The sequence below is a fragment of the Gopherus flavomarginatus genome, chromosome 1, assembly GCF_025201925.1.
Source record: "Gopherus flavomarginatus isolate rGopFla2 chromosome 1, rGopFla2.mat.asm, whole genome shotgun sequence".
Taxonomy (NCBI): domain Eukaryota; kingdom Metazoa; phylum Chordata; order Testudines; family Testudinidae; genus Gopherus; species Gopherus flavomarginatus.
The window spans coordinates 159,738,618-159,810,485 of NC_066617.1; the positions used below are offsets into that span (position 1 = coordinate 159,738,618).

Consider the following 71,868-nt stretch of genomic DNA (forward strand, 5'->3'; position numbering starts at 1 on the left):
TAAAACACATGCTGTTACTGATGGGGGTTTACACAGCAACAGAAATGGATATGGTTTGTTAAAGACAAATAAACAACCTGTCTCATACCCTGAGGAGCTGACAAACCAAGTTCTAATTTTACTGCCTAAGTATCCAGTGAATGATCACTTTAATGGGTCCACTCAGCTAGAAGTTTCATTAGCTAGGAGAGGAGTCTTACAGCTCCTTCTAAAAACGGCCAGGTTTGTGCTTATATATGGTTCAGTAGGAAGGTAATGTCAGAGGTGCAGGCCTGTCACAAAGAACACCTTGTATTCAGCTCCCTCAAGCTTCAGGCTTGGGATGTCAAGTTCCAGGTGAATTTTGGTTGCATGGGGGGGTAGGAACTAGCGAGGAGGCTTTTAAGATAACATGGGCCTCTACCTTCTAGGTCTTCGCATTTGGTAAGCAGCACCTTGAATTTCTCCTGACAGGCATTACGGAGCCAATGCAGAGAGAGTATCCTGGGTCACTCAGAAGAGAGGAAGCTCACCAGATGAAGCTTCTAGGTGAATTCCACGCTGACCCTCATGTGGACTCTTTTGCTGTAAAGTAGCCAAGACGCTAGGAAGGCATGGATGGTTGAGGTAAGATCTGTATCTAATAGGAAGGGACACAGTCTCTACCACTGTAGGGGAAGGAGTGCTGTGTGGGTGACTGAATCAATCTGTTAGTCTAAGAGCCTAGGAGCAGTGGTGAATCTAGTAAGAACAAGGGTTGTAAACCCCCCTCTGATGCCCAGTTGAACTGTATTTTGCCAGGCCCTTAAAACACTTCTCCCTGCAGATCAGCATCACTACCATCTTGTCAGGGTTGAGCTGCAGCCAGCTGGCTTTATTCCAGCTTCTAATTACTGCCAGGCACTGGGGGGGGAGTGTGTCAACAGTGCTGTCTGGTTCAGAGGAGAGGAAGACACAAAGAGGGGGGCATTAGCAACCCACAGCCTCTCACTCTGTCTCTCTCAGTAGCTTCATGTAGCTGGAAGAGAAAAGAGGTACCAGGACTAAGCCCTGAGGGACCCCACAACTGAGAGTCTCTGGGGAGAAGGAGCAGTCAGCCAGCTTCACCTGCTGGCAAGGAAGAGAAAGGGAAGAGGGGAACCACTCTACAGTGATTCCACCCACCCTTGATGGATTGTGTAGCTGTGTGAGCAACACCTGGTGATCAACAGCCTCCTAGAAGTTGAGGAGGATCAGCAAAGACATCCGGCCTCTGTCCAATGTCCTGACGAGATCACTGACCTCTGCCCAAAGCTCCCAACTACTGGACATAAAGGGGGGCAATAAGACCTGCGGCTTATATCGTTTGACATCGGAATGCTTTAGCCACATCTCACTAATGCCTGGGTCTGGATACATGTTAACTACTCTGGGTGTCAGAAATGGCAAGGTCAGTTTCCATTTGTTCCAGGATCACAGGTGCATAGAGACAGGAAGGACCAAGCTCTACCAATGACCATGGATCTCTGTGGAGATTGGAGGAAACTAAACAAGTCCGGTGTGTGGCCTATCTGAATCTCAGTGATGATCCTTGCTTAATCCCCAGAAGGAGGAGAAAACTCCCAAGGTCCTTGCTTGTCTCTACTCCCTGGAGACTGAGGAGACGGAATTCTCCCTTGCAGCCTGATTGAGAATCACTATCATGAAACATTTAATCACATTTATATTCCAAGACTGATTGATCAATCCCTTGATCTAAAGCCTAACTACTGTGATATCTAGGCATGAACCCACAGTACTGAGAAGGAAAGAAACCCCTTAGTGTCCCATCAACTGTCTGTTTTTAAAGTCCTAATAAGGTGGATTGTGCCTTGATGCCCCATATAACTGTACCCTTTCCCCTGATAAAGCCTTCCTGTTCCTAATCTCAATCTCCTCCACTCCCTCTCCCTCGCTCAGATGATGCGGAGTGCCAGCAAGTCCCTCAATGGTGTCATAGCTGTCCTTTTTATTCATTGCAGGGTTTATTTTTAGCCTGAAACAACTGCTTCCTAAAAATGGAGTTCCTAATGACACAGGAGCTGGGCAGAGCTATGTAAGGTATCCAGGGCTTGGCCTCGCAGCTTCTCCTGTCTGTCTCTTTGTCTTCAGCCCAGGACTGCAAAGTTTGCTGCTTCCCACTGGAGTGGATCGATCATTAGGAAGGCAGAGGAAACTTACTCTCAGTTCAAACTTCACCCTGAGACTTTAGTTTCTGCTGGCTCCTTTCCCTTCCCTTCACAGAGACATAAGAAAAGACACCCCACGCTGTCTCCCAATGAAGATAGCTTGCTGGCTACTGGCAGGTTTTTACCTGTTCTTCTGCTGCAGGGCTGAAGAGGGCCTGGACTTCCCCACCTACGATGGGAAGGATCGGGTGTTTGACCTGAACGAGAAGAACTACAAGCAGGCCCTGAAGAAGTACGATGTGCTCTGCCTGCTCTTCCATGAGCCTGTGGGCTCAGATAAAGTCTCTCAGAAGCAGTTCCAGATGACAGAGATGGTACTGGAGGTAAGTGCTGGTGCGTGTCTGGCTGCATAGGTATTTCAGCCAGGGTTTACTACTGCAGTGCAGTTTGGGGCAATCTGGACTAGCCAGGGGAAAGGACTCAAAAGGTTCAGGTGGGACAGATCCCCAAAGTATTGGGTTTTGAATTCAGCTGAAATCCTTGGGTCTGGAAATCTCATGAGAATAGGTTTTCCAGTGCTGCTGTTAGAATTTCTGCATCCATCCAAAAGCAAGAAACATTTTTCTACAGAAACAACAGAAAACAAGATGATTGAGCTTTCCCAACTCTCTGGAAAGAGTTGAGGCTCCAGTTTGAATACTGGGCAAATTTTCAGGTCACTTCATATTTTATCCAAGCTGTTTTGCCTGTCCATATTTTGGACTTGAACCCAATTTTCTAGCCCACTAGGAGGGCTCAGCAGAGCAGCCCTTACTAGACAGTGCTGCAAAGACAATACTTGGCTGACTTTTTAAGAAAGCTCTCAGTCCTTGCCAATGCTTAATCCTTTGTGCTCCCCTGACATTCAGTTGTCTGCCTGGAGTCTTTCTGTAGCTTCTTGTTAGTTTCTTCAGTATAACTATCCACTTCTGAGCTGAAGAATATGTGATTAATTTCCCAGCAAGGAGAGGTTCTAATTAACTGATCCTTTGTAAAGGGAAATGCGGTAAAAATTACATGGTAGATTTGTAGCACTGGCTCCTGCTCATAAAGGTGCCAGTAAACTACTGGATCATATTGGGGTGGGGGGGCACCTGAATTTAAGGGGGGGGGGGGAGTGTCTTTAGATATTCATTTTCCACCTTGCTTGAGGAGGCTCCCCAATCTCAGCTCAGAAAAAGTAAGGAGTGAAGAAGGGACAGTTACACTTTGCTTTCCGCATCTGGGGTTTAAATATGTTGCATCCTAATAGCATGGCATTTGAAAGCTAGAAAAATATAGAAACCCACTGAGGGTTCACTATCCTGACAGCATGTTCATCCAGCTTCAGAATGTACCCATACAACTTAACAATGAAGGTGACAGAAAAATTGAGGAGATTTTATTCACCTATCAAAACTATTACTTGCCCTAGGTGAAAGAGGAGGTAGAGTTCTCTGCAAAGCTGAGTGATCAGCTGGGTAACTTAACTGCAGATCTCTAGCTGAGATGTTTGTACTGATGCTATAATTGCATTGTTATTTAATAGGGTAGTTATGTGCTACATAAATGGCAATTGATTACTAAATACATATTTATGGAGGCTTGACAGAAGGTATCTATTATATATTACAGGTGTTATTCCCTGCCAAAAATCTGTCCATGAAAGTCTGTCACTAGCTATCTTATTAAATGTGTATGTGAGAACTTTTATTTTTGGGGGGGGCAAGGGACAGTCCAATGGTTAGGATATGATTAGCTGTGGACTCTGGAGACCTGGGTTCAATTCCCAGCTCTGCCACAGACTTCCTGTGTGACCTTGGGCTGGTCACTTAATCTCTCTGTGCCTCAGTTCCCCAGCTGTAATATACAAATAGCACTTCACAGAGATTTTGTGACGATAAATACATTAAGGCATGTGAGGTGCTCAGACACTACTGTGATGGGGCCATAGAAGTACCAAAGATGGATAGAACTATTATTCAAAGTGCTACCAAAATAAAACACTTAAAATGTACTCTTAAGAATCTGCCTGTTGGCCTGAATGAAGTGTGTTGGTGGAGTTTGTCTGTTCATAGAATGTTTTGGTGTCCACAGGTTGATGGGGGCTTGGAGCACACTGACATGACTTTCTCAGTGGAGAGGGTGGGAAAGTTTTTGTTCCAACATTTTTCCATCAGAAAATGCCATTTGACTAACCTGAAATTTTTCATGAAATTGGCTCAATTTCAGGAAAATTTCATTTGGAAACAGATTGGAAAAAATGTTTTGAAAAGGTCAACACTTCCCCTTGTGACCTTTTCAGGATGGAAAGTTTCAATTTTTCCATTTCTAAATGGCTTTTTGTTTCAACATTTTATATAATAGATTTAAATAAAGAGTTGAAGTCAAATGAAACATTCTGAGTTTGGCTAAATAATTCCCCCTCACTCTCTGAATTTCAATGTGCAAAAAAAGTTGGCTTTTTGTCCATCTTGGAGATTAAAAAAAAAATTGCCGAATTTTTTTGTAAAATGGAAAATCCATGTTTCAACCTGTGCTAGTTCTCAGGTCTTTGTTGGGGGAAGTGGGGAAACATGGTTCTCTAACGGTCCCTGCTGTGGGGCACTCTGAGGCATGAGAGCAACTTCTAGTACGACATTGTGGTGGAGGAGAAGTGTACAGGGAAGGCGATGAGACAGTGTCACAGGGCTGGGGTGAGCAGAGACAGACTCTGCTTCAGAAAAGGAAGTAAGCACCTGATTAAAGTTAAGCACAGGTTTAAGTGCTTTGCTGAAATCTGGCCACACTAAGCAGACTGGAGAGTAATACATTTTCAAGAAAGCCACAGCTAGTGTGACCAGATAGCAAGTGTGGAAAAATTGGGACAGGAGGTGGGGGGTAATAAGAGGACTGTCCCTATAAAATCAGGACATCTGGTCACCCTAGCCCCAGTGCAGCCTCATGTGTACCTGCAAAGACATCAGCACAGTCTGATCACACATGTCCGCTCTGACACATTCATTTTCGGGGGGGGGGGTGAGAAAAAGTGCCTTGTGAATAAGCCATTGACTTGTTGGAGTAGACCGTGTGGAGGTAACTGTCGCTGGTCCAAGTGACCGAGAGGCTGACAGAGCCTGTAGTAGGACAATAAGTGTATATTGGAGCCTCCACAGTTTGCCTTTGTCTTATTAGAAGTGGAGGGGTCAAACCGGCAGTGGGTGGAGCTGAGAGCACCAAAACCCTGCCCACTCAAAACCCCTGTGCTCAGATACCATGTTTAAGTTGTGCCCATGACCAGTCAGACAGCAAAGAAGAGTAATGCCATAACCGACAGTGATGGTGCATGGGGATTGCTCATAATAGCTTCAGGTCCCTCTTTGGGGTCCCTGGTGTGCACTGGGGTCCCGCATTGGAGTCTGGAATGTGCTGGGCTTCCTCACTGGGTCTAGGATCCTGCACTGGAGACTGGAGTCCTACTCTGGCTTGCAAAGGGGGGGACTCCTGTTCTCTGGCAACTGCTACTCCTTCCAGATGCAGGCAGGGAGGAGGTACTTCTCAGCAGCTGTAGCTCTTTGGATCTGCTCTTGCATTTGCTGCCTGGCAGGGAAGGAACTATGACTCCCACAGCTTCCCCATGGCAGTGGCTGCTGGTATGGCACCTGGTGGGGGAGCAGCAGCTGGGGATCTTCTGCCAGCCACAGGCAGCTGCACTTTCGATTTGTGCCACTCTCTCTGATGGGTCAATGGTGCCACTAGGGGCTGCAAGGGGGTGTTGCAAAATGGCAATAGAGTGGTGAGGGTAGGGGTGTGTGCCAGCTGTTTCTAAGCCCTGGCTAAAGGGCTCTTCTCTCTTGCTCTCCCCTTCCCCCTGCCACCATATTAACTATTATTGTTATTGTACAGCACCCACAGTGTGCTCCTATAAGAGCTGCCATTATGGCTGATCCTGGGGATTGAAGCAGAGACCTTCAGAGCTAAAAATATTAGTGTCTACAGCCTAAGCGAAAGAGCAAGGCTAGAGCAGACCCCTGTCCTCTGTGGCCTGGAGCCACAACACACACTGATCACTGGGTTACACTAGGTGCTTTACAGATAAGTCAGCAGAAAAGTTCCCTGATGATCTCAGGCAAAGTGCAAGACAATGAAGCTGAGGGGAGAAACATCCCCTGTCCTTCCCTTTCCTTCGGCACTCTTCCTTCCCCCTCCTTCTCCTTGGCATCCCAACCTCACTTCCTCCTGTTTCTCCTTCCCCATTGCCTCCTCTTATGTGTTTTCACAGTCTCCCTCCCATGTGAGACACCTGCCTCTGGACCCATCTCTGCAGCAAACATTGTAAATTGAATCATTTCTCCTTCCAGTGGGACAGCATCCATCCCTAGGGACAATAATCATCCGTAGGATTAGGGGCTTTGCTTCTAAAATGGGGGGCTTTAGCAAAGGAATTCAGGTTCTCAAATACCGACCAGGCAACGTGCAATCAGGCATGACCTACACCCCTGCTCCCCTCCTTTGTTCCTAGCCATGTGGGCGTGTGCAAGATCCTTAATAAAAAGAGGCTGATCTAGCCTGACCATTTTAACTATCACAGCAGCAGCATCCGCAGGCTGAAGTTTCATGAAGCGTTGCCCTAGCACAAATAGTCTTATTGAAGTTAATAGAAAAGGAACATGCTGGTGCTTCCCATTCCAGAACAGGTCAAGCAACACACTGGCATTCTGCCTCTCGCAACAGCCAACACTCGCTGCTTTAGAACGCCTGTGCTCACAACATACTTGGCCAGTTCTGAAATACTCCAGATAATGGGCTGTTCCTCCTTCATACCTGGGGAGATCAGCTCCTATGTTCTTAGAGATGAAAAGGCAGTTTTTGCATCTAGCACTGGATTAGGATTAACATGGGAGTCCCAGGGATCAGGTTTAAGGCCCAAATGGGACAAGAGTTTGTGTGTTTGGGTTAGATGGCACTGAAATCTCACCAGCAGTTCTCATGAGTTTTGGGGCCAGGACAGTGGAAATTTTGTGAGATCAGCTATTCTCAGGATAGAACCACCAACTTGGGCTGAAATCCCTTGAGAACAGATGATTTGTGCGAGAACTCAGATGTATCTGAAATAGAAAATGGGCCTGTCATAGCCCTGGCTGTGCTCCGACTGCTAGACACTCACCAGGCTTCATACACTGGACTTGTGAGCTTTTCAGCACGTCTGAGTCTTGGTAGGCTCCAGCTCTGTTTCTTTCCTGGGCCTCTGGCACACTTCCTGGACACAGATTGTCTGCTACTCCTTCATGGAAACCGGTTCTGCAGCCCTGCTGCCATAGGCGCCCAGGACTAGTGTTGATCCCCTCCAAGCATTCCCAGAGTTTAGCTCTCCAGCCTTATGGGCATCTCTGGTTTTACAGTTCAGCTCTTCAGGGACATGTGACCGTGGAAGCACATAATAGAGGCTTTGCAGAGGGTTCCAAAACCAATTATTCTCCACATTAGCTAGCACAAGAGATATACAGATCTAGACAAGTTAATAAACTCCTGGAAGCATTTCCCTGCTTCAATTTCCTAACCATTCTTGAGCATTCTTTGGGCTCAGGTCAAAGTCCTCTGAGGAGTCCAGAATCTGCCCTCCCCTCCTGTGATTGCACATGGCTTCTCCAAATCAAGGAGTTTCTCTAACCTCTGCAACCAGCTTCCTTCTTTCTCAGCTGGTCCTGCAGTTGGAAAGGACCCTCTGTTCCTCTCCCCCACCTAAGCTTTTCTGTGAAGTCTGAGTTTTTCAAAACTAGCACTACCACCTGGTTTCTTTGTTTGCCTGTTTGGGGATTTTCCGCTCTCCAAACCTACCTCTGGTCTGAGCTGGGAGGTGGTCTGATATCCTCCTCAGCATACCCACTGTTCAGCCTAACAACTTCTTTTGTTTGTTCTGTAGCTTTGTCCAAATGAGGGAGCGGTCATGATGCTGATGTGTCAGGGACCCTGTCGGCCCATATTTGAGTCACTACACATTGAGGCATTCAGTAATACAGCAATTTCCTAAAATTAACCAGAATTCATAAGTTGTACATACACTCCCCAGATCACCAAAAAAGCCTTCTGGCTTTGACATGGAAATTATAGGGGAGACTTCAGCTTTGAATCTGATTCACCCCGGATATTCAAAGGCACTAGAGCTTGGGGATCTAGATTTGCACAACTGTCGCCCAGTATTAGTGCACATAACACTAACCAATCTCTCTAGGCACCCATGTTGTACATTTGGTCCTGTCTCCTTCATTGACTGAAAAGGATATCATCCTTCTTCACTGACAATGAATATGCTCATGAGATGGGGACCTCAGTCCAGTACCCAGTGGACAAGTATCCACAGTACACAAGCCAGGTTAATTAGCACTGATTGGCCCTCTTGCTTGCAGCATGAGCAAGAGAGGCCAAAGACTGAATGGGCTACAGAGATTGAACATGCTTCTAACTCCTAAGGACAGTTCCTCCATGGCACAGATAAGGCACATGTGTAGGGCAGGGTGCATGGAAGAAGCTTGCAGTGCTCCATTTGCCATCTCTGTTCTGAGGATAAAGAGAAGCTTTCAGAGTCCATGGCTGACAGCCAGTCCAGCAACTTTCATCAGCACTGAATTCATGAAAAAAAGGGGTAAAAAAGGGGGGGGGGGAGAGGGGAGATCAGGCTCCAATATCCTGGCCCTGTGGGCCAAATGTGCTGCTCTCTATCCACCAACTACTGCATAGCAGAGAAGGAGCACTGATGCGCAGTAATAACACCTAGAGCTGTGTGTCTGTACAGCTCAAAGCACTTTATTAAAAAAAAAAGGCAGATAAGCATCATTCTCCCCATTTTGCAGTTGTGTGAAATGAAGCCCAGAGCAGCCAAGTGACTTGTCCAAGGTCACGCAGCAAGTCAGTGGCAGAGTCAGGAATAGAACGCAAGTCTGACCACACCTTGGTCTGTGCCCTACCTACTTGACTATTTTCCTTCTTTAAAAGGCAAAGCACCCTTACCAAGTCTCAGCAGGGAGTTTTGAGTAGGTGTGGGGGGTTAGTAATACAAAACTCCATGCTTTGCCCCCATTCCTGTGTTTGAAAGGGAGAGAGTGTGTGCTAAAATCACCCTCTGGTACTCCATCTGTTCATGGCCAGATGTCAAGAAGCCATCAGTGAAAGTTCCTTGTTGGCTAAAGCATTATGAAAGTAGCAATGACAGCCGTTTGTTCTGGGAGCAGGGAACTACTAATTCCAGGCCCTCTAGAGCTCTTCTCTCCAAGAAAGTTCAACATTCAGCAGGATATAACCAACACTATGCAGCTGCTACATGGGGACACTACAGAGCCCTAAGGGAGAAGGACTTGGGCTAGTATCCAGACACTATGCAAAGCCAGGGCTGCTATGGAGCCCCAAGTGATCGTAACACTGGGTAGGCAGCTGTGCGGTTTGCCCAACTGGATAGCAAGCATGCTCTGGGGCTGACATGCAAGCCTATTAAGCCATATGGATTGCTTAATCTTTTTACTGTCCTCCCTTATAGCATCCATACAAGAAGATTTGAGGATTGTCATTGTGTCAATGAAGCCTAGAACATCTGTTGAGTCATGTGAACTAATGGAAACAGCTATAATAATGGTGGAGAGCTCCTTTTGTTCAGAAGATCACCAGGTTCAATCATCACTGGATTTGCAGTCAGTTACTATCCAGTTTTTAAGTGCTCAGCCTTTCTGATTTTATGAATTTCACTGGTGAGGTGTACAGGTTAAAGACAAACCTGTATCTGTGCCATGCATGGGCTGTGGGTATTAGAGGCTTGGGGAGGCTAAGCCTCCCCAAATAGGGCAAGAAATGCCAGATGCAGCTGGAGAGTTCAGATCCAGATGTGAATTCTCCTAAGTCTACAGGAGTTTCAGATCCAGGAGTCTGCCTCAGAACCATTTCAGGTATCAACATAAAAACCCAAATTGTACCTGGCAGGAACAACATGGGGTCACAGCCCTGAGCCCTGCTCAGCACCAGCAAGCATGGACAACAGTGGGGATAAGCTGCACTGACAGAGAGGATGGTGCTTTATGCACCAGCCCCCTGGACACTGAGATGCTGGAGGAGGGATTGCACTCCATGAGCTCCCACTGAACCAGGGCGACTGCACTGCCCTCAGCATGGACCTGTGCATTAATGATGGAATCGGGCCCGAAGTGAAAAGGAGACTCTCTCATACTTAGACAAAGCAGGGCAGAGAAAACGGGGCTTAGAAATGGCCTCATAGCCACTGAATTCAACCCCCTCCCCCATCTGTGCCTTCTTGCCTCAGTTCTCTTCAGAGGGGAGTTTAGTTCTGTGGGCCAGTTGCATGTTGTAAGGGCGATTGTGGTTTCAAATACTGCAAACAGAGGGGCAGGCCAGCATAGATAAACGACATGCCCAGCTCCCCATGGATGTTCAGTGTGTTGGCGGCCCAGCTCAGTCAGCAAAATAACCTTCCTGGTGATGCTACTGAGCAGTAGTTAAATGAAGTGCCAGGGAGCTGTGGGGGAATCATGCTGAGACAGGACTGGACCCCAGTCAGTGTCCCTTTAGCTCATGGCTGGAGACTTGTGCCTTGGCTCAGATAAAAATACACACCTAACAATGTTCAACCTTTGTGAGGCTCCCAAAGAGCATATTAAGTTCCCACTGTGCAGAGATACTCTACGGCGTGTAATTAATGCCCATAAAACTGCATGCCAGGACCACTAGCTGAGAAATCCACCTTCCGGGGGAGGAGGGAGGCAGCCAAAGAAGGGGTTCAGCCAGACAGTGACTTTTCGGTGTGGGCGTTTTGTCTTTCAAGGCCTGCTTTCTGATTTGACGAGCTGCAGCCTTCTGGAGGGGAGCCTCAGTGCTGAGTGGCCTCCCATCTGGTTCTAATGGAGAAAGGGGGCAACTGGGTGATAAGTTGGCTCCCCTCTGGTCCCAGTGCCAGAGGGTATGATCCCCATTAGCCACTCAGCTGAGCCCCACCACCTCTGCTTACCCCTACCAACACTCCAAGACTCAGATTTCAGAAGCCTGTGGGGCTATCTTGTGCACAACTTCTCAACAGCCCCAGAGCGCCACTACCAGAGCAATGGTGACAGATGCAATAGACAGACAACTGGGCACCACCCCACCAGCTATTGCTGCAGCTGGAAGGGGAAAGAGGGTCTCCTTCTGCCCAACAGGTCACCTCTAGTGGGGAGGCAGGGGAAGCCAATCACTGGCTGGAGGCGCAGGTCTATTATCCTGCAAGGCTGCACGTGGACTCAAAACATTTGACTAAACACCCAGGTCTTTGGCCACTGCTCCAAACAGTTTCCCAGCGTTTTCAACACTCATTGACAGCCAGCTCCTGACAATCAACATATGCTTTCACATAGAGCAGTGGTCTCCAACCTTTTTATACCCAAGATCACTTTTTGAATTTAAGGGCAACCCAGGAGCTACCCCACCCTTTACCTGAGGCCCCACCCCTTCCCCAAAGTCCTGCCCACTCCATCTCCCCTCACTTTCACCAGGCTGGGGGAGGGAGTCGGGGTTTGGGAGGGGGTGCAGGCTCTGGGTTGGGGCTGAGGGGTTCACAGTGTGGGAGGGGGCTCCAGGCTGAGCTTGGGGTAGGGGTGCAGGAGAGGGCTCTTGTCTGGGGCAATGTTGGGGTGCAGGGGGCAGGAGGGGGTGAAGGGTCTGGGAAGGACTTTGGATGTGGGAGGGACTCAGGGCTGGGGCAGGGGGTTGGGGAACTCAGGGCTGGATGTTGGGGTGAGGGGTGTGGGCTCCCACCAGGCAACACTTTCTTCAAGCAGCTCCCAGTCAGCGACACAGTGGGACTAAGGCCCATTCCAGGAAGGGGGCCAACATGTCCCTGCAGCCTCTGGGGGGGCACATGGCTCTGTACATTGCCCCTCTTTTCAGGCACTGCCCCTACAGCTCCCATTGGCCACAGTTCCCCATTCTCAGCCAATGGGAGTTACAGGGGCACTTCCTGCAGGCAGGAGAAGCAGGCCTGCATGTGCTGAGACCCCTGGCCCCTGCCTCCCCTGGGGCATGCTGGCTACTTCTGGGAGTGGCGTGGGGCCAAGGCATGCAGGGAGCCTGCCTTAGCCCCGCTGCGCTGCTAGAGATCATGATCGACTGGGAGGATCTCCAGGATCGGCCTGTCAATCACAATCAACCTGTAGGTGACCACTGGACTAGATGATCATAATGGTCCCTTCTAGCCTAAAAAATAAAATAAAATATGGAATTTCCTCACTAGCCATTCATTTAGGACAAAGCATCACTTTGTTTAATAATCCTGCACTCTAAAATGGGCTGAAGGCTAAAAATGGGAAACATCCTACCAGCCTCAATCCCAAAGCTCATTATTATCAAATGTGCACTGCTAGAAGCACATCTGGGCCTTCCAGTGGACTCCCATGGCTGAGATGTAGATTTTGCTCCCAGAGGCTGCATGCACTTGTAGCTGCACAGAGGTCTTGAAAAGAAATGGGGGGTGGGGGGTGGGGGAGAAGAGGATTCAGGTTATTGGACCTGAGGCAGTTGAGTAGCATTGCCTTAAATTTGTATTCCCTTAGATAAGTCACCTTAGCATAGAGGAGCCACCGGAAGGGCAGGAATAACAGGGAAATGAAAAAGGGAGAATGCAGCACCTTGGGGAGGTTTCCCTTCATTCTCTCTCCTTCCTTTCCAGTCTCTTATTCTTCCAGCTATACAGACTGGAAAAGAAACTGCTTGCTTAGCAGGAAGCTAATAATGCCAACTCCTTCTCACAGGGTCCACTCACCACATGTGCAGGGGCGGCTCTAGGCATTTTGCCGCCCTCGCGGCGACTGTCAGAGCACCCCCAGTGGCTTGCCACCCCAAGCACGCGCTTGGCGTGCTGGTGCCTGGAGCCACCCCTGCACATGTGGCACCTCCTCCTGGCCACTCTGGGGAGTCCGCTTGTTCCAGGTCAGGGGTCCACTTCTGCTCTCTGTTGCCACTCTCTCTGCAGCTCCAGGTGCTCCTCCTTCATGACTTGACCTTCTGGGGTACCAAAGTCTTTATTACCAGCAGTCTTCCCATTCACTGCCCTACACTGCCACTTCCCCAGTGGCTGGCAGGGGAACCCAGGCCCTCTACTCCAGGTTCCAGCTCAGGGAGCCTGGAGTCAGCAGCCAAGGTCTGTTTCCTTTTCCCTGAGCCTTTCCTCACCTTCTGGCTTTCCACCCTTCCCTATGCTCACCAGCCTCATCACAACTCCCTGCTCCCAGGGAGTAACCATAGGCTAACTACCTCTACAGCATCAAACATACCTCCCTCCTCCCAGGGAGTGACTGCAGACACTTCCCTGCAGCCTCTCTGCTATCAGTTCCCTGGCTTTATAAAAGCAAGGCCTGTTCCCACACAGGTGAGCTTCCCCTAATTAGGGCTTTCCTCTCAGCCTTCAATCTCCCAGCTTGCAGCCTAATAGGCTAACTGGCCCATCTGGCCTCCATTAGCCCCTCCAGGGTAAGTGTAGGGTGAACACCCCATCACCAGGGGCGGTTCCAGGCACCAGCACGCCAAGCACGTGCCTGGGGCGGCAAGCCATGGGGGGCACTCTGCCAGTCGCCGCGAGGGCGGCAGGCAGGTTGCCTTCAGCGGCGTGCCTGCGGAGGGTCTGCTGGTCCCACGGCTTCGGCGGATCTCCCGCAGATGCGCCACCGAATCCGTGGGACCGGGGATCTCCCGCAGGCAAGCCGCCGAAGGCAGCCTGGCTGCTGTGCTTGGGGCCGCAAAATACCTAGAGCCGCCCCTGCCTATCACACTCCCCCGGAGATCCAACTTCATCACCCCTGTCCGTCCCTGCCGGTCGGGGAAGCTGAAAAACATTAGCATTACAGTTAGTGGGGCCCTGCCGGGTGAGGCCAAGGGAAGTTCAGGCCACAAAACAACTACCACCCTACAATGGGAAGCAGACAAAGCTGAGATTTTCCCAGGGCTTCCCCCACATCCCCTTGGCTTCTCTGCCATTTGAGAAAAAAACTGACATAAAATACAAGCCTCAGCATGAGCCTTAATATTTCCATCAGAATTATAATCATCCCTCTCTGTGAAGTGAAGGGAGACTGGTCGGCTGCAGATTTCAAGAACTGCCTTCCTCACAGTCTGCCCAGACAGGATGCCTCTCTGCCCCTTCTCTAGTCTATCCAACCTCACTTTTGCTGTTATACATCCTGAGATTTTGGAAACAGCCTTGAGGGCCTTATTAATCACTCAAAAGCTTTGAGCTCCAAAGCCTAAGCCCAAGTAGGTACAGAGAGCAGTCCCTTAGGCCCCAACAGCTCTGGAAAGGAGATATTTCCTCTCCCTGCTTGAGACAGAGATTCATGTTGCTGTTATTCCAGCTGTCAATGACTCAGAGTCATAGACTTTAAAGCCAGAAAGGACCATCATGATCATCTCAGTCTGGCCTCCTGCACATCACAGGTCTCAGAACTTCACCCTCCCAACATAGGCACCAACTTTTCCCGGCACCGGTGAGTGCTCGAGCCCCCCCTGCCCCTGGCCCTGCCCTGACTCCACCCCTGCCCTGCTCCCTCCCACCCCCATTCCAACCTCTTCCCCAAAGTCCCTGCCCCAACTTGGCACCCTCCCTGCCCCTATTGGACCCCTTCCCCAAATCTCCGCCCGGCTCTGCCTCTTCCCCGAGCTCACCGTGTTTCCCACTCCTCCCCCCTACCTCCCAGCGTTTCCCACGCGAAACAGCTGTTTCGTGGCGCAAGTGCTGGGAGCCAGGGGGAAAAGCAGAGACGCAGTGCACTCAGGGGAGGAGGCAGAGTAAAGGCTGAGGTGAGCTGGGGAAGTGGGGATGGTTGGGAGCTGCCAACGGGTGCAGCTCCGGAGCACCCACGGAGTCGGCGCCTATGCCTCTCAATCCTGTAATAGATCCCTAACTTCTGACTGAGTTACTGACATCCTCAAATCATTATTTAAAGACTTCAAGTTACAGAGAATCCACCATTTACTCTAGCTAAACCATCGAATGACTCATGCCCCAGGCTGCAGAGGAATACCCACTTCGTCAGACACAGCAGACCTGGGAAAGAATTCTGTGACCTCTGACATCATCAGCCATGAGGTCATGCTGACTTGCCTATAAGAGCTAGGGTGTGTAGAAGGGATTGCTTTGGGCTGACTTCACTAGTTCCTCTCCAACAAATGCCAAAGGCCCATGATGAGCAATGTCCCTCCTCCCTGAGCTCTCAGCAGTGCAGCTCCACAGGTCTTTGTCTTGTCAGCCCCTTTACTCACCATCTGCGTAAGGTCTCTAGAGCAGTTCGTGAGGCACCATGAGCTCCATTTCCATCAGTGTGCCAGGAAACCCTGCTCCACATCTCTTCTGCATCCATGCAAACAATGCTGACTTCTAGTTGTCCCAAAGTGTGCAGGAAGTTGGAGCTGGTTCAGACTAGCCCCAGGGAAGATGGAGGTGATGCTGATAGGAACACAAAATGCATTGAAGTGAAAGAAGCTATGACTCTATGCTCCACAGAAGACATCAGCCCCCAGGGTTAAGACAGTGTGCCAGGATTGTACTGGACTCCTGGGTGGTCCAAGACACTCAGATAGCAGCTGTAGCCTTAAAAACACCTTCTATCGTCTTCCCTTAATCCAGGGCTGCCCCTGACCCTTTGACCCCCAGTCATCCCTTACCTGGACAGCCTGCATGGGCTGGGCCCTGACTAACTCAGAGACCATCTCTTCGCCCACAGCCTACTACAGATGCTGGGATCCATCAGGTTTTTCTGCCTGACTGAGAGAAGACAGAGACTCTTAATTGGCAGAGCAAGGAGTTAATGGCGGAACTCCCTTGGCTGTGGAACTCCCCACCACTGTAAATCAGGATGAGCCTGAATTTTGCAACCATCAGGGGAAAATGTAGGACTCATCTCTTTGCATAAGGTTCTCCCACAACAACAGTGGGAGCAGAATGACATGGAAACAAATAACAGGATCATCCCATTTAAGGGAGGAATGTAATACTAGGGAGAGAGGAGTCCTCTCAGACACAAAGCTGCTATTCTGAACGCTGTATATAGCACCTAGATCCTACGGGGAGGGACACATTATGAAGGCACAGTACAGATAGGAGAGAGAGATGGGCTGTGCATTGCCAAATGTGCATGGAATGTGGAGGCTTGAGAGTCCAATCGCTTTGCTCATGCTCAAATCCACCCCACCTGCCTTGAACTCCTGCTGCACCTCAGGACCATCTAGCATGACCAGTTAGGTCCAGTTCTTCCAAGACAGCCTTTTTCCTCCCCCTCACCATGCAGCTGTTATAGCCAAATTTCTCGCTGTTGAAGCAGACACCATGACAAGGGCTTGGGTGGGCCAAACCTTCAAGGGATCTGCTTTTAAAAGGCAGGGCAGAGATGGCTGTATTCGTGCATTACGGCCCCCTCCCTCCCACGGTCCTGAGCCAAAAGGATTGTCGAGGTTAGAAACATTATCTGTATTCAAATCCCACTGGAATCAGAAAATACTGTAAGTGGATACATAAATGCCAGATACTGTATACAGCAGGGGCAGCCAGCCAAGGTGCTGTGTCTCTGGCATTCTCTGTGCTCTGATATTTGATGGTGGATCAAATGCATGGCACGGAGAAGGCCATACCTAGGCAATGCATCAGACTTCCCCAACCAGCTGGGTTTAGGGCAAGGGCAGTCAGGCTGGTCAGTTCCTGTGTAGCTGGCATTATGGAGAGATTCCCCAGTGCGGGACTCTGGAGTGCCGCACATGGGCACATGCTGTACGGCATACCTGACGTTATCTCAGTGTGACTGTTCCAGCAGAACAGTCTGCTTGCCTGCATAACTCCCTGCTCAGTGCTCGCACACTGGCATATTAATACATACCCTCACAGAAACACTGCCAAACACACATACCCACAGAGAGAGACATTTCCAGAACTACTCCCCGCCACACAACACTTACCCTAACAGACCCAGCTCCAAACGCACATGCACACACAGAATTCCTATCAAACATACACACCTCCAGCCATACTTTCCCCCTCACAAAGTCATATGCACACACTATTTCTCTCTCACACACACATACACACACACTGTCCTACCACAGAGGCTCTAAGCCCATCCCCCACACTCTTCTACACACACTTACCCCAACCACCCATGCTCACAGTCACACACTCACCCCGTTGTCCGCGCCATGCCCCCACAAAAACTCATCCCCATCCACCCATCCACTCTTAAACCCAAAGGCTCATGGACACACGTGCCTATTCACAATCCCATCACGCAAACACCTACACCTCCTCACACATCCCCGGCCATGTGCACATGGCTGGTGTTTAAACCTCAAAAGCAGGGGCGGATCTAGGAATTTCGCCGCCCCAAGCAGGGCAGGCAGGCTGCCTTCCGCGGCTTGCCTGCGGAGGGTCCGCTGGTCCCGCAGCTTTGGCAGACCTCCCGCAGGCGTCCGCCGAAGCCGCGGGACCAGCAGACCCTCCACAGGCAAGCCGCGGAAGGCAGCCTGTCTGCTGCCCTCGTGGTGCCGGCAGAGCGCTCCCCGCGGCTTGCCGCCCCAAGCATGCACTTGGCGTGCTGGGGCCTGGAGCCGCCCCTGCTCAAAAGATGGAGACACATTTCAGCGCCCAGTGAAAGGCCTTCAGACACACCAGCCCAGATCCCAGGGTTTGGGGCCAAGGAGCGATTGGCTGCTAATAGCCATAGTCTTAGTTTCTTGGGCTGAACATATTTTACCTCAATGCTCTCCTCTGGTCACAGGGCAGGCAGGGGCTCGAGTGCTGGATGCGGGGCCTGAGGAAACTGTTGGTCTATCGAACGTCCTCACTGTGGCAATCTGCTTACAATACGGAGCATTGCTCAGGAACCTCATACACTCCAGTGCTCACCATTCCTGTGTTCAGCAAAGAGGTTCTCTGGATAGGCAGCCCCTCATAACATGGAACAGGAAGGAATTTCACCCCCCACAGACCTCTGCTTAGCTGGCTAAGTACCCTAACAGAGGATTTAATCTTCCTCTGAATCATCAGTTGCTACTACCAGATGCCTAATGCTGGTTTACATGGACAAACGATCTGAACCAGTAGGGTAGGAGGTGGGGCAACTGGCTAGCGAGGCCAATGTTCTGAGCCTGTATAGTGGGAGACAGAATAAGGGAAATAAGAAAGAAATGCCCTAAGGGTATACTCCACTATGGCAGAATTCTTGATGTTTTTCTGTATACAAATGGTAACCATAAACTTTCAGTCTGCCATCTGTTTTAAATAAGAAAAACAACAAAACAAGAAAGAACAAAAATAAAGTCTCCATGAAAGAGAGCCCCGTGAGTGTTTTCTTTGTATCACGCTGCATCAACTCTGCCTCACAAAATGGCAGCTTCCTTCACCAACGGCAAACCCCAGGAAGTTGTAGAGAGGAAACAAAATCAAAATAGTTATATGGCTAGCTACACTGTAAAGGGGAGGACTAGGGGCTTAGGTGAAGAAACTGGAGCAGGCCTGGGAACATGTCCTTTGAGGGAATGGGAAGCATAGTTGTGAGGGGTGGGGAGATGGACTTGGGGGCACATTGTTAGGGTGAAGGGAGTGAGAAGGCAGGGTGTGGGGAGGGGATGTTCTTTGAAGCAAGGGGTGTCTGATTGTAAGGGTGGGGTGGTAGTCGAGGGCATATTTTGTGGGGGAAAGGAAAGCATAAGAATAAGGAAGTGGGGTGCAGGCATGGGAGCAGGTACTTTGTGGAAGGGGAGAAGAGAAGTACATTTCACAAATAATTTTATTTCCCATTGTCCAAGCAAAGCATCTAACATCTTAGCCATTAAAGTGCCTCATTTTGCCCTAAAACTTTGGCAAAGGGTTTAACTGCTGCCAATGAATGGTGATGACTTAACCACGCATCCCTAAGGGTTCTGTAGCCAGCGTTTATCTTTCTTAATCTCCTGTCACCCTTGGGTTCAGACACAGGCTATTTATAGAAGGGAGGTTAGCATGCTGCACTTCTAAGGGCGGCAGCAGCTCAGAGCTATTGTGTGACATTCAAACTAGCCGGGAGGCGGGGTGTGTGGAACACAGGATGCCCACAATGCTAGGCCCTGAAATGGGCCCTGCGTCACTCATAAATCATGCCACAATCTGCCTGAAGGTATTCTTTCTCCGTCTAATCTTATGGTGGCATCCAAAGGCAGCCAGGTCCTAATAGGGGCATCCCTTTCCCACAAGCCATGGAGCTCCATTCCTTGGGTCAGAATGTTCCTCGATACCAGCATGCAGAAAAAAGAGCCATGGGAGTCTGTAGTGGTGAGCTGCCGTGTGACAGCCAAGTTGTAAGAATGCCCAGGCATGCCTCCTCCTTCCCCTAGGGTGACCAGATGTCCCGATTTTATAGAGACAGTCCGGCAGTCCCAATTTTTGGGTCTTTTTCTTACATAGGCTCCTATTACCCCCCACTCCTTGTCCCGATTTTTCACATTTGCTGTCTGGCCACCCTATCTTCCTCTGGCATGCCCTCTGCTACCCCCCAATCTGCCCTCAGCAGCACACTGAAGCAGCAGCTCTTGTGAAGGCAAAGACGCCCATGCACCAGAAGTAGTCTCTAGGGGCAGAGCTTTCCAGCCGTTTTGCAGCTTCTTTGTGTCATTACGGCACCGGTAGGGTCTGGGGCATTCTGTATGGCAGTCAAAAAGGCTTGTCACTTGGGAGTTGGGACTGGAGGTGAGGCCATGCAGTGGAGCGGGCCGTGATTAGTCATTAGAAGCCATTTCCTGTGCTATCTCAGCCAATTTGTATTGGGATTTTGTTTGTCTTGTTGCCAGAATCCAGCTGGCCTCTGAAGTTAATCGAAACTGTCTGACTGGCTAATTTGGATCCAGTGACGTCATAGCTCTCTGCTTCCCACAGCACCATCTCTCTCCCAAATGGCTGGAGCATGTTTGCGTTGAACACTCCTGGGCTTCTGGTTCATTCAGGAGCAACAGTGACAAAGGGGGCAGAGAGTGGAGACAAAAAGAAAACCCCCTAGTGACCAAGAGGAGCAGCAAGAAAGGCAGATGCAGACAGATGTACAAGCTACTCTAGTAGATAAGGCACTGGTCTGTCTTTCAGAGTTCTACTCAGCCATGCCCCAGCTCCGCCACTGACTACTATGTGACCTTAGGCAAGTCATTTCATCTCTCTGCATTTCTGTTTTCTCTACACGTCTCCTGAGCAAGGCAATGACTTGGGCACAGTTTGTCTTTGCAGTGAGCTTGGCTCCCGAGTTTCCAGATGTTATCTGCTGCTTACCGTGGGTAGAAATCTCTGGGTTAAAATAAGTGGGTTCCCTTCTGCGTGGTGCCATAGGCTAGGGACTATGTGTTTTATATCAATGCAAATGGATCTTTTTTCACTGGTGCCTCCCACACTTTTTTCAACAGTGCCTCCCTGATTTGGGCTGTGAGCCTTCTCCCAGCACTTGAATATCTGAGAGTAGTTAGCAGCAGATACTATCTTAAGCCAACCCAGATTTGTGAGCAAGTGGGATGAGATCCAGTCACTGTGACCTATGGGTAGCATACCTCAGCCAAGAAATGGCATGTGATATGATCCAAACATCAATTCTGCCCAGAAAGCAGAATGTGGATCACCTGTCACTATGGTGCCATCCTGGTTGGTCCTGATGACTTTTAACTGTCTTGTGGTGTTCATTTGAGAGATGAGGTGGGTGAGGTAATATCTTTTATTACACCAACTGCTGTTGGTGAGACAGACAAACTTTTGAGCCACACAGAGCTCTTCCTCTCACCTGGAAAAGGTGCTTAGATTGTCACAGCTAAATACAAAATTTAAAAGACTGCTTGAATCATAGAATATTAAGGTTGGAAGGGACCTCAGGAGGTCATCTAGTCTAACCTGCTGCTCAAAGCAGGACCAATCCCCAGGCAGATTTTTACCCCAGTTCCCTAAGTGGCCCCCTCAAGGATTGAGCTCACAACTCTAGGTTTAGTAGGCCCATGCTCAAACCACTGAGCTATCTCTCCCGCCCCCAATTACTTGGCATAAGTAATTATAGACTCATAGACTCTAGGACTGGAAGGGACCTCGAGAGGTCATCGAGTCCAGTCCCCTGCCCTCATGGCAGGACCAAATACTGTCTAGACCATCCCTAATAGACATTTATCTAACCTACTCTTAAATACCTCCAGAGATGGAGATTCCACAACTTCCCTAGGCAATCTATTCCAGTGTTTAACTACCCTGACAGTTAGGAACTTTTTCCTAACGTCCAACCTAAATCTCCCTTGCTGCAGTTTAAGCCCATTGCTTCTTGTTCTATCATTGGAGGCTAAGGTGAACAAGTTTTCTCCCTCCTCCTGATGACACCCTTTTAGATACCTGAAAACTGCTATCATGTCCCCTCTCAGTCTTCTCTTTTCCAAACTAAACAAACCCAATTCCTTCAGCCTTCCTTCATAGGTCATGTTCTCAAGACCTTTAATCATTCTTGTTGCTCTTCTCTGGACCCTCTCCAATTTCTCCACATCTTTCTTGAAATGCGATGCCCAGAACTGGACACAATACTCCAGCTGAGGCCTAACCAGCACAGAGTAAAGCGGAAGAATGACTTCTCGTGTCTTGTTTACAACACACCTGTTAATGCATCCCAGAATCACGTTTGCTTTTTTTGCAACAGTATCACACTGTTGACTCATATTAAGGGACCATTCAAGGTGAAGTATCCTGTAGTCATAGGACAAAAAGGGGGAGTTAGTGGGCTACAGATTGTTGTAATGAGCCATAAATCCAGTATTTCTATTCAGTCAATGATTTGTGGTATATAGCAGAGTTACGAATTTAAGCTCACAGGCTCATCTTTTGAATGTGCTGTGCAGGTTTCCTTTGAGGATGAGGCCTGAGAGGTCAGACACAGAGTGGTCACCCACAGGTGATAGGGTATTTTTGTCTTTTAGCATTTTCCTGTGTGAATTCATCAAGAGCGTATTGTCTCATTTCACCCACATAATTGTTATTGGATATTTAGTTAGAGTGACCAGATGGCAAGGATGAAAAATCGGGACAGGAGATGGGGGGTAATAGGCGCCTATATAAGACAAAGCTCTGAATATCAGGACTGTCCATATAAAATTGGGACATCTCATCACCATACATTTAGTGCACTAGATAAAGTAAACCACATGTCTAGGACTCTTGGAGCTTGAAAGATGAGTTGTGGGGGGGTGTTGATCATTGTAGCAGACACAGCAGAGATATGTCTGCAGGTTTTGTATCCGTTTTCTGGCAGGGTCTGGTGCTGCTTTGAATTGATGTGTCCTGGTCTGTGGGGAGCTTGCTTCTGATGATGAGCTTGGTGAGGTTGGGGGGGTAGTTTGAAGGCCAGAAGACGGGGTTCAGGAAAGATTTCTTTTAGGATGGGGTCCCCATCGAGTATGGGTTGTAATTGTTTGATGATACCCCTTATGGGTTCCAGTGTGGTGTGGTAGGTGTCAGCTAGGGCTATGCAGTCAGATGGGGGTTTATTTTGGTATTAAAGTAGGTTCTCTTGGGGTATTTGGGTGGCCTATGTTCATGGCATTTATGTTCCTGTCTGGGTTCTCCTACAGCTGGCTGCCCAGGTCCTGGAAACTAAAGGTTTCGGCTTCGGGTTTGTGGATTCCAAGAAAGATGCAAAACTTGCCAAAAAGCTGGGTAAGTTTCATCTCTAAAATCTCTGAAAACATACACAGAGCACATGGGAAAGGTACCACACTGACAGCCCTGGAGAGGGCAACCAACTCATTATCCACAGGACAGAACGGTAGTGACAGCTTTCCACATGCATGCTGCCCCATCCAGCTCTAAGGGAATCATTCACTGTCTAAGGGCCAGAGGGGAGTTCAGGATCCATGGTCCTTTCCCCCTTTTAGCTTCCTTGCTGAGACTGCCAACAAAGAAGCCAGTCCTTGCTATTTGTGATGGCTGGATGGAGACTCACAATTCATTTAACAGAGGCCATCAGAGCGTTGTCAGAGGGTAACAACCTTCCAATTCCCTTAAAGAACTAATGGACTTAATATATTTGTACTGTCCAGGAGAGGACTGGGCAGTACAGAACATCCATTTCTGGGGGGAAATGCAGGACTGGGGTATGTTGGGGTCACCCTGCAGTATAACCCAGGCTGGTGAGAGCCAGAGTGTGGCTTACATGTGGAAGGCTGTTTGTGAGCAGCCCAGATGGGAGCTACTTCAACAAGGCATTGTAAGGCACCCAAGGTTGCAGGGCAGGGGTGACAGCCCCCCACTGATCCGAACTATACCCTGGTATGTCACAGTGGTGCAGTCAGTCCTGCATTGAGTCAGATTTGGAGCAGTGATGTAGAGCTGAAACTTTCCATAGCATATCACCAGTCCTCAGGAAATCATCCAGCTCCCTGACACATCCCCTTATGACTATGCTCAGATACTGTTACTAGACCTTTTTATTCTGTCCATTTTCTCTCTCTTGTTCTTTCTTTTCAAACTCCTTTTTCTCTTCCTCTGAGCATGGTGGTGTTTGGGGGGAGGGGGGTTTGTGGCTCTCCTTCCTGCACCCCATTTAGCAGAAGGCTACAAACTGCTTCGGATAGGAGCATTCACTGGTGGCAGGTTGCAGCTCAGTTGAATGCCACAAGAGCAGAGGAGAATAGCTAGGTTCTGTAGCCTGCTTCTTGAGCCTGCAGCTCTATACAAGTGAGCACTCCTGTGGTTCTCTACATTAGGGGCTACTATGGGAGGTGAGGGAACAGGACGGGCTCTCAAGAAGCCAGTCATTGCTTTACTTCATGGTTGTGGGAGCATATTTATATTGGGAATGGTAGATCTGGAGTCATGCTACTTTCTCCATCCCCAGTGTTCTCCTCTGTCCCCTGCCCCGTAGACTACTTGTGATCACCCCTACAGCAGGGGCTTGCCTCTCTAGCTGTGAAACATTGCCCTCCCTAAAATGGATTCGAACTGATGGCCTACTATAAGAGGTGTAAGTTAGCTCCGTTCCATCCCAGAAGTGGCTGCATTTCAGGGATGGGTGATATCTTTATATCTAGTCTGTGAAGCACTTTGGAATCCATCTATATACATGGTGCCACACTGTCATAAACAGATAGCTAAGGGTTAATGTCTCTTTCACCTCAAGCACCTGACCAGAGGACCAATCAGGAAACCGGATTTTTTCAACTTTGGGTGGAGGGATTTGAGTGTCTGAGTCTTTTGTCGTCTGCCTGCTTTCTCTGAGCTTTGGAGAAGTAGTTCTACTTTCTAGTCTTCTGTTTCTAAGTGTAAGGACAAAGAGATCAGATAGTAAGTTCTATGGTTTCTTTTCTTTGGTATTTGCATGAATATAAGTGCTGGAGTGCTTTGATTTGTATTCTTTTTGAATAAGGCTGTTTATTCAATATTCTTTTAAGCAATTGACCCTGTGTTGTGTCATCTTAATACAGAGAGCCCATTTGTATTTTTCTTTCTTTTTATATAAAGCTTTCTTTTAAGACCTGTTGGAGTTTTTCTTTACTTCAGGGAAATTGAGTCTGTACTCACCAGGGAATTGGTGGGAGGAAGAAATCGGGGAGATCTGTGTGTTGGATTGCTAGCCTAATTTTGCATTCCCTCTGGAGGAATAGGAAAGTACTTTTTGTTTCCAGGATTGGGAACAGAGAGGGGGAGTCTCTCTGTGTAGTTTCACAGAGCTTGTGTCTGTGTATCTCTCCAGGAGCACCTGGAGGGGGGAAGGGAAAAAGGATTATTTCCCTTTGTTGTGAGACTCAAGGGATTTGGGTCTTGGGGTCCCCAGGGAAGGTTTTTCAGAGGGACCAGAGTGCCCCAAAACACTCTAATTTTTTGGGTGGTGGCAGCAAGTACCAGGTCCAAGCTGGTAACTAAGCTTGGAGGTTTTCATGCTAACCCCCATATTTTGGACGCTAAGGTCCAAATCTGGGACTAAGGTTATGTCATGGTGGCAGAGGTGGGATGATCTAGACAGAATCCAGAAGCCAGTAGGAATATTATATTTTTCTTTTCTCTGCTAAGGGCTTTTTAGCAGAGAGAAACAGTTGGTTTTAAAAGGGAACCAGAGAGAATTTTTTTTTCTGCTCTCTCTGGCAGTTTGTGGCTTGCATGTTAAGCGAGAAGCCATTACCAAACTGTTGAGGGTCTTTTGTCATGCAATAGCCCTCCCATTAGGAGGCAAGTACCAGCACTTATATGCATGCAAATAAAGTGGTTTTTCAGGTTTACTTAACATTGAAGATTAGCTAAAGGCACTGTTGCTAGGCAGACTTCAGGAGGCAACAGAGCCTGCAGTGCAGAAGATAAACACCGGAGGGCACCCCAACACAAGAAAACAGGAATCATGACTTCTAAGGCAAAAATTGAGGCCGAAGAGCAAATCAAAGAAGCTGAACACAGGCGACAACTGGAAAGAAAACAAAAAGAGATGGAGATGAAAGAAAGAGAAGAACAGATCAAAGAGGCAGCCTACCAAAGAGAACAGGCAGCCTTCCAAAGAGAACAGGCAGCCCAAGAGGCAGCACACAAAAGAAAACTAGAAGAAGAAGAGGTGGCCTACCGAAGGAAACAAGCAGAAGAAGAGTTGGCCCACCGCCGAGAAATGGAAAAGCAACAAAAAGAGAATGAAGAGAAGGAAAAACAGAGAAAACATGAACTGGAGTTGGCAAAAGCTGGGCTGCATGTGCCAGCCAACCCTAACAACCCGGCGCCCATTATTGCTCCACAGCACAGGAAATTTCCCACCTACAAGGCAGGTGATGACACCGAGGCCTTCTTGGAAAATTTTGAAAGAGCCTGTCTTGGGTACAGCATTCCCGAAGACCAGTACATGGTAGAATTGAGGTCACAGCTCAGTGGACCTTTAGCAGAGGTGGCAGCTGAAATGCCTAAGCAGCAAATGAATGACTATAAACTTTTTCAAACCAAGGCCAGATACAGAATGGGGATAACCCCAGATCATGCCCGTCGGCGCTTCAGAACCCAAAAGTGGAAACCAGAGGTGTCATTTCCCAAACACGCCTACTACATTGCAAAAAACTATGAGGCCTGGATAACAGGAAACAACATTCAAACCTTGGAAGAACTGAACCTCCTCATACAAATGGAGCAGTTCTTGGATGGTGTTCCTGAAGACATCACACGGTACATACAAGATGGAAATCCCAAAGATATCGCTGAGGCGGGGGAAATTGGAGCCAAATGGATGGAACTGGCAGAAAGCAAGAAAGCTACTGTCAAGGGGAACGACTACCCCAGGGGGCACACAGACCATAAACCCTACAACCGAGGACAGCCAAAGACCCCACATACCACCCAAGTAAAGCCACAGATACCCTACCCTTCAACCTCACCAGTCTTCAGTAACTCACTTCGGCCCAGTGACCCATCAGATGGAAGATGCTTTAAGTGTAATGAACTGGGACATATCAAGGCCAACTGTCCCAAGAACACCATGCGAGTGCAATTCATTACACCACCATCACACCAAAGATCCCCAGGCCCAGATGCCTCTCAAATACCTTTGGAGCGAAGGGAAAATTTGAGAGTGGGCGGAAAGAAGGTTACTGCGTGGAGAGACACGGGGGCACAAGTGTCAGCTATCCACCAATCCTTCGTTGACCCCAAATTCATCAACCCAAAGGCCAAAGTTACAATTTACCCCTTCATGTCACAAGCTGTAGACTTGCCTACAGCTCAACTGCCTGTCCAGTACAAAGGCTGGTCAGGAATGTGGACTTTTGCAGTCTATGACAATTATCCTATCCCCATGCTACTGGGGGAAGACTTGGCCAACCAGGTGAGGCGGGCCAAGAGAGTGGGAATGGTTACACGTAGCCAAACCAGGCAAGCTTCCAGACCCATTCCTGATCCTGAGCCGTCCACAGAGGCCCCGTCTGTGTTACCAGAGACCCAGACAGAGGTAGTGGACCCGGATTCCATGCCTACCACTGAAACAGCCACAGCATCTCCAGTCCCAGGCCCGGAACTGGAACAGCAACCAGCACCAGCAAGTGCAACCACATCTTCAAACTCAACGCCAGAGGGCGCCAGTGAGCCAGAACTGGCAGACGCAAAAGACAACCATACCCAAAAGGCTCAGCCAGAGCCTGAAATACCCTCAGGTGCACCAGCAGAGAGCGGTTCACCAGCAACGGAAACAACCCCATCACCTACATCGCTTCCAGAGGGACCAAGCCCAAGTCCACAGTCTGAGGAAGAACTGGTGACCCCAGCCTCAAGGGAACAGTTCCAGGCTGAGCAGGAAGTGGATGACAGCCTTCAGAAAGCTTGGGCGGCGGCACGGAGCACCCCACCGCCTCTCAGCTCTTCTAATCGATCCCGGTTTGTTATAGACCAAGGACTTTTATACAAGGAAATTCTTTCTGGTGGACACCGGGAAGAATGGCAGCCGCAAAAACAGTTGGTGGTTCCAACTAAGTACCGGGGGAAGCTCTTAAGCTTAGCCCATGATCATCCCAGTGGCCATGCTGGGGTGAACAGAACCAAGGACCGGTTGGGGAAGTCCTTCCACTGGGAGGGGATGGGCAAGGACGTTGCCAAGTATGTCCGGTCTTGTGAGGTATGCCAAAGAGTGGGAAAGCCTCAAGACCAGGTCAAGGCCCCTCTCCAGCCACTCCCCATAATTGAGGTCCCATTTCAGCGAGTAGCTGTGGATATTCTGGGCCCTTTCCCAAAAAAGACGCCCAGAGGAAAGCAGTACGTACTGACTTTAGTGGACTTCGCTACCCGATGGCCGGAAGCAGTAGCTCTAGGTAACACCCGGGCTAACACTGTGTGCCTGGCTTTAACAGACATCTTTGCCAGGGTAGGTTGGCCCTCCGACATCCTTACAGATTCAGGGTCTAATTTCCTGGCAGGGACCATGGAAAAACTGTGGGAAACTCATGGGGTGAATCACTTGGTTGCCACCCCGTACCACCATCAAACCAATGGCCTGGTGGAAAGGTTCAATGGAACTTTGGGGGCCATGATACGAAAATTCATCAACGAATTCTCCAATAATTGGGACCTAGTGTTGCAGCAGTTGCTGTTTGCCTACAGGGCTGTACCACATCCCAGTTTAGGGTTTTCACCATTTGAACTGGTGTATGGTCACAAGGTTAAGGGGCCATTACAGTTGGTGAAGCAGCAATGGGAGGGGTTTACGCCTTCTCCAGGAACTAACATTCTGGACTTTGTAAGCAACCTACAAAGCACCCTCCGACACTCTTTAGCCCTTGCTAAAGAGAACCTAAAGAATGCTCAAGAAGAGCAAAAGGCCTGGTATGACAGACATGCCAGAGATCGGTCCTTCAAGGTAGGAGACCAGGTTATGGTCTTGAAGGCGCAACAGGCCCATAAGATGGAAGCATCATGGGAAGGGCCATTCACGGTCCAAGAGCGCCTGGGAGCTGTAAACTACCTCATAGCATTTCCCAATTCCTCACTAAAGCCTAAAGTGTACCATGTTAATTCTCTCAAGCCTTTCTATTCCAGAGACTTACAGGTTTGTCAGTTTACAGTCCAGGGAGAGGATGCTGAGTGGCCTGACGGTGTCTACTACGACGGAAAAAAAGACGGTGGCGTGGAAGAGGTGAACCTCTCAACCACCCTGGAACGTCTGCAGCGGCAACAAATCAAGGAGCTGTGCACTAGCTTCGCCCCATTGTTCTCAGCCACCCCAGGACGGACTGAACGGGTATACCACTCCATTGATACAGGTAATGCTCACCCAATCAGAACCCCACCCTACCGAGTGTCTCCTCATGCCCAAGCTGCTATAGAACGGGAGATCCAGAACATGCTACAGATGGGTATAATCCGCCCATCTACCAGTGCATGGGCATCTCCAGTGGTTCTGGTACCCAAACCAGATGGGGAAATACGCTTTTGCGTGGACTACCGTAAGCTAAATGCTGTAACTCGTCCGGACAACTATCCAATGCCACGCACTGATGAACTATTGAAAAAGTTGGGACGTGCCCAGTTCATCTCTACAATAGACTTAACCAAGGGGTACTGGCAAGTACCGCTAGATGAACCTGCCAAGGAGAGGTCAGCATTCGTCACCCATGCGGGGGTGTATGAATTCAATGTCCTTCCTTTCGGCCTTCAAAATGCACCTGCCACCTTCCAGAGGCTGGTAGATGGTCTACTAGCTGGACTGGGAGAATTTGCAGTTGCCTACCTCGATGATGTGGCCATTTTTTCGGACTCCTGGCCCGAACACCTACTACACCTGGAAAAGGTCTTTGAGCGCATCAGGCAGGCAGGACTAACTGTTAAGGCCAAAAAGTGTCAAATAGGCCAAAACAGAGTGACTTACCTGGGGCACCAGGTGGGTCGAGGAACCATAAACCCCCTACAGGCCAAGGTGGATGCTATCCAAAAGTGGCCTGTCCCACGGTCCAAGAAGCAGGTCCAATCCTTCTTAGGCTTGGCCGGATACTACAGGCGATTTGTACCACACTACAGCCAAATCGCTGCCCCATTGACCGACCTGACCAAAAAGACCCAGCCAAATGCAGTTAAGTGGACTGATGAGTGTCAAAAGGCCTTTACCCAACTTAAGGCAACGCTCATGTCTGACCCTATGCTCAGGGCCCCGGATTTTGACAAGCCATTCCTAGTAACCACAGATGCATCTCAGCGTGGTATAGGAGCAGTGCTCATGCAGGAAGCAACATATCACAACTTCCATCCTGTCGTGTTTCTCAGCAAGAAACTGTCTGAGAGGGAAAGTCACTGGTCAGTCAGTGAAAAGGAATGCTATGCCATTGTGTACGCCCTGGAAAAGCTACGCCCATATGTTTGGGGACGGCGGTTCCAACTACAAACTGACCATGCTGCACTAAAGTGGCTTCATACTGCCAAGGGGAACAACAAGAAACTTCTTCGTTGGAGTTTAGCTCTCCAAGATTTTGATTTTGAAATTCAGCACATCACAGGAGCTTCTAACAAAGTAGCTGATGCACTCTCCCGTGAGAGTTTCCCAGAATTCAGTAGTTAAAAAGTGTTCTTAAAATGTAGAAGTCTGTTAGTTATATACTTAGGAGTATATGTACAGGTGTATGTGTTGTATTAATCTGTTTATTTTCAAGTTCTAGAAGGAAATCGCCGCCAGTGAGCTTCCCCACTGTCTGCAATTTGGGGGGCGTGTCATAAACAGATAGCTAAGAGTTAATGTCTCTTTCACCTCAAGCACCTGACCAGAGGACCAATCAGGAAACCGGATTTTTTCAACTTTGGGTGGAGGGATTTGAGTGTCTGAGTCTTTTGTCGTCTGCCTGCTTTCTCTGAGCTTTGGAGAAGTAGTTCTACTTTCTAGTCTTCTGTTTCTAAGTGTAAGGACAAAGAGATCAGATAGTAAGTTCTATGGTTTCTTTTCTTTGGTATTTGCATGAATATAAGTGCTGGAGTGCTTTGATTTGTATTCTTTTTGAATAAGGCTGTTTATTCAATATTCTTTTAAGCAATTGACCCTGTGTTGTGTCATCTTAATACAGAGAGCCCATTTGTATTTTTCTTTCTTTTTATATAAAGCTTTCTTTTAAGACCTGTTGGAGTTTTTCTTTACTTCAGGGAAATTGAGTCTGTACTCACCAGGGAATTGGTGGGAGGAAGAAATCGGGGAGATCTGTGTGTTGGATTGCTAGCCTAATTTTGCATTCCCTCTGGGGGAATAGGAAAGTACTTTTTGTTTCCAGGATTGGGAACAGAGAGGGGGAGTCTCTCTGTGTAGTTTCACAGAGCTTGTGTCTGTGTATCTCTCCAGGAGCACCTGGAGGGGGGAAGGGAAAAAGGATTATTTCCCTTTGTTGTGAGACTCAAGGGATTTGGGTCTTGGGGTCCCCAGGGAAGGTTTTTCAGAGGGACCAGAGTGCCCCAAAACACTCTAATTTTTTGGGTGGTGGCAGCAAGTACCAGGTCCAAGCTGGTAACTAAGCTTGGAGGTTTTCATGCTAACCCCCATATTTTGGACGCTAAGGTCCAAATCTGGGACTAAGGTTATGTCACACACAAACATATGCTAGGCCTAGGTGCGTCTTAGAGAGTTTGAGACTCACTTTGGCTTATTGGTCCGTTCTTATTTTATACAGACTTGGCACAACCATCTCCAGGGATTCAGCCACAACCATGAAGTCTAGAGCCCAGATCTGAATCCAAATCAATTTTCTGAAAGTTCTGGGGTGTTTGGTTTTGGAACACCTGTTACAGCTCAAGATTATTTATTTGTATTATTTGCTTAGCAAAATTCTTGCACTTTAAAGCGAAAGAGGCCCAAGTCATGAAGCTCACATCCAAATCAGAAACTGAACTTTCTCAAAGTTTGAGAGAAAACTGATCCAGGGTTCCAGATCTGGCCTGTCCCTAGTTGTGACGTATCTCAGCGGATAGATCAGATTTGTTTCCCACAGGGAACTTTCACTGGCAAGTAGGCACACGCAGCTGGGCTGCTAACCATATTTTCCCAGAATGCACCGTTAACCCTTTCTGTAGCATACTGACCATGTTGTGTCTCTTCATCCCCTTCTTCCAGGTTTGGACGAAGAAGGAAGCCTCTATATCTTCAAGGAGGAGCGTATGATTGAATTTGACGGGGAACTGGCTGCAGATGTCTTGGTTGAATTCCTCCTGGATGTAAGCACAGATAAGATCAGAACTGGGCAAATACTTCCAAAATGTTTTTGCAAATATTCGCCACAAATGAGCTTCAGCCCTATTTGCAACCCCTTCTTGTCTGTTTTCTGCGAACATGTTTGCATATGATTTTCTTGTTTGAAAACTTCATAAATACTCCCCACCAAGGCTGAAACCAAAAGTGTTCACATGGCCATCCTGGAATCTCTTTGATTTCCCTCCTCCTGCTTACAAGATGTTCAGTCATCCAATCAGGGAGCAAGAAACATGTCATGTGATTTAGGTGACCAGTCAGACACCACAAATACTGAATAACTTGCAAATGGGACTAGCTTTGAATAAAGTGATCATTGATTTGGAAGAAAGAACAAATTAGTTATAATCCAAGTGTGTTCATAGGTAATGTACTAAAAACAGCTCCGTTCAGTGGTTAAATTATTTGCTGACCAGTGTGCCCATCACTAGACATGATCAGACATATGAAAACAATGAAATTGCGTCAGTGTGAGTCAGAGGAGAATTTGATCGGTAGAACTTGGACCTATAGGTTATGTCGTCTGTTTCTGCCAGTGCACAAAGAGGTACTCATGCCTGCTGAAAACACAGAAATAATGCTACTGGTCTGACAGATGTTCTCTATTTCTCTACTCTTATTCTTTATTACAAGGAAGGACATCAGCTTGGAAACAAGATATTTGCTCTAGAGAAAAAATGTTGTCCTGCTTTATATAGCCCCTTCAATCTGAAGAGCTCAAAGGCCTTTATCAAGGCTTATGATTATTACTATCTACATTTTGCAGATGGGGAGACTAAGGCAAAGAAAGATGACATAGCAGCCTTGAGCTCATCAGTAGCCCAAACCTCCAGCCCCCAGTGTATTGCTGTAACCACTAGGCCACTCATTTTCTCATGAGGTGGTGTCAAATCCTGCTGCTTATCCCCACCTCAAGTGAGACTCCTTTTCTGCATGACTTCACTACCCCACACCCTTTTGTATGTCACAGACAAGAGGGACCTGACCTCAGCTGGGGAAATGGTTGAACTGCAGGCCCTGTTTAAAGATAAAACTGTAATGGGGGCTGGCAGCTAATTTTCTGGGATAGCAGGAAAAACTCCACCTCTGCCTAAAACCAGGATAAGTTACAAGAGACCAGAAGTTGGTGGCAAGAGATATGGTGCAGGGCCTGGTTTACTGCATGGATGGTAGTGAAGCTCCTTTTAATTTACACTAAGTAAATTAGACGAGAATCAGGCTCACAATATTTGTATCCCACTTGTCCTCAGCTTCTCATCTGGAGGATGGCACATCCATCAGCACTATGCTGGGTTACTGGGTCAGTACTAGAGTGACAAGATGTCCCGATTTTATAGGGACAGTCCTGATATTTGGGTCTTTTTCTTATATAGGCTCCTATTACCTCCCACCCCCGTCCCGATTTTTCACATTTGCTGTCCGGTCACCCTAATCAGTACAGACTTGCAGGGAACAATGCTGCATATTGGCTTCCCACCAGAAGGATGCTACTTCTGATATTGCTCCGGGGCTGGGCTCAGGGTAGGGATAGGATCTCTGCTTTGGTGTGATAATGATTCTATGGCAACGACTTTGTGGACCCCCAGTACTTTGCTATCATCAATAGCTGTTATAGGGTTCATAGCCTCTCTCAGACAACCACTAGAGGGCACTATAGTAACAAACACTGGAGCTGTTCTGGTTTTCCGTCTACTTTCTAGTAGGAGGTAGCAAACACACATGATGATGTACACCCAAGCATCATTTATTATGCAGCATAAGTCGCTTGGTGTGATGTTTTGTTTGCTGTATTTTGACATGTGCATATAAAACATATGCAGTGACAAAAGAAAGAGAACAAAGACCTTCTTTTCTCTCAAAAGGTGCTTTGTAATAAAGAAAATCCCAAACAAACAAGGGACAAGAATGACAGAATTGTCTCTAAAGAAAATGGGCCCAATTCTCCCTCATACAGCTTTTATACTGGTCTATGTCCACTGGTTCCAGTGCAGTCACTTCTGATTTACACCAGTGTCACTGAGAGGGCAATCAGACCAATCCTTTCCTATGTCTGTGGCACAGGAGTGCCGCCAGCTTTTTCGGCGCCCTAGGCAGCAGAAGGTCCCGCCCCTGAAATGCTGCCCCATCAGAGGTGGTGGAAGGTCCCACCCCTGAAATACTGCCAATGACTGGGGCGGCAGAAGATCCGGCCGCTGCGATTGTCGCTCCCCAAACGTTAGCACCCTCGGTGACCGCCTAGGTCACCTAATGAGTTGTGCCAGCCCTGCTGTGGCAGTTTAAGAAAGCAAAGGCTGAGGTCTGCACTAGACTTGGGTTTGAGCTGCAGACAGGTCTGGAACCCCTCCTTCCCTCAGAACTTGATTTGATATAACCCACTGCACAGATAGGGTCGGCCATAAAATTCAGATCCAGATCCAAACTTTCCAGAAGCCTCTGGTAGTGTCTTTGACTTGCCTTTGAAACTACATTGTCATCCAGCATCATTTATTTGTTTACAATGTCTTCCCCCTTTAGCCTCAACCATTTGCACTAAAGAAATTCAAATAACCTCATATTGATAATCAATAATCAATAGTTTGTCACTAATCAATGACCAATAATTGGTAGGAATTTTAACTTTGATTATATATTTAGTGAGATGTGTTCTCTCCAGTTCAGATTAGTTTCATAATAACAGATCTCTGATAAAAGCAGCAAAGAATCCTGTGGCACCTTATAGACTAACAGACGTTTTGGAGCATGAGCTTTCGTGGGTGAATACCCACTTCGTCAGATGCCTCTGATAAGTCAGCTTTGATTGTATTTATTAATCAAACAGTTAAGAAAAACAGTATATACACAGAGAGGCATACAATTACCAGTAGCTGCGGAAGACCTTCCCTGTACTTTCTAACAGCTAACATCCAGTCTGCCAATGATCTTACTTCCCCTCTGATTTAGGAGCAATCACACCATTGTTACCCTTATTGTGTGTCATTCTAGTCTTTATCTAATTCCTCTTTCTGGAACATACATCTCCTTACCTTATTTCCCAGGTTCCCTGTTCCACTGCAACTTTTCAACTGTATCATCATCTGGTGGCTAGTCAGTGAATATGCCCTTTTTTGGATAATTTCATCCGTTACACATCTTGCGGTCAGCACACTGTAAGAATAGATCTTAAAAATAGCATTCAAAATAAGCGAAGGGTTACTGCACAGTAAAATTCCAGTCTTTGTTAGATATCATTATCTTAACTACAAAGCACTATGGGAGTCTTGCTTCCAGGCAAACCTTAAAATCTTTCTTGGCCTATCTTAAGTGTCAACACTCAACCTAATCAGCAGCTACTCTCTCAGCCACCCCTCCAGCTTCTCTCAGCTGCTGATCACTCATTCCCCCCAACCCCCCCAACACAAGACACCCACCATCCTGCCTCCTAACACTCATTCCCCCACCCCACCAAGTTCTCTGTGATCTTTTGGCTGCTGATTGCTTCTTCTGTCTTCCCGCAGCAGACCTGTTCCTCACCCAGCTATCTGACCCTCATACAAACCCCCTGGAGATACCTCATCCTGTGGCCCGGTCCCAAATTCTCCCTGTCCACCTCCTCTCTGTCAACCATTCACTTCCCTGGTCCAGCCTTCCTTACTGACAGCTCCCTTTGAAGGTGCTCTCAGCCAACTCGATTCTGCGGGTTCCTTGCCTCAGGGCTGGGTTGGGAACCTGCCATGGGGGTTGGGCAAGGCTTCTGGCAGCAGGGAAGCAAGCTAAGGCCTCCCTTTTAGGCCCTCTGTAAAAGTAGCCTGTAGAAGGCTGGTGCTGCAAAAGCAGCTTTGCTTATCAAATACATTTGTCATGGCAGTTGCTGGAGGACCCAGTGGAAATCATCAACAGCAAGCTGGAGCTACAGGCCTTCGACCACATTGAGGATGAGATCAAACTCATTGGCTACTTCAAAGGAGAAGACTCTGAACGTGAGATTGACCTGTTCCTTGCTCTAGTCTGGTTGGGCTCTAGGGACAAGGTGGGGGATTCCTGATCAGGGATTTGAAGAGGGGAAGGTGTGCCAAAGAGGGTCAAAATCTCTGCCAACAGGTGGAGGTGGGCTGAGGGCACCTGGAAATTTCAATCTGATCTCTTTGTTTGAGCTTATTCACATGTTAAATAAAACAGCAAAAAACTGTACAGCAAAAGCATTGCCTGCTGGGATCTGTAGTTTCCATGGGCTACCTTTCTACAAAGATACCTTGGGAACCTGCAAACCTTTATACAAACTATAAATCAGCACCAAATAGTTCTTGTTTGTAAGTCCAATCAAGATTAAAAAGGCTCAGTACTGTTATTATCTTCAACATGTTATAATAGCAAAACTTTGCATTGCCCTAGCTCCTCCTGCCCAAGGATCTCAAAATGCCTCACAAACAGCAATGGCCTTAGCCTCACAACCTGCCTGAGGGGTGGGTAAGCACTATTATCCCCATTTTATTGATGGAGAAACTGAGGCACAGAGAGGTCAATTGACTTGGGTAAGGCCACACAGCAGCCTGACCTCAAGGCCTATTCCTTAGCTATAAGAAAGTCCTCCCTTCCCTGCTGTATATTAACTTGAGCCCTCAGGGTCCTGACTGACAAGTTCCACTGGGTTTGTGTAGAGCACAGTTTGGTCAGATACCTTTGGAATCTTTTCTTTAATGCCCTTTTCTGCCTTTTTTCCTTTCAGATTACAAGGCATTTGAAGAGGCAGCGGAACACTTCCAACCATCCATCAAATTCTTTGCCACCTTTGACAAAGGGGTAAGCATCCGGAAACACCTTCCTGAGAGTTCACAGTCTCCTTTCTGCACAGCCAGAGTGCATTCAACTTAGTGTCATCAACAATGACTGAAATCAGTGAAGTTAAGATCAGGACTTTCCCAAAGCTCAGCAGATCGGGAGTTTTCAGTCAGGGTTTTGACAACCTGACTCTAAATTCCGTCCTGAGCCCTGATGCATTACTCGGCTTTGGCAAAGAAAATTCTCTTCTTACTGGAAAACAAGAGGGGCTTCTATCCCCAGACAAACAAAGCAGTGACCGCTCTGATTTAGGTCATTGTCTAAACACAAAGCACCAGGTTCCAGAGACTGTTGGCTTCAGTGGAGTTAGACCAGGGATGAATTTGTTCCAAAGAGACAATTCTGCTAGAAGTCTCTGACCTAAATTCAGCGGTGTACATTATACATCAGATGTCAATTAGTCAGAAAACAGCCGTGACGTCATGTAGCTGGAACCAATTTGGCATTCAATGAGTGTATAAAACAAGTGTAACCTGCTCATGGGGTAGGGGAGGAGCTTGATTCTGGGTTGTGTGTGTAAAGTGAACACTTTAGCTATAATTCAGGGGTTAATTCTAGTGTATGTGAAAAAAGTAGACCATCCTGATTCTTCAGTAATTTCTACTCCAGACTTGCACACAGCAGTATCCTGGGGTGATTGGGGCAGCAAACATGGGGGCTTTGCACCCACACCCCCATTTCCCTCTGTTCAGCACCGTCAAGTGCCTTACATTGGATATGACACATGTCTCTGGCCCTCTCACTCTGTCATGCATTTCCTTAGCCTGGCTGAAATGATTTTCCCCATTCAACAGAGCTGCAGGGACCAAGTGGCATTTCCCCAGGTCAGCCTGAGGCTGTCACTGAGGACAGGGTGATTGTCTCTCCTCCTCCTCTCCCAGCCAGTGAGGATCCATTGGTAACAGGGAGCAGAAGGAGGGTGAGTGGGATCACTCATGCCCCGGTGCCTCTCTAGCAGGAACAGGTTGTGGTACAGGGGCAGGCTAGCATAACAAGGGATGAAGGGAGATGGGGGTAGAGTGAGAACTGAAGGAGGGACGGGGACAGAAGACAATAGGCTTGGAAAGGGACAAGAGCTGAAAGGGGAAGCAAGTTAATGGGCTGGGGCAGATGAGGGATAATAATACAGGACTCTGGAGCAACTGTGAATAGCCTCACACATGGGGAGCAATATGAGACAAGAAGGTGCAGTAAGTGTTACACAGTACCTATTGGGTTTCCGGGAAGTGGGCGGGTGGAAGCCCACCCACTGCTAAAGGATCCCCCCCCCCCAGCCTAAGGAGAGGATCTACAGGACTTCAAAAAACCTAACTGAGTTCGGGGGACAACTAATAAAAGAACAGGAATGGGAGTGTGGTCAGAGGGTCATAAGAAGGGAGCCTGATGGGGACACCGAGCAGAGAACCCCAGACAGCGCCCACTGCTCCTCGAAGGTGTCAAGGGAGCCAGTGGACGCTGCCCAGAGAAACTCTGCCTGGATACGTGAACGGACAAAGGATCAGAAACAAGCCCCACAGTCACCGGAGTCTCCATTGGCCAACCTCCTCTCCCTGGTTGTGTAGATGGCCATTTTAGCCAGGGCGAGGAGGAGGTTAACCAGGAGGTCCCGCGACTTTGTGGGGCCAGGGATAGGGAGCCCATAGAGAAGGAGGTGAGGGGAAAAGTGCAGCCAGAAACACAACAGTATATTGGTGAGGAGCCGGTATAGGGGCTGCAATCTGGCTCACTCTAAGTAAACGTGCACCAGGGTCTCTCTCACGCTGCAGAAGGGGTAGGTGTCTGGGGCAGGCGTAAACTGCACCAAATACACGCCCGTTCTCACGGCCTCATGAAGGAGCCATCAACTGATATCCCCGGCGGGCCTCGGGACCAGGGTAGAATATAGGCTGGCCAACTGCGGCTCTTCACCCTTGAGAGGTGGCAGGAGGTCCCGCCACTTTGTGTCAGGGCAAAGTGTTACACAGTAAGTTGGCAGGTAAAACAGACTCAGCTTTGGAGAGGCCTACCCCAAGAAGGGGAACATTTATCAGCTAGAGGATGAGAAGCACGTGGAAATTTTGCCTCCTCATGGATAGGCAGATCATGCACCTGCTGGCAATGAGAAGTACAGTCTCTAGAGACAGACCTGGGAATCAGGATTACTATGTTCTGTCTGCAGTACAGCGTATGAGTCACTATGAAATTTTAGGCAAGTGTCTTCATCTCTGTGTGCAGCAGGTCTCCATCTGAAAAATGAAGATAGTAATAATTAAATTACCTGCCTCCCAGTGGGTGTTTGGAGAAATTGATGGTTGAACAACACTTAGAGAAGTGTGGATGGGGAAAGGGTTATAAACCACAAATGAATATTCTGCTTATCAAAAACCTGTTCAATACTCATCACTGCAAACGCAACAGCTTGCGATAGTGCTTCTAAGATCTAGAGATGGTCCCATATCTAAAATTTTGTTCCAGATCAGGATTTTGATCACTCCAGGTTTTAATTTGTCCCTATTATAAGGATAAAGGCCATTTCTGCAATTCAGATGCAGATCTTGGTTTGGATTTGAAAACCAAAGGGTGAGATGCGTGGGCCCAATTCTGACACAGTGTTTGTGGCTATTACTGTAGAAAGCATTATTGATAAGGGAAGGATTGGGCTATGTGTGCAACAGATGCCCTTTACAATGTGTGCTCAGAGGACACCACACTCACCACTCCTCTGCTATAGGGAAAACATTTGCTAATCCCGGTGGGTATGTCAGACATATTCACTTGTAACTTTGGTGATTGCCACAGGTTGCAAAGAAACTAGCTCTGAAGCTCAATGAGGTGGATTTCTACGAGCCATTCATGGATGAGCCCGTTCATATCCCCGACAAGCCTTACACGGAAGAGGAGCTGGTTGAGTTTGTGAAGGAGCACAAAAGGTACATAGCCTGCTGTTCAGGAACTGGGTGGCTCAGGCAGTTGGGACTTGCCTAGGAAGCCTATCATGTCAGGGTTGCTGGTGCCAGTCCAAACCATTTCAATAGTAAGTGAAGGTTACTAACATCTGTTAGCTGTCCAGTGGCCTATGTGACATTAATTTTGTGAAACTGTGCCTAATTCCTAGTGTACAGGTTACATTGTCCCACAACCAGGCACTCTGAACTAAGGATTGAATGGAGATTGAACTCTCCTCATCTTCACAGAGGTGGTCCCTCTAGGTCAGTGGTTCTCAACCTGTGACCCATGCAGCTGCGGCCCATGTAGATGTACAGGTAATATATATATTGTGTGGATGTGGCCCACATAACACTTAGACCTGCCTATGCAGCCCACAATGGGAAATAGGCTGAGAACCACTGCTCTAGGTCCAGACTGAGACACACTGATAGCAGAGTGTGGAAAGCATGCACTGCTCATGCAGTTCCTTCCTTTGTGGAGAAATAGAAGGCCTCGTTCTCCAAGCTGTCAAGGCAGAACTAAATGCAGTCCAACCCCACCCCGCCTCTGACTATCTTCTGCTTCTGATGTTAGAATCACTCATCAGCACGTGTACTGAGCTAAGACCACACAGTGCATTATTTGAGGTGGCATAAGAGGAACAAAACTGTACTGTGCACTTGGTCTGAGTGGGCTGATGAAGGAAGCTACTTCATATGTGGTTATACTAGGCCTGGTCGGGAGAAGTTTCCACTCACGTCAATGCAAATTGTGGATGCTCCAAACCAGCTTTATATTTGACTAGGAATAATTAAAAAAAAATGGTAGCCTAAGATTCTGGACATGACTAATGAGGTTATTCACATCTCGGGGGTTAAATCTATGTATTCACCTGCCTGTGGGGCAAGGTGAATATGCACCTTTAAAAATAAAGTACAATGGAGTTCAGACAGGGCATCACCCTGCACATATAAATTGCTTTTCCCAGTAGTTATGCATATCCAAATTAATCCAATAGGATATCAAGGATCAAGAAAGGATTCAAGGAAAACATGGTCACCAACGTCTCATGGGTCATAAATGGGATTAGATTGGTGATTTTTGCTCACGCACATGTGGTTAAACTCATTGTGAGGTTTAGAGTCAGGAGGGAATTTCCCCTGGATCTTTGGGCAAAGAACTCAGGAATGGTTTCACTTTCTTCTGGAATGTTGAGGAGAGCTCCTGTCCATTAAGTAGGCTCATCCCCGTCATCAGTGTCCTGCTTTTCTTGGATTGATGTGGGAAGCTTTGACCTCAGCTCTTCCTGTCTTTTTCAACACATTCTTTCCATCAAACAGCAGGAACAGGAGGCTGATTAAACACTCAGCCAAACACCAGGCCCTGAGGTTCTCCATCTGCTGTTAACCATCAGCAATGAAAAGGCAAAGGAAAATCTCTGAGCCTCACAGATTGCAAGATGATACGGAGGTTTGGTGGGAGGCGGGGGACGACTGACGCCGTCTGCACCCAGGATGGGAGGGGTGGGGGAGTAAAAAGGGTTTAATGAAATCATATATCTGTGAAAATCCAGCCCATCAAGAGCTTATTGTGTCATGAGGAAAACCTTCAGGTCCTATGGACATGTTTCTGGCAGCTCATTTTGAGCCCCTCACAACAGACAAGCTCTTCCTGTCCTGCTTCTGGACCTGAGCCATACAGTTACATAAGCCAAAACTGGGAGGTGCATTTAGCTGGAAATGGAAATGACCAGGTCTATATGGAACATGAGGTTAAGTCAGCAGTTGAGCTCTTTAGACAACTGATGAGGAGTATACCACTTCCTCGCCAACAGATGGAGTACAACCCCCGCCCAGCTAAAGATTCATTTCTAACTCCTTCCAGCCTGCCATCTCTCAACAGACGTACCCTAACCTGGCCTCTTCTCCTTTTTGCTGGTTCCCTACATCTCCCAGCTACTGCCTCCTGTATGTTCCTGCCATTTCCCTGCTCAACTCCTATGCATGTCTCCTTCTATCCACTTCTATCCAACCCACCTGCCATTCACTCATTTGTCAGTGGTCAAGTCAGCAACAAGCAACAGAGAGGCAGGTTGCACAGAGCTCAGAAAGGGAGTGTGGCAATGGATAGAGGGGTCATATGTGAGGACGGCATATTTATGCAGAAAGAACATGTTACACTGTTGCCTCCTACCTGACATCTACAAGTCCCTCAGACATTTTGTTGTCTGGAGTTCTCCACTCTGGAACTAGCCAGGTCCTGGAATCACTGTTTTGTATTGGTGCCATGGCATTGTAGAAAGCTGTCAAATGTACAGAAGCAACCACTCCCTCTCATATGCTATAATGACTCTTCAAGGGCTTTCCTCCACCTCGCAGCACATTTTCACTAGGTACACACTCCACCCTGTGGTGAAGAGTTGGTGAATCACAACTTCGCCACCACCCCAGAGCATGCTGCTGTGATTCCACCCCAGCAGTGAGAGAAAGGAGAAAGTGGGCTCGGAAACAGGGATGTGGAGGTTCAAATCCAAAAGAAGAGCGGGAAAGGAGTAGCAGAGAGAGTCTGTAGTGGATCCATGTGCTGCAGGCAACAGCCATAGTTAGATGTCTTCAAGTCTCCAGGGCCTGATGAAATGCATCCTAGAATACTCAAAGAGCTGACTGAGGAGATATCTGAGTCATTAGCAATTATCTTCTAAAAGTCATGGAAGACAAGAGAGATTCCAAAGGATTGACAAATGGCAAATATAGTACCCATCTATAAAAAGGGCAATAAGGACAATCTGGGGAGTTACAGACCAGTCAGTACCATCCTGGAAAGATAGTGGAGCAAATAATTCTGCAATCAATTTGCAAACACCTAGAAGATAATAAGGTGATAAATAACTGTCAGCATGGATTTGTCAAGAACAAATCATGTCAAACCACAATTTGAGGATTTCAATAACTCAGACATAAGTTAGGGGTTTGTTACAGGAGTGGGTGGGTGAGATTCTGTGGCCTGCATTGTGGAGGAGGTCAGACTAGATGATCATAATGGTCCCTTCTGACCTTAAAGTCTATGAGTCTATGAGTAAAAGCTTTCTTCAACAGGGTAACAAGCCTTATGGATAGGGGGAAGCAGTAGATGTGATATAGCTTGATTTAAGTAAGGATTTTGAGTCTGTCTTGCATGCCCTTCTCATAAACAAACTAGGGAAATACAACCTAGATGGAGATACTACAAGGCGGGTGCATAAGTGGTTGGAAAACCATTCCCAGAGAGTAGTTATCAGTGTTTCACAATCATGATGGAAGGGCATAACAAATGGGGTCGCGTAGGGATCAGTTCTGGGTCCAGGTCTGTTCAATATCTTCATCAGTGATTTAAACAATGGCATAAGAGAAGGTACTTTTCTTCTTTTCAGAGCCACCTTAAGGAAGTTGCGTCCAGAAGACATGTTTGAGACCTGGGTAAGCATGCAAAGGAGAGAAGCCTTTAGTCCCCTGAAATCTTTGAATGAGAAACAAATCTGCTCTGGCTCGTGAATTGCTACAAAATAGCTCCAAGATGTGATGATTAGACAGCAGCATTATCCCCCAAAGCCTCTGTAGCTTTACAAGCACATTCAATGATTATGCAGCAGGGAAAGCTTCATCCATAGCTTCCAGTGTACAGTTAAATCACATGCTTAAGTGTTTGCTGTTTGGAGGTAGACTGCTGGATCAAGGCCAGAATCAGGGATAATGCTGTTGAATGCACAGTGCTGAGGAAAATCAAAACATAATAACTATAACAATTCATCTCCTCACATAAACTGGTCAAATGGCACTCTGCGTCAAGATTTAAAGAAGCAATGTCCCAGCACCTTAAATAATTGTTTCTTGGAACAGCTGGGTCTAGAGTACAGAAGAGGAGAAGATATTTTCAGTTCAGTGTTAAGTAACCACTCTAGCTGGTTCAAGATGTAACTCTTATTGAGTCTATAATAGTGACTATAATATACTCATATTCATCATCCTTGGGTAAGGAATCATCCATTCACCTGTAGTGTTCACAGGGTTAATCAGATAGATCAGCCATGTAGTATTGTTTCTGGATGACTTATGGAACTTACACAGCTTGAATTGTGAATGTTACAATAGATATCCAATTCGAAATTTAGGCTGGGATTGTTAGGTTAGTCACATGAGTTACAGAACAAATTGTACATTGATTGTAAGAGCCACAGTTTGAATTAACTGCAGTTAAAAGATTCTGAAGAAATTCACCAGAAATTTGAACTGTAAGAACATAGGCAAGAATTCCATGTTCTGTGAACAGGAGGAAAGTGGTGACATTCATAGAATGAGTTATTTGCTGCAAATGACTCAGCTCTAATTGACATGAGTGTGACGTTAAAAGCCAGTCAGGAGCTCCAATTGGGTCCAGCATTCTGACAAATTCAGTTCAATATTATTCATTCATCGTGTTGCCACCCATGGTGCTTTACAGACATTGAAGAAGATACAATTATTTCTCCAAAGAGTTCAGGGCCAACATTTTCAACAGCATCTGCTTGGCTGCCCGATTTGAGACACCTTGGGCCTGATTTTCAAAAGAATTGATTGCAGGATTAGTCCTTGGGACAATTAGGAAAGAAATGATGCAACAAAGCCCTGAAGACTGAGTTGTTTAGTCTTTATGTCTTGTTGGACTCAGGGTTTTCATTTATTTTTTAAATATGGTTTTGATATATTGGGTTAAATCCTGGCTCCAGTGATGTTAATGGTCATTTTGTTTTACCATTGACTTTAATGGGACCTGGATTTCACTCATAGTGATTTTGATTTAATATTAAATATGTCATAATATAGTCTTGAAAAAAGCATGGATTATCAGTGCTTGAAAGTTTGCTAATAACCCAGGGTTTTGATCCATAAAGGTAAGAAGATTTTTACACACAAGAGATCAGGGGCTAGATTCTGATCTCAGCTACTCAGGTGTAAATTCAGAATATTCGCAGTGACATCAATGGAATTACTCCAGGTTTACACAAGTGCAGCTGAGATCAGAATCTGGCTCCATTTGTCGAAGGAGATGTAGCTTTTTTTTTTAGTCTGTTGTGCAATGATCTTGCTGGCAAATGTAAAGGAAAAACAAAACTGCAGGCTACACAATCCGTTTGTGGTCTAATTTCTGTATTAAATCTGCCCTAAGTGTCCCTGTGAAAACGGGATTCCATAAAGAAGCTAGGACAGGCCCGACACCCACTCTTGTTTTTAAAGATAATGTTTTCCACTTAATCTTTTAGCTTGTTTTATTTTGTTGATGTTGTGTTTAGTTTTTGATAGTGGTTTTGTCACCTCTGGGCTCAAAGAGGAAAAGAAATTAGCATTTAGATGGGAATTTTTTCTTGCATTAAAATCAATTGAAATGGAAACTGGGATCAACAGAGGATGAAGAAACTGAGGCTTTATCGTGGGATAATTCCAAGATGACTTTCATAGCAGGTGCACAAAAAACAGCCTGGCGGATACACTGACTTTTGCCAATGTCATTAGCCAAGCCCTACCCGCACCCCTACAACTTTTCATGGAGCAAATCACACAAGCCCCTCACATCAGCCTCATCTAAGTCTGTCAGATCTCACAAAGATACCCATCTGAGCCCTCTCACCCGCCCCATCTGACCCCTTCCCCTCTCACCCACCTCGTCTGAGCCCCTCACCTCTGACCCACCCTGTCTGAGCCCCTCACCTCTGACCCGCCCCATCTGATCTCCTCACTGCTGACCCACTCCGTCTGATCCCCTCCCCTCTCACCTGCTCCTTCTGATCCCCCACCTATCACCCCCCATCTGATCCCCTCACTGCTCACCCAACCCATCTGAGCCCCCTCCCCGCACACTTGCCCCATCTGATCCCCTGCCCTCACACCCACCCCATCTGAGTCCCCTCCCCTCTCACCTACCCCGTCTGATCCCCTCACCTCTCAGCCTCCCCATCTGACCCCATCCTCTCTCACCTGCCCAGTCTGAGCCCCCTCCCCTCTCATCCATCCTGTCTGATCCCCCTCTCCTCTCACCCACCCCAACTGATCCCCGTCACCTCTCACCCGCTCTGTCTGACCCCCCTCCCCTCTCACTCATCCCATCTGAACCCCTCCTCTCTCACTCACCCGTCTGATCCCCGTCACCTCTCACCCGCCCCATTTGATCCTCTCACTACTCACAGTGACGCCCCTCCAAAACCTCATGCTCTTTACCCCTTACAGAGACTCATTTGAACCTCTTTATTGCTCCCATTATTGGAGGAGCAGGGACACCAGCTGATGCTATTGGCATCACTCACCAGCCCAGAAGGGGCATGTCTGTGGGGGGGTGGGGCATGGCCATGGCCCTGCTCACAGAGCACTAGCAGGAGGGAAGCATTTTGGATAGTTCAGGCTCCAGCTGGTGTAGAAAGACCCTGTACTGAGCTGGCTCTCTACAACACCCCATGGGGCACTAGGCCTTCTACAGGAACAATGTCTCTTCACCACTGCCAGGCCCACAGGAGCATCCTTATCCCTCTTAGCAACTGCGTCCAAGCCTTGCAAAGTGTTCTCTTCCTCCTCCTTCTCTCCCCGCTTCCAATTCTACTGCTTGGCGTGGTGGCCTCCTCCTCATCTTTCACAGCAGATCCCATCCATTGCTGTGCCTTACTCCACAGCAACCCCAGCCAAACTGTTCTTTGTGGTACCTATCACCTCCACATCTCCACCCACCTAAGCCCCATCCTCTAATATCACATCATGACTCAGTCTCAGCCGCTCTTAACAGTGCCCCTCTTTTCCTCATCCAGATACTTCTCCTCATGGCACCCCATTTTTCCTCATCTCCAACAGCAACCCACTCTCGAGCTGCCCCTCCATCTCTCAATGCTCTCTCCTCCTCTCTCCTGACCAGTCAGTAACCGCTTTCTTGTTCACAGGAGGATGACCTGGATGGAATCCACATTGTGGCCTTCGCTGAAGAAGACGACCCAGGTAGGAGGCCCTTCCCCACTCCCAATAACTCCTGTCTCTCCCGACACCTAGCTGCAACTCTATTGTACCTAGGATCAGCTTTGACTTGAATTATGGTTGCCTGGTATTACCCTCACACATAGGCCTTCTTCTCAGCCCCAAGGAGTTACACCTTCTCACCCCTTCTTGCTAGTTGCTTTTCCTGCAAGACTCCTCCCTCCCAGCCCCACAGTGTGTGAGTTACACCAGCTTACACTCTGTTAAACTGACTCCACATCTTGGAGCCATCTTCTCCCTCTTCCAATCCCCTCCCAATCACCATCCCTGCACTGAGCACCCGAGGATCTATGCTGATTCTAAAGGGAAGTCTCTCTCCCCTTCACAAGTGCAGCCACAAGGAAGTGTCACCCAGAAGGAAGGTGTGTCTGTTGCTTTGCAGTTTAGTTACCATACCTTACCTGACATGAGAAAGTTTCCAAAGCAAATGCAGTCTGGCAGTTGGCAAGCCTGTCAGACCAGTTCAGCAAGGCCTACCTCCATCGAGCAGCAAGAACCCCATACACAAACTAAGAAAAGAGAGACAGGGACCTGGAGTCAGGATGCTTGTGTGAACTTTTAGCCGGTGAATAAGAATAGCTTCAGCAACTACACCAGTTAGGATTAAATTGCAAGGATTATCAATCCTCATGCTCCAGGGCTTAAATTGGTCACCAGCTGGGGTCAGGAAGAAATTTACCCCTCTCTCTGGTCAATGTGGCACAGACAAGTGATTTATGAGGGGCTTGCATCTTCCTCAGAAGCTTTTGACTCTGGCAGCTGTTGGAGATAAAATAATATTCTGCATGAACTATTAGTTAGTTTCAGATGGCAGTTCCTAGAGTCCTACTGCACAAGATGAGTGAGCAAAGAACAAGATTCAGGACCGTTAGATTTTTGTCTCAATTCTGCCACTGACTTGTTGTGATATCTTGGGTGAAGCACTTAGGATGAGATTTTCAAAAGTGCCTTAGTGATCTACGAGTACAAGTCAATGGAATTTGTGGTCCTAAATCACTCAGACATTAGTGAAAATCCCACCCTTCACTCGCTCTGTGCCTCAGTTTCCCCATCTGTAAAATGGGGATAATGCAAATGCCCCCACTTCACAGAGGGATTACGAGGCTTAATTGATATTTCATTCATTTTGATATGCTCGGAGGAAGGCTACTAGAGAAGTGCAAAGCATTGTCATGTAGCAGCCATCATCATAAGGAACAGAGGTTAGTTAGAAACTTTTAAAAAAAAGAAACCTTGTACGCCCTCTTTAGCCTGGACATTGCAACAAAACAAGGAGTGTGTATCAGGGTGCTTATCTGAGAGACTAGGAGGTTCACATATATCATTTCAGATGGCTTTGAGTTCCTGGAGATTCTGAAGGAAGTCGCCAAGGAGAACACTGACAATCCTGACCTAAGCATTGTGTGGATCGATCCTGATGACTTTCCTCTGGTGAGTGGTGGAGGATCATTTCCCTCCTTGGCTGGTGTGTGCGTGTGCGTGTGCATGTGTGTGTGTGTGTGTGTGCGCGCGCGCATGCGCGTGTGCGTGCACTCATCCCACCAGAGCGCACACACACTGTATAGGAAGAGAACAGAAGATGTGAGAGAAGCTGAGACATAACATGGCAAACTGAGAACTAACCAGCCAGGAAACACCTCCCAGTCAAATCTGCATGACAGTGCTGGAAAAGAAACGGATCTGGTGTTTCCACCATTAGATGGATCCTTTTGGGACAGCCCACTGGTTAGCACTTTACACTGCCACACAAGACAGCCTATCTCCGACTTCCAGGACCAGACTGATCACTGGATGGCTTGCTCTTCAATAGCCAGCTGGCTGTGTTCATATGAAGTGGTTCTTTAAACACCTTTGTCTTAGCTTCCTTTTTTCCCCCCCTATTGCTGCAGCTCATCACCTATTGGGAGAAGATCTTCAAGATAGACCTATTCAAGCCACAGATCGGGGTGGTAAATGTCACAGATGTGAGTATGACAAGCACAGCAAATCCAGTAAGAATCTGAGAGGCTAAGAAGGACAAGACTTAGGGCAAAATCCTGGCCCCGATGAGGTCAATAGAAGTTTTGCTGTTGCCATCAGTGGGACTAGAATTTCGCCCCTGGTGAGCAGAGCAAATGTTAAGCTACTACATTTCCCTTTAGATCTGGATTTTCTACATTTCAAAGTGCAGGAAAGTTCAGATCCAGTTTCAGTTTGGGCCCAGTTCTACTACTGAGTCACTTGTAGGCTACCTCTGGCCAATGCACAGTTGCTCCCCACAGACTGTTCCCCAGTGTTTTATCCAGTTTAATTTTAAATGACTCATACAATGAGGTTTTCATCACTTCCCCTGGGGTCTTCCCTAGTCAGTCACACACAGTGGGGTCTTATTTGCATGGAATTCTATAGGTCTCAGCAGAGAAACAGAGCAGCAAAAGATAGGCTAGGGACTGAAAGAAGGAAGAGGGTAGTTGCATGGTAAAACCAGAAGGGCACAGTTTGACTGTGTGAGGAGAGACAGTCACTAACAGACAACGGTGAGCAGCTGCACAGATTAAAAATACAGTAAGAAACCAGAAGGATGCAATATAAATTGGCAATGGTGGGAACTTCATGGAAAGAATATTGAATATCAGGGCTTCCTCTAGGCTTCCAGCCCACTGTGAGGACATTGTGTTCAGTGGCACTAGGGAGAATTTGATCACAGGCATAGCATAGTGTCAGTGGATGTTTATGAGTCTTCACAACCGTGAAGCAGATGAGGGTGAACTCGTGTACTTAGACCACAGCACTGGGTTTAATGCAGAGGGAGCAGAACTGGTCCATAAGCAGGTGCCGTTCTTACATAGGCAGCTGTCTGACAATAACCACACTATCGTAGTCTCTCTGATTTCTTTTAATGGAATTTAATTAAGCCTCACTTTCCCACAGGCCTTATGCAAACTGTGAGTGTAGACGTTCCTCCCCAACTGCACACCCCTTGTAGTCTAAAACCAAAGGCCGTTTTCTAGCCACAACACTGCTCGATCACAAAACCACTGAGGGCTCCTGCATGGCTCGAGCTGCAGTGGGGCAGGGGAGGAAGAAAGGCATAATTCTTCTCACTGCCTAGGGTAGGGAAGCCCGTGTCATACCTGTTCAACAGGTATGTCCAATACTTTCCACCATGCAGCCATCCCAGCACAGAAGAGACACAGCCCTGGCTTCACCCTGCCCAGAAACACAGCCTGGGCCTCTAGTGCTGGCCGCAGCACTGACCAGCCATCCCTGCTCCATGGTCCCTAGTGAGGAGAGCTACAGCGAGCCTAGCCCTGGGGAGGGTGCACTAGATCAGAGGAGTGAGGGAGGTTCCCTGAGTCCCTCCCCACCCAGGCACACGATCTGGAGAGTATAATTCAGCTCTTACTCTGTTTCACGTGCATGCACAGCAAAACAAAAGCTAAGTAGCCCCGTCCTATTGCGCTTCACAAACACATGGAATTTTCCTCCCAGGTTGGCAACTGTTTCTAAGTTTTGCCATTGTGTTACCATGGAGAGTGCAAATCAACTCAAAACAGACTCATGTAACCAGTGCAGTTGCTGAGAGGTGCTGAGTCCTAACTCGCATTGGAGTCCAGGGTGTTGAGCACATCCCAGGATCAGGCCCTGGTGACTCAGACTTTGCCATTGTGCTACCTGCCTGGATTTTATGAGCAGTAAATCTTGCCATTAAAAAGCTATTATTTCCATTGTGTTGTACCAGGCCTGTGTGGGACTAATGTCGGGTTGCAAACTCCCTGTGTATGTACTGACAGTCAGGTGAGGGACCCAGTCCTGCTTCCAAGCAACAACTAACCATGAGGAACCGTCAGGAAAATAAAATGCACATAACATGCCAAATGGCAAGACAATGGAGAAAAAAAGTTTTTTTTCCTCATTCTGACAGAAATGTCCAGATTATCAGAGAACGTCTGAGACATACTCCAGATTTACAGGCTTCTTTTCGTGGCTGGATTCTGTGAAATGTAACCTTTTATAACCATAAAAAGGAGCTGGCTGGAAACAGCAGCTTGGGAATCAGAAGTCCCTCACCTGTGTAAATACTCATAACCTGGAGTCTGGGTTTAACGACCCTTTTTGTGTTTGAAATTTTGTTAATAAAAAATCAGAATGTTAATATGAGCTCAGAGGAGAGTCGAGAGGGACTTCAATGGGCTATGACCATTTATACCAGCTAAGGGTCCAACCCTTGGGGTCTGTTCCTGGCTCTGACACCTACTTCCTCTGTGACCTTGAGCAAATCTGTTCACTCTTCAGTTTCCTCTTCTCTACAACAGGGATAATGAAACCCATGTGTACTGGAACGATACTACAAGATTTCCTTTGCTCCTATTTGACAAGTGCTGTGAGATCTGTGGATGGATGATGCTATAGAAGGGCAAACCAGTAGTATTATTAAGTAACTGCTCCTGCTCCTGCTCCTACTGGAGTCAGTGGAAAAGTTGGAAATGTAGAAAAACAGCAAAGTTTGGGTCAGAAGTTATTAAGCAGCTACACAGTTTACCAGATGTGGCTGATTACTATCATGATTATTTATATTGTTACCCCTTCAGACCCAAGTGGCTAAACAAAGTTTGAAGGCCTGTGTGTGTTCCACATGGAAGTAGAAATTGGTGATGGGGGCTGATGTTTTCTTTGGCACAGCCTTGTTTATTTACAAAGAATGGACAAAGTCCTGTTTCTCAGAACACAGGAGGAATCACATAGCAGTAGACAGTTTCTTTGTTCGCTGTTCCAAGCCTGCCTTTCCAGCCAGAACTCTTGTGTCCAAAAAGCTTTTCTCTTAGGCTACGTCTACACTACAGCATAAAATCGAAATTACTAAAACCGGTTTTATAAAACCGATATTATAAAATCGATTTTATGCGTCCACACTAGGGCACATTAATTCGGTGGTGTGTGTCCATGGTCCTAGGCTACCATCGATTTCCGGAGTGGTGCACTCTGGGTAGCTACATTAAAGGAATGAGACCAATAACTTCGATTTCCGTCCACACTAACCCTAAATCGATATAGTAATATCAATTTTAGGGTTACTCCTCTTGTTGGGGAGGAGTACAGAAATCGATTTTAAGAGCCCTTAAAATCAATTTAAAGTGCCTTGTAGTGTGGACAGGTACAGAGTTAAATCGATTTAATGCTGTTTAAATCGATTTAACTGTGTAGTGTGGACCAGGCCTTAGATTTGTTTCAGGGCCACATTACTGTGCTTTCAGGCAGTGTCTGCTTGACTTTCTCACTTCTGTCTCTCTCTTCTGTTGTTGTCTCTCGGCTTGTGTTCATTTTGTACCTACCCACCCACCCTCACAGAGGCCTGGCCTACACTAGGGATTTATATTGCTATAGCTACATTTCTTGGGGTTGTGAAAAATCCACATCCCCAAAAGATGCAGCTATACTGACCTAACCCCCAGTGTAGACAGTGCTAGGTCAACAGAACACTTTTTCTGACAGGGAGGTGGGTTACCTTCATGGACAGGGGAATCCCTCCTGTCAGCATACGTTGTGTCTACACTGAAACGCTGCAGCAGCGCTGCTGAAGCATTTTAAGTGTAGACTCGCTCACACACATGCACAAACAATCCCTTATGGAGCTCTCCACCCACAAAATCCAAATCGCTGACTGGGCTCGCGTACCCTTTGTCTTAGATGGTGCTGTTTATCTGTCTCTGAGCTACCTTAAATGAGGGGTGGAGGTCACAACAGTTTAGATGAGGTTTAATCCAAGCCATTTAACAATATTAAAGCAGTGGGTAGAGGCCCTGATCAGAAACTGGGGCTGTGTTTTGCTAGGCCCTGTACGTACACATATTAAGGGACAGACCCTGCCCTGAAGAGCTTACAGACTAAGGGCTTGTCTATTCTTAGAGCACCACAGTGGCCCCGCTGTGCTGCTGTAGCTTTGCCGCTGTAGTGCTTCAGCATAGACAAGCGTGGGTAGACACCCCTGACTGATGTAGTTAAATCAACCTAATTTTCTACTGTGGACCAGGCCTAAATAAACAAGACAGGAGAAGGAAGGAAACCAGAAGCATGGAGAGATGAAATGTCTTACATAAGATTGCCCACTAGGTCACGCAGGAATAGAACCCAGTGCCCTGGATCCAGCGCCCTGGATACTAGACCCAGATGTGTCCTGTTAATGAATTTGCAGCGGTTGTTTGCCTTTTAAGTAATTTTAAAGTTATATTAAATAGACATCAATGGAAATTTATGGGAGTAGACCCGTTGGTAGCAAGAACATGACATGTAATGAGATATTGGTCATGAATGCCGGTTACCCATTGGAACATATTTACTATCCAGAGGTTATGGAGACATAGGCACTGACTCCATGGGCGCTCCAGGGCTGGAGCACCCACAGGGAAAAATTAGTGGGTGCTCTGAATGCACTGGCAGCCAAGCTCCCTTACCCCCCGCCCCACCTCCTCCCTTCCTGAGCGCGCCATGTCCCCGCTCCTCTGCCTACTTCCCAGAACTTCCTGCCTGGCTGCCACCAAACAGCTGTTTGGCGGCGTGCTGTGGGGGGAGGAGCAGGAATGTGGCATGCTCAGGAGAAGAGGAAGGGCCACCCAGAGGATTCAGGGGGCCTGAGGCAAAGCGGGGGAGTGGACATAAAAAAAGGCGCCACCCGCTGCGGTGCCTGTATTCACGGGGCAGCGCTCCGAGTCTGCGGTTGCAATGGCGACGGGTCCTTCACTCGCTCTGCATCTTCGGCAGCGCTGAAGGACTTGCTGCCAAAGTATTGCCAAAGACCCCAAAGTGAGTGAAGGGCCTGCCACCAAAGTGCCGACAAAGACCCGGACCGCCGCTGCCTCTAGCCAGGGAAGGGATTCTCAGCCAGGACTCGCAAGGCCCTTGTGGGGCCCAGGGCAAATTGCCCCATTTGCCCCACCTCTGGGCGGCCCTGAGAAGAGGCGGGGCCAGGGCAGGGTTTTGGGGAAGGAGTTGGAATAGGGGCAGGGAGGGGGTAGAGTTGAGGCAGGGACTTTGGGGAGGGGTTGGAATGGGGGCAGGGAAGGGGTGGGAAGGGGCAGGGCAAGAGCGGAGCCTCATAGAAGGGGTGGAGTGGGGGCAGAGCCAGGGGCAGAAGAAGGGGGTCAAACACCCAGGGAAAAGCAGGAAGTCGGTGCCTATGTATCTAGAGAGCTTGCAGAAGAGGTGAATCCCATAATTTGACCATAGCTTTGCTACAGTTTTCTTTGTAAACAGGCTAGATTGTTGACCATATGGTTTATAAGAGTTTTAGTTCATTCTCCTAAGTATGTTTTCCATTTATCTAGAAGTTTTAAGGAAGGTGCATTTTGGTGTGGTATAAGAAAAGAAAAATATTGGGCCTCATTCAGCACTGCAATGCTCCAGTTTGACAGTGATGTAAATCCACTGAAATCTCCTCAGATGCACTGATATAAAATAGAGTAACACAGTAGTGAATCAGTCTCAGTGAATACAAAGAAACATTTCCATTGACTTCAGAGCAGGGGTGAAAGTAACTCACGGGACTTACCAGTATGGCCAGAGTCCAGCGGGGTGGGAAGGGGGGAGGCTCATCACGAAGAGGCGTGGCCTCAACCAGAAGAGGCGTGGCCTCAAGATTTAAAGGCCCAGGGACACCAGCTGCGTCTGGGAGTGTCAGGGCCTTTAAATCACCCAGGGGGCTCCCAGGTGCAGAGGTGGCTAGCAGCCCCCAGGGCGAAATAAAGGGCCTGAGGCTCCAGCCGCCGTGAAGCTCCGGGCTCTTTAAATGCCAGCCCCAGCCCGGCTGCTGGAGCTGCGGGCTGGGATTTAAAGGAATCAGGGCTCCCCGCAGAGCCCTTTAAATCCCCACCGTGGAAATCGATGCAGTCCAGTACGGCGTCTTGGCTCTTGCTGGTACACCATACCAGACCGGACCAGCTTACTTTCACCTCTGCTTCAGAGGGAGTAGCCCCTCTCTTCCCATCACTTCTCTAGAAATCCACCAATAAAAATACCATTCTGTTCCAGGTTCCCACTGCCTATTCTCACTGTGGCGGTATAGAAGTCCTGCCACTGTGCACTGCAGTATACTGCAGCTATATTTTCCACACAAGCGATGAGTCTGATTCAGCCATCTTTACTCACAGGAGTAGCCCTCATTCACCCAAACAGTGCCACTGAATTCAATGGGACAACTTGCAGGGCATCAGGATCAAGCTCTGTGTCTCTTTTGATAGCTTCCTGTTTGATAATGGAAATACTTGGGGATCTAAGCCGCCCCCAGAGGCGGAAATGTGACCAGACATTTTATGAAAATGTACATCAGGACCCCAAGCAAATTAGGTCCCTCAGGCAAGGAAAGACTTTGCTTCGGAGATTTCATTGCTCCAGTGCCTTTCAAAGCATGAACGAACAGTGTCATTATCCCAGTTTTACAGCTAGAGAAAATCCATGGTCATACAGGGACTAGAGCCCAGGTCACCTGAGTTCCCTTCCACTAGACCAGGCCTCCTCTCACTACTTCACAACTTTATGTTGTACAATGTCTTTCATACTGACAGAAATCCACAGCGGTTTTCAGCTTTAAATGATATGAACAGAGAGAGAGAGAGAGAGACGAGCTTAAGACATACAGGCCAGGGGGATGGGCAGTATTTTCTGCAGATTTGGAATGAACTGTGGAGTCAGTGAGGCCAAGAGGTGTTATAGGAAAAGGCTCTTCCAGATGGCAGGAGCTGATGTCACCCCAAGAGTGTCCCTCCAGACTGTGATAGACCGGAGAGAGTGCTGGCAGGAGGAGAGTGGAAGGATCAGGGAGATGAGTAGAGATGACGAGGTCTGGAAAATCCAGTGGAACAAATCCATGGAGATAGTTGGAGACAAGGAGGGGAATATGAAACTGCATCGTGAAATGGGCTAAAACCAGTGGAGCTATGTCCCTATGGATTATTGGCTAATATAATTAGCTAACTGGTCCAATAATGAGAAAAATGTGATCAAAATGCATGCTATTTCCTGCCCAGTTCCTAACAGTCAGTTTAAGAACATGATCAGTTCCGTGCAGTACATCTATTACAATCTTTGGCCATGTCTCCACTACAGGGACTCTTCCATCATAACCCAGTAGTATAGGTGCAGCCTACAACAATGGAAGGGCTCTTTCTGTTAGTGTAGGGGGTCCTTCTGTAATGTACCATTGCTTGTACCATCTAAGCAATGGTAGCTAGGTCTTCTGTCACCCTCGCTGGATCTACACCGGGGCCAGGCTACGGCGGGGGGATATGTCACAGCCTTGAGTGATGTAGCTATGCTGACCTAAATTTTAAATGCTGCCCAGGCCTTAGTAAAGCAGCACTGAGTCCCCCTGTTAGAAAGGGGGGGCTAATCCTGCCAGCTCCTGCTTGACATATGAGCTAATCCCAGCACACCTAGTTAGAGAAACAAGCTAATCCTACTCCGTCCTTGGAGAGGTGAAGTAATCCTACCACCAGCCAGCTAGGGTGACCAGACAACCAGTGTGAAAAATAGAGATGAGAGGTAATAGGTGCCTATATAAGAAAAAGACCCAAAAATTGGGACTGTCTGGTCACCCTAAACCAGCCCCTGGTAGGGAAGTGCTCTGATTTCTTGCTGTGTTATCTGTTCCTTCAGGCAGACAGTATTTGGATGGAAATCAGGGATGATGATGACCTGCCCACAGCTGAGGAGTTGGAAGACTGGATAGAGGATGTGCTTTCTGGGAAGATAAACACAGAAGATGATGATGATGACAATGATGATGACGACGACGATGATGATGACAATGACGATGATGACGATGATTAGATTTGACTCTGTACAATTTGTCTTCTGAACAGTGAGCCGTTTTCACTTGGGGCAGATTGCTGTGCCTCCTAAATGGCTGTCCTGCCTACTTGGCCTTATGAAGACTGTTTCCAGTGGTCACAGAATACCCGTCTCCTCCTCCTTTCCCACTCCTCCTGCTCCCGACACCAAAAAACCTCCTTGGCCTGGTTTCCAGAGGTTCTGAACACCCACAGCTCTCAGTGAAATCAACAACAGCTGCAGATGCTCAGCATCGCTGAAAATCAGGCCTCACCAGTACGGACAACAGAAATCTGCAGGGAATTTCCCCTGACGTTTCTGTGAGTTACTCCTTGGTAGTGGGTAAATGATAGGGGGCCTTCCTCCACGCTACCAAAAGGTGTGGGGAGCTAATTTCTATTTCCATGCTAATCGGCCTTTTATATTTTAAGACCTAATCTCATTGTAAGACACCAGGAAGGTCACTGAAAAATACTGCCCATCTCGTTAAACAAAACATCCTTCACAGCTGCTCAGCTAAACAGCACAGCAAAGACCACAACATCCCACAAACTCTGCTTTGGGTGTCTGTTACTTCTCCACTGATGACATCATAAATGCCATCTGTTTTTTTTTTTAAATGGATGGTAGTTAAAATCTCAATTATCCATATAATGAAAGAATATTCCCTTGGTGCAGAGTTCTGCAAAACAATTGCTCCCAAACCCATGAAACCTACCTAGATTGGTGTGTCACTGCAGGCTCCAAACTCAGGCAAGGTTGGTGAAAGCGTAGAAATATGGATGGGTCAGAACATCAGGTCTGAAAGATCTTGAGGAGTTCAGATCAAGGTCTGAATCCAAACTCTGGGGTTCAGAACCAATGGACTGAAATTAAAAACACTGATTCCTGACCCCAGAGCTTTGAGATAATCCAGATCTGAACTCTGCCACTCTGATCCATCTGTCTGATGGGCGGAACCAGAGCACCATATACAAACTACCTGAATTTTGGGAAAGTTTGCATCCACATCTGAATCTGGATTTGAACTCTCTGGCTTAGGTCTATCTCTTCTTTTAAGGGATCCTTAGCTGATTTATCGTTGTGCATTGAGATCATATGAAATACACAACTTGAAATTACATACGGGGCACACCCCGCCACACGTGGAAATCAAAAGAAACGTTCATAGTAATCCACCCAAAAGCCCTCCCATTCCACATGACTGTACAACCCTAGAGTCCTCTGAACCTTGTTCCTGCATCGCCTCTTTTCCAGTGAACAAACTGCCAGGTCGGGACAGGTCTGTTTAGCTTCACTAGACAAGCTCGTTGGATGAATAATTTTGGTGTAGTAACCATCAGTGAAAGGATCAAATTGTCTGGCTTTTAAGTAGTTGTGGGACTGGGTTTGAAAGTTATATTCTACATAAATGTTCACACATCCCTTAGTACTAAGGGTTCAGCCTCTTTTGGCTGCAGACTCTAAAGGACATCACAGCATTCATCTGCAGTCATAGGGCCACTCACAATAGGGGTCAGAAATTTGATCTTGCAGAATGCAGGGCCGCCCATGAGATATCCATACATAAACCAACTTGACATTTTTAGGGCTCATAGATTTCCCTCACCTGCAGATTTCAATTGTCCTGCTTTATTAGGTTTTAGCGCAACAGAAGGACAATCTGAGGACATTCTTACCAGTAGGAATTAATCTTCAAATTGTCTTGCCTCATTAGCTTAGTTAGAGTCTGTTTCTTCTCTCTTACTAGAGATACACAGCCTTTGATCTTGTTTACACTGGAGCAAGTCAGAAATAACTATTGAAGTCAATTGAATTAACCCTGATGGAAAGCTGGTGGAGATGAGATGAGAATCAGGACTCATTAGGTCACTGTATTAATGTGAACTAACCCAACAAGAGCTAAGGTTTACACTCCAGAAACTGCAGTTCACTTAGACAGAGGCAAAGTAAAATTTTATAGTGCTGTCTATATCTACATATAGCTAGAAACCTGCCCTTTCCTGGTTTAAAATATGTGCCGGGGGAGGGGGGGATTTTCTATGTATTTACATTTGGAACATCAAGCGCTCACTTCCCTTTCTGTTCTAGAAGACTTGGTGAGATCTTTGGAGGATTTGAAAGATGATGTCACTCTAGGCTGTACTGTGAGCTGTCTCCTGCTTTCTTACTGCTTACTGGAAAGGGGGTGCTAACTCTTAACCCTTCTCCCACTGATTGAGGTGAGGGGGAGTCACAGTTCTGTCTACAACCACCAGTAATGGTCTTATAGTTCAGGCTCTCCAGAGTTCTGCCCAAGATTCTCTAGGGTGAAGATGTCCCAACTTTATACGGACAGTCCTGATTTTGGGGTATTTTTCTTATATAGGCTCCTATTACCCCCTCATCCCCTGTCCCAATTTTTCACATTTGCTGTCTGGTCACCCTAAGATCCTCCAGCACAGAGAGGGATGTGAGGACCCAGGATGCCTCGTGAAAATAGCAAGCAGAATTTTTATTTAAGTGTGAGGCCATCTTTATGCATTGTAAAGTGCAGGAAAGGGTAAAGCCAACATTTTTCAGTCTCTCTTCTCAGTTCACCACTGAGGGGGACAGATCCTGCTTGCATCCTCATTTGGGAAAACTACCGGCTTTGCCTTCACCTTGGGGCTACACACATGAGTAAGGCAAGCAGGGTTTCACCCTTCCTGGCTAATCAGAAGGGTTTGCAGAGTACAAGGAAATAAAGACCCCGTGCATTTTTGTCCTCACCATTCCAAACACGAGCTGAAACCCCCCCATTATAATCCATGTTATAAAACACATTTTAGTTATTTATATGATTTCCTGATCTGCTTCTCTCTCTTTGAAATTATGACCCATTCTCAGGAGCTGTTTGGATAACATCAGCTATGCTTAGCAGTTCTTCAATTGGCCTGAACTGGCTCCTGGAAGGATAATACCAACATGAGTAGACACTGAAACAGACACAGATTTGTAATCTGAAAGTATAATTAATTTATGTGAACATGAAGAAAAACAAATTAGTTATTTTATTCTTTCCTGGTCATTATCACTAATGGGACATCCCAAATGCTCACTAGCTTTCTGCATGCCTCTTTTCAGTGCCTTTTCTGCTCTAAGGACTTGGCTAGATTAGGTATATTTGCATCACTAGCTACACTGGTGCAAATCTCTCCCAAAGATGCACTGTGCCAGTGTAAAATGGGGTGAGTTGCATTTGTGCAAGCCCCACCTACCATGTGTCTTGCACTGGTGCAGCGCTATTGGTAAGGCTACACTGATACAAAAAGGCATTTTAAAGCATCAGGCAATATTTATTCTGGGAAAAGAGGTACTTAGAACATAGATGTGTTCCATGCAGAAATTGGTGGGTGATGTTGTATCCTGTGCTGTGGGGTTTCAGTGCTTCATAAATTGGACTAGAAAGCTTCTCTTTGTATTATAAAATAAAAAGTTAAATATGCAACTGTCATCACTGTGGCCTGTGAAGTTGCTTTTGGTACTATCCTTTCTCCCTCCCCATTCTTCAAACATGGCTTTCTCTGCTTCTCTTCATCCATAGATCATCTGGGATCTTTTTAAATTTACCTCTTAATTAAAAAGCTACCGATGTTTAATTCTCTTCAGTTTTTTGCCCTTTTAAAAAATAAGTAAAATTTTAAGGGAAGGGAGAAGGAGGCCGTTCTGGCAATGAAGAAAGCAGGAGGGAAAGCCAGGGCCAGCACTTCCACTTAGGCGATCTAGGCGGTCGCCTAGGGCACCAGGATTTGGGAGGGAAGCAGATTGCTCTGGTGGATCTCCCATAGGCGTGCCTGTGGAGGGTCCGCTGGTCCTGCGGCTCTGGTGGAGCATCGAGCAGGGCCTGCACCTAGGGCGCCAAAAACCCTGGCACCGCTCCTGGGGAAAGCATATTCAAATATGTTTTTTCATTCATTTGGAATGTTCCAAATGCTCAGTAGTTTTCTGTCTCTTTTCAGTACCCTTTCTGCTATGATTTTACAGAATGGGGCAATATCTCTTTTGGAGAATGTTAACATGCTCCCTGATGTGATTGGTGGGATGTTGAGGGTTCTGTGCTGTGACTGGTGGGATGTTGGTGTACTCCATGCTGTGATTCCTGGGATGATAGGATGTTCTATGCTACAAGTGGTGCAGGGGCGGCTCCAGTCCCCAGCATGCCAAGCGCATGCTTGGGGCGGCATGCCCCGGGGGGCGCTCTGCTGGTCACCGGGAGGGCGGCAGGCAGGCCGCCTTTGGTGACATGCCTGTAGAGAGTCCGCTGGTCCCGTGGCTCCAGTGGACCTCCCACAGGCATGCCTGCGGAGGGTCCACTGGTTCCGCGGCTTTGGTAGAGCTGCGGGACCAGCGGACCCTCTGCAGGCATGCCTGCGGGAGGTCCACCGGAGCCACGGGACCGGAGACCAGCAGAGCGCCCCCCCTGTGGCATGCCGCCGTGCTTGGGGCAGCAAAATATCTAGAGCTGCCCCTGAAGTGGTGAAATATTGAGGCATTCTGTGCTACAACAGGTGGCCCATAATCTCTTGGGTCCTATGACTACTACACCTTACAGCCACTTGTCAAGCATTAAACAGCTACCACTCAACTTTGTTAATGAATAGCAATAACCATGGAAGGGTGCTCAGTGATTGGTGGGAGATGGTGCCTTTTACTTCTAGTTTGCTGGTGTGAATGCAATCCCACTCAGTCATTACAAACCGAAGGCTTCTTGGCTTACAGGAAATAAGATTCCTGGTGTTGCTCCCATTCCCAGAGCACGGAGACTCACTTCCCAAAAGCCACCACAATTGGCACTAGTTGGCCTCTTTGTTGTCAGTCCTGGATGAGTCCTGGAGACTGAACTTCCCACTGCCCTAGTTGGCTCCTCCCTGTTAGTCCGGAGGCACCATTGTGACGGCAGCACGATGAGGGAGGGTGTTGGCATTTAATCCATTGCTATCTGGCCCATACTCACTAGGAAAGAAAGAGGCAAATTCAGTCCTGAGGGCTGTCAATCTAGCTTCTTTCATGGGCCACTGAGTCAGTTAAAAATAAAAAGTCAAAGAGTTATAAAAGGGATCTGCAAAACAATGTTTTTTAATGTTGGTCTTTCTGAATGCTGGCTATCTCACAGGATGCAAACTTGTTAGCACTCACATCTTAGCAGAGTGTCCCTTTCTCCAAAATGTTGATTAGGCATTTACATTAAACAGATGGTAATAAAAATAAATAGAAATGAAGGGCCAGGCCTTGACACTCTCCCAGCCCCATGGGTACTTTGTGTTCATCAACCAGTGCAAAGCAGTTACAAAACTACCTTCTTGCTACCCAAAGATAGTGGGGGACTCCCCAGGTGGCATCGGGCCAGCATGGCTGTTCCCATGCCACCCCATTCTCTGTCCCCAGATATAGGGGGAAAGGATGTGTCCACAAGGCCACCACATCTTGCCAAGCCCTGGCTGCTGCAGCAGTCTCTTAAGAGCCATTACCAGCATGTGTGGCTTAGAGAAGCCCGGAAATGACTCTAAATTGCACCTAAGGACTAGCCTGATAGTCACAGGATAGAGGAGACATAAAAGTGCTTTAAAGCCACTGTCATGTGCCCCTCCCCCTCCACACCGCAAGCTGTAACTGGTGCAGAAGAGCCATTCCCAAGGAAATTCCCTATATTGTTTTAAAACCTCTGACTAATAGTCACTTAAGAGCATAAGAATGGCCATACTGGGTCAGACCAATGATCCATCTAGCCCAGTATCCTATCCTCTGACAGTGGTCAGTGCCAGGTGCTCCGGAGGGAATGAACAGAACAGGAAATCATCAAGTGATCCATCCCCTGCTGCCCACTCCCAGAGTCCCAGCTTCTGGCAAACAGAGGCTTAGGGACATCCAGAGAGTGGGGTTGCATCCCTGCCCATCGTGGCTAAGGAACTTATCTAGTTCTTTTTTGAACCCTGTTACAGTTTTGGTCTTCACTGCATCCCTGGCACAGAGTTCCACAGGCTGACTGTGTGGCCTGGTCTACACTATGCGTTTAAACCAATTTCAGCAGTGTTAAACCGATTTAACGCTGTACCTGTCCACACTACGAGGCCCTTTATATCGATATAAAGGGCTCTTTATATCGGTTTCTGTACTCCTCCCCAACAAGAGGAGTAGCGCTAAAATCGGTATTACCATATCGGATTAGGGTTCGTGTGGCCGCAAATTGACGGTATTGGCCTCTGGGTGGTATCCCACAGTGCACCATTGTGACCACTCTGGACAGCAATCTCAGCTCGGATGCAGTGGCCAGGTAAACAGGAAAAGCCCCGCGAAATTTTGATTTTCATTTCCTGTTTGCCCAGCGTGGAGCTCTGATCAGCACGGGTGGCATTGCAGTCCCAAATCCAAAAAGAGCTCCAGCATGGACCGTACGGGAGATACTGAATCTGATCGCTGTATGGGGAAACAAATCTGTTCTATCAGAACTCCATTACAGAAGACGAAATGCCAAAGTGTTTGAAAAAAAAAATCTACAGGCTACACAGTGCTGCGTGACAAGCGTAACGGGAAGCCAAAGACTCAAACGGATGCTCATGGAGGGAGGGTGGGGGTACTGAGGACTCCAGCTATCCCACAGTCCACAACAGTCTCCGAAAAGTATTTGCATTCTTGGCTGAGCTCCCAATGCCTGTACGGTCAAACACATTGTCCGGCATGGTTCAGGGAATAGCTCATCAATTTACTCCCTCTCCCCGCCCCATGTGAAAGAAAAGGGAAAGAAATCGTTTCTTGACTTTTTTCAATGTCACCCTATGTCTACTGAATGCTGCTGGTAGACGCGATGCTGCAGCAGTGAGAGCAGTATCTGCTCCTCTCCCCTCCGTGGTGGCAGATGGTACATGCTTGATAACTGCTGAATACCCCTGGCTGGTCTCAGGGGCACCTGGGTAAAAATTGGAATGATTCCTGGTCATTCCCAGTAGATGGTACAGAACGGCTGGTAACCGTCTTCATCATAGCCATGGGGGGCTGAGCTCCATCAGCCCCCTCCCCACCGCCTTTCATGTGTAAAGAAAAGATTCTGTCCTGCCTGGACTGTCATGGCACGGGGAGGCTGCCTCCCCCTCATTTTATCTCACTAACAAGTCACTGTTTCTTATTCCTGCATTCTTTATAACGTCATGACACAAATGGGGGGGACACTGCCACGGTAGCCCAGGAAGATTGGGGGAGGAAGGAAGCAACGGGTGGTGTTGTTGCAGGGGCACCCCCCATGAATGGCATGTAGCTCATCATTTCTGGGGGATCTGACATGGAGCAGCTGTACTCTCTAATACACTGCTTCTCTAGTACACTTGCCCCAAATTCTAGGCAGGACTGACTCTATTTTTAGAAACCATAAAGGAGGGATTGACTCGGGGAGTCATTCTCAGTTTTGCTTTTGCGCCCCCGGCCGATCTCAGCCAGGGGCACCCATGATAGCAGCAGACAGCACAGAAGGACAGATAACCATCATCTCATTGCCAAATTACCCTGGCAGCAGATGGTACAGAACAACTGGTAACCATCTCTGCTATTATGCAAAAGCAAATGAATGCTGCTGTGTAGCACTGGAGTATCGCCTCTGTCCGCGGCATCCAGTACACATACGGTGACTGTAAAAAAAGAAAGCTGAACGGGCTCCATGGTTGCCATGCTATGGCGTCTGCCAGGACAATCCAGGGAAAAAGGGCGTGAAATGATTGTTTGCCGTTGCTTTCCCGGAGGAAGGAATGACTGATGACATTTACCCAGAACCACCCATGACAATGATTTTTGCCCCATCAGCCACTGGGCTCTCAACCCAGAATTCTAAGGTGCAGGGGAGACTGCGGGAACAATGGGATAGCTACAGAATAGCTACCCAGAGTGCAACGCTCCGGAAATAGACGCTAGCCTCTGACCATGGACGCACACCGCCGAATTAATGTGCTTAGTGTGGCCGCGTGCCCTTGACTTTATACAATCTGTTTTACAAAACCGGTTTATGTAAAATCGGAATTATCCTGCAGTGTAGACGTACCCTGTTGTGTGAAGAAGTTATTTCTTTTGTTTGTTTTAAACCTGCTGCCTATTAATTTCATTGGGTGATCCCTGGTTCTTGTGTTATGAGACGGAATAAATAACACTTCCTTATTTACTTTCTCCACACCAGTCATGATTTTATAGACCTGTATCGTATCCCACCTTAGTCTTCTCTTTTCCAAGTTGAACAGTCCCAGGCTTATCAATCTCTTCTCATAGGGAAACTCTTCCATGCCCTTAGTACATTTTGTTGCCCCCTTTCTGTACCTTTTCCAGTTCTAATATATCTTTTTTGAGGTGGGGCGACCAGACCTACATGCAGTATTCAAAATGTAGGTATACCATGGATTTATATAGCGGCATTAGGATATTTAGTGTCTTATTATCCCTTTCCTAATGGTTCCTAACTTTCTGTTGGCTTTTTTTGACTGCTGCTGCACATTGAGCAGATGTTTTCAGAGAACTATCCCTCCTCAGGCATTCAACTTTTACTCTATCATCAGCATTTCACTGGTTCTCCCATAGATACTTCCGGGCTAGGCAAGATCTGAACTGTCACTGTAGCAAACAAGCAAAAAATATCTTGAAAAACCAACATGCTGGTCAGGCCCTCTTTATCTATCAGAAAGAAGCAAAAAGGGCACAATCCCACTGCTCTTGCTTTGGCAGTTCATCTTAGACGGCTGTAAGAGAAGGGATCGAAATGGTTGAGCGAGCCAAATGCTGGGTGATCTCAAACCATTTAAGTGACAGCTCCAAAACGAAAGGGAGAGAAACACATTGGAACACATGGGTTTATCTAGTAATTTAGGACTCAGTAACCATCAGGATGTGCAGGGGGATGTCTCTGGGGATGACGGCCATGAGATTTAACTGTCCTTTCTTTAGGTCTGGATAAAGTACTCAAGACACCCTCGAGGATTTGCTTGCCAGAGCTGTACTGCTCAGCCAGTCATGCATAGTTAGGGTACAGGGTGCTTTGCTGACTGTCCGCACACACCATGCCTAAGAAATGATTCCGTGGTTTGTTATTAAGCCTGAACTTATTTCTGGAAATAATCAGTTGGACTGAAATGTATCTGATCCTGCCGCCCCCTCCCGTAGCCCTCTGAAATTAGGCCAGAATCGCGACAAGTATTTCCGTCTCATGCTAGCTTTGGCTATTACTGGATGCTAACTCCACAGCCATCCTCACACAGGAGCCTGGCTTCATGAGGCTGTAGAAGTTGGAGAACTGGGCCAACAGGTAGCATGCGGTGGGAGAGCAGATTGCTCTCTGTGCACACAGTGCTTGACACAGAGCTTTGCTACTCTTAATACTACGAGCAACTAGTGTTCCACTGCTGGTGCTGGGCCTGCCTGCCACCTGTCACCACTGGCATCTCTGCGGAGTGGATGTAAAACTCTACCACATGGTGTAAGTGACTCAGGGTTCCTTCCACCCATTTTGCACAGATTGAAATGAGGCTACAAGGTGCGAGATGGGGGAGAATCAGGCTCACTTTGCTCAGCTAGTCCCTGGGAGATGTTCAATACAAGGCTGAAGAGGTGAAGATAAACTTTATAAAGAGCTCCAGAGCTTTCCTGCTGCTCAGAGACCTGTGTCTGGAGCCAGATTACAAGTGTCTCATGTGATGAAAGCAGAGAGCCTTCCCTAGTGTTTCAGCTTCCCTCCTGTAGCCTACCTCCATGCTTTCTTCTCTCTCTGGGCCTCACTCTTCTCTCACTCACACCAGTGTAAGTGAAGAGGAAGTCAATGGACTTACACCAGGGGAAAACCAGTGTGAGAGGGAAATCAGGCTATCCCTTGCCTCTTTCCTCTTCTTTTTCCTCTCTCTCTCTCTCCATCTATCTCCCTCCCTTGCTTTCCTTCCTGAGTTCTCCCTATGCCCATTTTCTCCTGCACCTCCCTCTTCCTTTCCTCCTGCCCTCCAATATCTGCTGTCAATGTCCATTTAAGGACAGGGCTGGAAACTGTCCCCAGTACCTCATCTCATCTCCAGGTGACCACACTGCTGCTCACAAACCCACCGGTTCGGGAAGCACACAGAGCTGCTGCTGCCTCCTCCCCATCCGCTTCGAGCCAGGGAACTGCATCTAAATCAGAGGTCCCCAAACTATCGGGTGTGCTGGGACGTGAAGGAACATTCGTGGAGGGATGCATCAGGCCTGGGCCAGCTCCCACGGGGAGGTGGAGGGAGCTCCACCCAGCTCCGGCCCCATCCCCAGCCATGGCCCCAGCTCCCAGCCTTGATCCTGGCCCCGTCCCCAGCCTTGGCACAGCTCTACATCTGGCCAGGGCCCCAGCTCTGGCTCTGCTCCTGCCCCCAGCCTTGGCCCCTGACCACAGCTTCATCGCTGCTCCTGCCCAGACATACCCCCAGCTGCAGTCCCAGCCTCAGACCCCTTACCCCTGTTTGAGTCCTCCCCTACCCCTGGAGCTGCGTCCCCGCTCCCAGCCCTGGCTCTGGGAGGATGGGGACAGAGGTAAGGGGAGGCATGACTGTCAAAAGTTTGGGGACCACTGCTCTAAGCGGGTCTGGGACTCATTATTCAGTCCCAGCTGAAAGCAGGGAGAGGAGATGGCTGCTCCCAAGGAGCCAACCTGCAGAGAATAGAGCTTCCCCCTCCTTAGGGGAGCTTCCAGGGCAAACAGGACTCAGCTGTCCTTTTGCTATGGGGGACCAACACAGTGCAGGGCAGTGTCCCAGCTCACTGAGAGCTCCCTACAGCAAGGCACTTAGTGGGCTTCAGGGGCAGCTCCAGGCACCAGTGCAGCAAGCGCATGCCTGGGGCAGCAAGCCACGGGGGGCTGTGTGCTGGTCGGTGTGAGGGCGGCAGTCAGGCAGCCTTTGACGGCACGCCTGCAGGAGGTCTGCCGGTCCCGCGGCTTTGGCGGCAATTCGGCGGCGGGTACGCTGAAGGTGCAGGATCAGCAGATCAACCGCAGAACCGCCGAGCTTGGGGTGGCAAAAAACAAACAATGAGCCTCCCCTGGCGGGCTTGGTTCACGCTGAGCTCCCTTTGCTGTGAAATTCCATTCAGGCTGTTGGACACACAGCCACTGTCAGGCCCCGACAGACTCCATCACGAGGGAGCTTTATTGCTCCCGTCTGCACTGCATGGGCACCCACTGAACTCCCGAGACTAGTCCTGCCCCAGTGAGGAAAACCAGGGATGGATTCTATGGGGAAGGATCTTCTACTGTTGTCCCAAAGCCCTGGTCAGTTGCAAAGCAGAGTTTTTTCCCAGATTGTTACCTGCAGTAATGAAAGATGTGACATAGCTCCAGTTTGTACTCCAGTAATGTCCTTCTCTGTGGGTAGGGTGACCAAATGAAAGGAAGAAAATATTGGGACAAATGGCAGGGGGGAGGGGGTCACCGATGGAGGGAAAAAAGAAAAGCCGAGTGCTGCCAGCAGAGCGCCCTATCTGTGGGTGGCTGAACAGTGGCCAGAGAATGAATCCGAACACCACATTGCCACCTGCTCCGAGGTTTTGTTTTAAGCTTTGAATCCAAAATGTCATAGGCCTCCACCCAGTTATTTCCACAGAAACACACACAATTAGGCAGCCAAGTTACTGAGCTGCAACCAATAATCATATTAGTCAGAATTTCTTTTTTTTTTTAAATCTCATACAAAAATCACATTACTGACAGCACTCCAAAGCAGTAGCAAACTAGTTATGGTTACCCCCTAAATAGTTACAGAACAACAAAGTTGGTATAAATATTGGGCCTAGTATTTTCAGTACCCAACACACACACACACACACTCTCTCTCTCTCTCTCTCTCTTACTTACTTACTTAAAGGAACTCCCACAGTGTACGTCTGTACTGCTCATGCTGTTCCAACATGCTAAGCAGTTCTGTGCTGGCCATAAAACATTTTCTGACAAAGCTGAAAGACTGTTGAGATGATTAAAGGCACTTTACCAGGAAGCCCCCTGCCCACGTTTCTCTGAGGTTACCTTTACCAGTAGTAAAAAGTGAAAATTCTTCAGAAAACAAGCATGTATCCACTTGGGAGTCAGATTATCTCCTTGTAAAAGGAAGAAAAAGGAAAAATATTAGGGCTTAAAGAGTAGCATTGTACATGCAGCAATACAACCGTCATGTCTTTGTTTTAAGTGCTCGGCACTTTTATGTTGCTACTATGGGTGGCGAGTGAATGAGCCATTGGAGGAGGCTCACCAGAGGCCCCGTCCCTCCACGCCAGAGCCCAGAGCACAAGCATGCACCCTGTGGGCACCAGCCCCACCGTGCAGCCCCAACCCCAGGCCTGGAGTGCCCCCAGCCCCAGCGTGCAGGGCGGGCAGTGTGGCTGGAGTGCCCCCCAACCCCAGCATTGGGCAGGAGGCACTGTCCCAGCACCTTCAATCCCACTGCCAGGCTAGCACTATGGCCCCAGCCCCGAGCCTAGCCTGCCCCAGGTTCTCCGCCATGAAAGAGCAGGAAGGAAACTGGAAGCAGGCAGGAGGTGGCCTAGAAGCAGAGTGTGGGCGGGGCCACACCAGGCTGTTTGGGGAGGCACAGCCTTTCCCAGCCTATGCTACCCACCACCTTTGGTTTCTACACTTAACTTGGTAGAGTAGGCTACACTACAAAGTTAAATCAACATAAGCTACTGTGCACCAACTTACTTGTGCATGTGTCTACGCTTACATGTGTCTCCCACCAATGTAAGTGCCCCGTTACGGAGACACAATAACACCATTCCCTGAGTGGGATTGACCCATGGTCGATGTTCTGAGGTTGATGCAGTACGAGTGTAGACATTGTGTTACTTATGTTGACACTAACAGTCCTCCAGCAGCTCTCTCACAATGCCCGGTCCTGACCACTCTGGTCACAACTGTGAACTCCACTGCCCAGGTCTCATGTAGATTAGAAGCCCGCTCCTCCCATACACTTTAAAACCTCATGAATTTTTTAATGCTTTTTCCTGATTGTCCAGCGTGGCAAGCACACCTAGCAGCTCTCCTGTGTTGTATGCAGCCACCCAGATTACCATGCTGGCTACACGCTCCAGACATGCTCTGGCCTGGAGTAGACAGTAGATGTTGGATCTCCTGGACCTCTGAGGAGAAGATGCTGTGCTAGAGACCAGCCACAGAAACATTAACTGCTATGAGCAGATTGCATGAGGGCTGCAGGAGAAGGGCTATGACAGGAACCAGCAGCAGCGGTGCGTGGAAGTGAAGGAACTGCAGTAGGCCTATCCAAAAGCCAAGGAGGCAAACAGTCAATCAAGTGAGAGGCTCTGGGTGGGGGGAGAACTGGGCTACCAGTGGGTGCTAAGCACCTGCTAATTTTTTCTGTTGGTGCTCCAGCCCCAGATCACCCAGTGAGTCGCCACCTATGTGTGAATGTATTTCCCATTTCAGTGATATACTGCTGGTGCCTTTCAATTTAACAGGACACAGCTATTGACTTTTCATTGATTTACTGGTACTAGAAGAGGTAACGGCTGGTGCTGAGTGGTGCCAGGCAGAAGGACTCCAAAGTAGACATGTCAATGGGCATGTCTTATTTAAAAGTTCAGGGGAGCAAGGGAAGGGAGTTCTGAATCTTAACTGTCACTTTCCACTGTAACTATATTGACAATGGTACCTCTGCCTCTGTGTGTTTTATCTGCAGCTGCTGCCATTGCAGCCTTGAAGGGTTCCCTATCCACACCCACAGAATGTCTCAGCCAGATACAGATGAGAGAGAAGAGGACCCGGGATGACACGTTCTGCAAAAGCCAACTTCCCACCCTACCCCCCCCAAGGAGGCCTGGGCCATGGTGGACCTGCATAGGGTCCTGGAATATCTAGGGATGGCCCTGATCCCAGGTTTACCTCCCTTTGCAGTCCATGGAGAACTCTAGTCTAGTGCCTCCCTACATCACCCCCTCAAATATTCCACATGGCATCAGGTGCTGCAAGCCGTACTTCTACCACTCCACTCCAGGGGACAGTAAGGACAAGCACAGCTTCACTTACACTAGCCTGGGAGAGCCACGGTTGGTGTATGAGTAGCTAAAACAGACAAGAATGTTCCTTCCTTGTCTTTAAGCTATTTTCCATAAATTTATTAAGGTTTTAATGTATTTCCTTTTAACTTTCACAATATGTTTTTTTGAAGTGTTTTCATCATTCAGTAAAACTGTGTTGTTTGGGAAATAATTCTTCTTTATTAGTTCCCAATATATGCTTCAGCATGCCTGGCAGTAGTAAAAGTACCCGATTATTGGTACTGTACAATGTGATGCAACTCAGAAGATCAGTGACAAACACGGTGTTATAATCATAGAACCATAGGACTGGAAGGGACCTCGTGAGGTCATCTAGTCCAGTCCTCTGCACTCATGGCAGTACTATGTATTATCTAGATCATCCCTGACAGGTGTTTGTCTAACCTGTTCTTAAAAATCTCCAATGATGGAGATTCCACAACTTCCTAGGCAATTTATTCCAGTGCTTAATCACCCTGACAGTTAGAAAGTTTTTCCTAATGTCCAACCTAAACCGCCCCTGCTGCAATTTAAGTCCATTGCTTTTTGTCCTTTTTGGTAGAGGTTAAAAAAAAAATTTTCTGTCTCCTCCCTTTAACAACCTTTTATGTATTTGAAAACAGTTATCATGTCCCCTCTCAGTCTTCTCTTCTCCAGATTAAACAAACCCAATTTTTTCAATATTCTCTCATAGATCATGTTTTCTAGACATTTACTCATTTTTGTTGCTTTTCTCTAGACTTTTTCCAATTTCTCCACATCTTTCCTGAAATATGGCATCCAGAATCGGACACAATATTCCAGTTGAGGCCTAACCAGCACGGAGTAGAGCGGAAGAATTATTTCTTGTGTCTTGCTAAAAACACTCCTGCTAATACATCCCAGAATGATGTTTGGTTTTTTTCTTGCAACAGTCTTACACTATTGACTCATATTCAGTCATTTCCCATTTTGTATGTGTGCAACTGATTGTTCCTTCCTAAGTGGAGGACTTTGCAATTTGTCCTTACTGAATTTCATCGTATTCAGACTACTTCTCCAGTTAGTCCAGATAATTTTGAATTTTAATCCCATCCTCCAGAGCACTTGCAACCACTCCCAGCTTGGTATCATCTGCAAACTTTATAAGTGTACTCTCTCTGTCATTTTCTAGCTAAATCATTGATGAAGACATTGACCAGAACCAGACCCAGAACTGATCCCTGCAGGACCCCACTCGACATGCCCTTCCAGTTTGACTGTGAACCACTGATAACTATTTTCTAGAATTAGTTTTCCAAACACTTATGCACCCATGTTATAGTTCCAACCACTTAAGCACCCATCTAGGTTGTATTTCCCTAGTTTGTTTATGACAAGGGCATCCGAAAAAGTATCAAAAGCCATACTAAAGTCAAGATATACCACATCTACCGCTTACTTCTATCCACAAAGCTTGTTACC

At 47.7% G+C, this 71,868-nt stretch overlaps 1 protein-coding gene across 1 annotated transcript; it reads left to right on the forward strand.

Moving 5' to 3' along the window:
• Positions 1-2,064: 2,064 nt before the first annotated feature.
• CASQ2 (calsequestrin 2) lies at positions 2,065-59,854 on the forward strand. The gene is made up of 11 exons (XM_050960227.1): positions 2,065-2,509; positions 22,740-22,824; positions 31,697-31,797; positions 35,676-35,787; positions 36,534-36,607; positions 39,425-39,555; positions 42,963-43,008; positions 46,488-46,542; positions 47,909-48,009; positions 48,468-48,542; positions 56,206-59,854. The coding sequence occupies exons 1-11, from the start codon at positions 2,276-2,278 to the stop codon at positions 56,377-56,379; spliced, it is 1,188 nt and encodes a 395-aa protein (XP_050816184.1). The 5' UTR covers positions 2,065-2,275; the 3' UTR covers positions 56,380-59,854.
• The last annotated feature ends 12,014 nt before the right edge of the window (positions 59,855-71,868 follow it).

Excerpts from the sequence above, each read along its gene's own strand:
- CASQ2 (XM_050960227.1), top strand. The coding sequence starts at position 2,276 with ATGAAGATAGCTTGCTGGCTACTGGCAGGTTTTTACCTGTTCTTCTGC. Across the intron at positions 22,825-31,696 it reads AAAACTTGCCAAAAAGCTGG|GTTTGGACGAAGAAGGAAGC; the intron begins GTAAGTTTCATC and ends CCCTTCTTCCAG. Across the intron at positions 39,556-42,962 it reads TTTGTGAAGGAGCACAAAAG|AGCCACCTTAAGGAAGTTGC; the intron begins GTACATAGCCTG and ends TCTTCTTTTCAG.